This window comes from Solea senegalensis, linkage group LG8 (genome assembly GCF_019176455.1).
Source record: "Solea senegalensis isolate Sse05_10M linkage group LG8, IFAPA_SoseM_1, whole genome shotgun sequence".
Taxonomy (NCBI): Eukaryota; Metazoa; Chordata; class Actinopteri; order Pleuronectiformes; family Soleidae; genus Solea; species Solea senegalensis.
The window spans coordinates 9,248,356-9,320,444 of NC_058028.1; the positions used below are offsets into that span (position 1 = coordinate 9,248,356).

At 40.7% G+C, this 72,089-nt stretch overlaps 2 protein-coding genes across 3 annotated transcripts in view; both read left to right on the top strand.

Annotated features, from left to right (window-relative positions):
• The first annotated feature begins 6,864 nt into the window (after positions 1 to 6,864).
• gpr4 (G protein-coupled receptor 4) lies at positions 6,865 to 38,684 on the top strand. The gene is made up of 4 exons (XM_044032900.1): positions 6,865 to 7,113; positions 32,590 to 33,307; positions 35,544 to 35,808; positions 36,117 to 38,684. Exons 2-4 carry the CDS (start codon positions 33,179 to 33,181, stop codon positions 36,833 to 36,835), a joined length of 1,113 nt encoding a protein of 370 aa, XP_043888835.1. The 5' UTR covers positions 6,865 to 7,113; positions 32,590 to 33,178; the 3' UTR covers positions 36,836 to 38,684.
• Positions 38,685 to 55,261: 16,577 nt separating this feature from the next.
• The window catches only part of LOC122773101 (RNA-binding protein Nova-1-like), a 17,108-nt gene continuing 280 nt past the window's right edge, over positions 55,262 to 72,089 (top strand). The window contains exons 1-3 of one of the 2 annotated variants that reach the window (XM_044031496.1): positions 55,262 to 55,980; positions 58,229 to 58,297; positions 71,886 to 72,089. The exon at positions 71,886 to 72,089 is cut by the window's right edge and continues 280 nt beyond it. In XM_044031496.1, coding sequence (XP_043887431.1) covers positions 55,824 to 55,980; positions 58,229 to 58,297; positions 71,886 to 72,089 — 430 coding nt within the window. In that variant the 5' untranslated portion in view covers positions 55,262 to 55,823. The remainder of the gene's footprint in view (positions 55,981 to 58,228; positions 58,298 to 71,885) is intronic. The other variant, XM_044031497.1, reaches the window with a different exon arrangement.

Genomic DNA, 72,089 nt, shown 5'->3' on the forward strand with positions numbered 1-72,089 from the left:
GTCTAACACATGACTAAATGTTTAAATGATTAAGTCAGAGATCTAAACAACTGCACGACTGTATTGTATTATCATCTAATATTGAATGTTTTTCTATCATTTACACTCACTGGTGTTTAGAATGCATGTTTACTGTCTGTACAGCTGTAAGTTAAGCTTAAATGGTCTCTTTTTTTCAGTCTTGAAAACCACACTTCAGTTTACATTTTTCACCCATTCACATATTAATGCAGCTGGGTTTTTTTTCTGTCACACATTCATTCACAGGCTGCTGACACATGTTTGCGTGCCCGGAGCTTTTATGGGGTTCAGTGTCCTGAGAAGAAGACGCCGGGGATCAAACTGTCGGCCTTCTGGTTCGAGGACAATCAACGATCCACCTCCTCACATCATCTCCTCACTTTTGAATCTGACTGATTTAATCTTTAAGGTAAGAATGAAGAAAAGCTTTGACAAATATCAGTGTCTCTGTTTATTAACTGTGTCTGTGTGACCTTCACCGTTTGGTTTTTACAACATAATGTAAATCAGTTAGGAAGTGGACTGAAAGTTATTGATCCTGACTGGAGGAGAAGCAGCCGTAGCTCTCGCTGGCATTTCCTATTTTCTTCACTCAGACAACAGGAAGATGGAGTGAGTCACGTGTCAAGATTAATGCATTCTGCAGGTTTTCCCTCCACATATCTGCCGGTGGAGGGGGAAGTGCAGGGACGACGGCGGGGAACGAGGATGAATGTGTGTCCGTCTTGTGGGAAAAAATGTGGATTGATTGAATTAAATCTTCTCTGAAGGGAGACGAGTCGTGAGAACAGAAGACAGAAGTCTGCCCCGCTTTTTCAATGACGGTTGATTAAAAAACAGGATGGAAGACGCTGGGATCCGAACCACAGAATGTACATCCCCGAGGCTGCGAACACACACACACACACACACACACACACACACACACTGACACTGACACAATCAAAGGGTTTACATTTATACAGGAAATGAAGATCATGGACAGAAAAGTGCAAAATAAGTGATGGTTACTGGGAAAATGCGTTCAAGATTCAAGGCACTCTCAGGATGCGTTAACCTGGCCAAACAGTGTTTACCTGACCCTTATCTACACCCACCATAACTCAAAACCCCTTAACCTTAACCCCTTTAACACCTAAGCCTCAAAATGTATGTGTTTTTTTTGCTTATTTTAACCATAAAGGGCCAGAAAATGATACTTTCAATATCTTAAATTAAATATAAAATGATGAAAAACTAAAATCTTTACTGAAAAAACCCCACACTGTAATTGTACGTGAACACTAGATTTTGTGCTTGATTTGAAATTTGAGCAGTATAAAACACATTTAAAAAAATGAGTTTGAGTTTTGAGTTCCAAAAATGGAAACTTGGTGTATCTCCAACTCTCTCCTTGAGTGAAATGACCGTAATAACCACACGTCTGCTTTGGCGTGCAACTTCTCAGCTTTCACAAACCGTTGCGATGATTTACGATGACTCTATTCTAACACCTGGAGACAATAAAAGTGTGTATTTATTCCACGTAAACTGTTTAAAATGCATGGAATAGATACAGAGGCCACAGCACTGCAGATAAACGCAGATGTGACACGTTGTTTGTAAGTTGGCGACTGATGCGGCCACACACTGTAAACGCGTATATCTCTGAAAAGGTCATAAAGAGGATTTGTATTGGTGCAAAGACATTTTTGCATCAACAAGTTATGTTTAAAGCTTTTAGTTTGCAAACAATCCTGAGGTGCTGCCATTACAGGCGACAGGCTTTGAAAACAGATGATGACACGAGACAGATTTGAACTCATGCTGTTGATTTAAGGGGAATCGTTGTCCTGACACATAAGCTTAGATAAGATAAGATTTCATCCATGTTAAAAGTTTAATATGTTACATTTACCATTGTTGATTAGTTTTGTAAAAAAAAAACATGGTGGTCCAAAATGACAGACTCTGTAGTGCTGACCCGACTCCTGCTATAAATACTAAATGTTTATTCTGGGATCAGGAAAAACAACACATTCATACAATTAGGTGATTGTGCACTTATGAGGGAATCAGGATATTTATATTATTTATATTATCTTCAGTTTCTGCTACATCAGAAAATAATTCTGTGATATTATCGTTTTTTATATATATATTTTCTGTTAGTGTGTGGATTAAAAACCACTAATGTTAGTCATTAGGAGGAGAGTTTTCCTCATGTTCCTCTGATGACAGAGAGCTGTGGATGAAAATCAACTTTCAACTACTTTTTGATCCTTTCTAGTGCAGCTTTAATTAGAAAAAAAACTTTGATGGACATCTGTCTGCAAATCCTCAGCATGAATTTGTATTTTTGACCACTGATCACTGATTTGCCTAAAGATAAAATACACATCCTGCTTTCTTCAAGTCCTTTCAACAATAGGTTTTCCTGTGTGAACGAAAGATTGTGGAGAGAAATAGAAATAAAAGGGAAAGCTGAGAAGAGGGTGGGATGAGGGAGCACGAGGAGAAGGTCAAGGATGTAGCGCTGAAGAGTCTATTCTCTGTATCCTCAGGGGGTTTGATCCCCTGCTGACGGCCCGCAGAGCGCCATGTTGATGCACCGGGTGTTGCTAAAAAGCAACAACTTGTTTGGTGGTGGTCGTTCCTGCAGAGGAATGAAAGGAAAAACACACACGAGAAGCATTTTGCCTCCATGGGCTGCTGTTACAAAAGCACTTGAGTGTAACAGAACACTGGTCCTGTGTGAACATCTGAACATGTGAACATAGAAATGTATTTAGATGTTTTATATTTACGACACACAGAAAAACCTGTTCCTGTTTCACCTGTGAAATGCAAAACAGCAGAGGTGCCGTAGATCAGTGTGTTGTCGTACATCAGTGAGGGCAGCGTTGTGTCTCTGATGACTCGCAGGAGGTCAGAGCTCCTTGAACTTAAGCAGCGTGAACCAAAACAAAGCTCAACGCAAAACATAAATAAAAACTCCAGTGAAAGTGAGACCAGCGAGCTTCACTCACAGCGGAAGCTCATTCAGTGGGAGGATCCTTCCTCTGGGGGCCGTGAACCAAAAATGTCATGGTAACCTCTTGAACTCAGTTATTTCAGTGTCTCCTGGTCACACATATGCAGATGTACAAGTGGCAAAGATGTGCTTCAAATATTCTGAAGCAAATCTACTGCTGTTTCCTTGTGAAGCTGCTGAGAAACTTGTAACCTCAACCACTCGTGTGAGTGACTCCACTTGTGTCATGGGGGTCAGTTCCCGTCAGTTCCTGTCCTTTATTTGGTCAAAGTTCTTGGTTTCCTGTGTTCCTATGTGGTGTGAGCTGCTTTATGTTTCAGGAGGCTGGCTGGTTGGCGAGGGGCGGAGCCTCTGAGCCACTCACCTGCATCTCATCTCCTCATTTACTTCTGCTATTTAGACTCTGGTTTCTGAAGCCACTGTCGCGTCTACCATGTGTGTTCCTTGGATTCAGCCTCGGCCTGATTTTGTTTGTTTTTTGTAAATACATGAGTTCTTCCTTTATTCCCTAAAACAATCTGGAATTTCGCCAGTTTATCCTTTATAAATCATCACAACTTGGCTGTGAATGGCTGTAGTTTCCACAGTTACGACCAAACTAGAAGAAACCCTGATATGAGGTGTGAGCAGAGGAGCTTATGTTAGCTTTGGACTAGCAGAGCTCGTACCGTCACAGACATGGGTGGATGATAACATTCAGGTTGTGAAGCAGAACACTTGTTTCCAGATCCTGACTAACTGCATTGACTGTTGGAGTCCACTCTGAAATGATCTGCCGAAGGACATCAGGTCAGCTGACTTTATATTTTCTTTTAAACATCTGTTAAAGAACATGTTCAAGGTTCGAAGTTTGAAGTGTTTCAACCTTGTTCATTCTGTTTAAAGGCATGTCATGAGGTGCCTGTGTAAATGACTTACATTACTTATTTCCTGTTTTTACTTTAAAGTGAAATAACATTGTGCAACTCATACTTCCTGTCTGTGTTACGGTCACGCGTTTCATCTTGACGTGTTTTTGTTCCTGTTCACGTTTGCTTCGGTCCTTTCCTCATTTTGTGGTTTCCCTGCATGTGTCTGATGTCCCCAGAGTTTTACTTTAGGTTTCTTTGCAGCTGTCACCTGTCAACAAACACTGTAGCCTGTTGATCCAGTTAAATCTTCTCTGCACCTGCACTTGTGTGCATCAAGGTCTAGCTTTGAAAGACCTGGCAGGATGTTTTAATTAGTTTTTTTAATTCCAACTGAGACAAAACCAGTATATTTATAGATTGAAAAAAAAACAACGGGAGACAATTTCAGACGCACACTAACACACGTGTGTTTGCAGGATTATCACAAACAGTGAAGGGAAAGTTTCTCTGACGATGGACGTGATTTCAGACAGAAACAGCAGGAACACGCTGGCAGATTGTGAAGCATCATTAATGACACGGCAAACAAACAGTCATTAGCTCCTCACTATTAATAGAGGAGTGTACATCCCGAGGTAAGCACATGACCTGAATGCTGAACAGGTGTGCGTGGATGAGGCGTCACAGATGTCACAGAGCTGGCGCTGTCCTGTCTTCACTGTTAGAAACCTTGTGTTTTCCTTCACAGCAATTTGAATTTTAGCAAACAAATTGTCAAGACAGTTTTTATCAAGTGCGTATACTGACTAAAGCAAAGCCATTTCTAACTGGAGGTAGCCTGCATACACGCCTTCATTAGTTCTAGACCGGACTATTGTAATGACCTTTATGTTGGTGTCACCGGGTTTTCTCTCAGCCGCCTCCAATTACTGCAAAATGCGGCAGCTCGCCTTTTAACAAACTCAACCAGACGGGAGCAAATCACTCCAATACTTTATTCTCTCCTCCTTTTTTAGAATTGATTTCAAACTTTTGATGTTTGTTTTTAAAGCCCTTAACGGCCTCGCTCCGGCCTGTTTAAACAACTTTTTTAACTGTTCTCAAGCCCGGCAGAGATTTGCAGTCGTCCGACCAGCTAATGCTTGACGTGCTCAGGTCACATATAAACAGTGGGGTGATCAAGCCTTTTCACTTTGAACTGACCTCCCAGCTAACAATTTTTGGTTCCCAGAATGTTCCGGGAACGTTACCCTTTGGTTGCGGTAACGTTCCTTGAAAGTTCCCCTCTACGTTCTCCTTTGGTTGACCCGGAAAGTTTTCCTAACATTCACCTAACGTTAGTTTTTGGTTAACATTACTTTGTCACAACCCTCATACAACCTTTAGAGAACGTTCTCTAACCCTAACCCTGACAGGAACATTGTGTGGATACCACGGGGCAACCACAGGAGAACGTCTCAGTTTTTGGTTCACAACCCTCATGCAACCTTTAGAAAAAGTTCTCTCAAGGTTCCCAGAAGGTTCCCCCTAACCTTTCTCTAACCAAGAATGTTTCAGTTTTTGGTTCTCTCAATGTTTAAGGAATGTTAGGCTCCTACATAACCATCAGGGAACGTTCTCTAAATGTTAGTGTTTGGTTTGATTGTAACTAACCTTAGGAGAGAACCTTAGGAGAACATTCTTGAAACGTTGTGTGTTAGTAGGTCTGGGCCTTTTTTTAAGTTTAAACTTCAAACATATTTATTCAGAATGCCTTTTATTATCCAGTAGTGTGGTGACAGTTTTCCCATCCATCTTCTATCGCTTTATCCTCCGCTAACCCTCGACTCTAGAAATAAAATAAATAAAGTAAGTTACATGTAGCAGCGTGAACAAGAGTTAGTGATAATGTCAGTGCTTCTAATTGTATGTCCACTAAACAGAACAATGTTCCTATTCATGAGCTTTTCCTGATGATGGTGCAGGTTCACTCTGTGACAGGAATTATAATATCATCATTTCCTCTTTTCAAAAAGGCAGCTGAGACCGAACATGAGAAATAGGGAGTGTGATGACTCAACGTGGTTGTTGTTGTTGGTGAGTGTTTCAGGGGAAAAAAAACCCTGATTTTTCCACACACATCTATCTTTAGGCTTTACAGAGATGATTCTCAAACTGTGGTACATATACCACCAGTGGTACGCGAGCTTCCTCTGGTGGTACTTGGATGAAAATCAGAACTGTTCGATTGTATATACCAGGGGATGAGATCGGTGTGAAGCTGAGGAATCTTGTGTAGAAAATGAAACAAATAAAGAAATAATAATAATAACAATTAATAGTCACCTTACCTCTCACTCCATAAGTAATCTACTGTCACTATAACGATGTCAAGTATATGTGAGGAAGATTATTATATATTATATTATCAAATGATGTTATTTCGTGTGAAAAGATCTCTCCATTTTAACGTTGGTGCTGAAGGTGTTATTTCAAGTGCTCTGTATTTTCTCAGGTGGTACTTATTATAGAAAGTCTGAGAACCACGGGGTATACAGAGAATGAAAATATCCAGTGAGGGAGAGATGAAAACAAAATGTCTTCATGAGGAGGTCAAAGAGGTCAGAGGAGACTGGTTCAAGGGAATAAAAAAGGCAACAGTAACAAAACCTGTAACAAGCAAGATTCTGCATCTGTGAATGCACAGTGCACAACAACCACTGCAGCAGTGTTCTGTGTACCTAATAAAGTGGCCACTGGGTGTGTCATGTTGTGTGATGCATCCTGTTGATCCCTAAACCTGAGTCTACATCTGAAAGTGAGTCTAAATCATGGAAAACACCGCTGACGACACACAAGGTCTCCACAAGCATATAAATACATTCACGCGCACACACACAGAGGGCGTAGCAGTCGGTACGAGTGCCGCCTCTCTCTCTCCCTCTCTCTCTCACTCACACTCTCTCTCACACACACACTCACACACACTCTCTCTCTCTCTCTCACTCAGACACTGTCTCTCACTCTCACTCACACTGTCTCTCTCTCGTGGAGACAGTGTAACTCTGTCCTGATCATCAGTGTCATCATCACTGCCGCTGCCCGTGAACGTTTTTTCCGCGGAGTTTGAATGAAATGTAACGACTTCTGATTATTTTTCTGTCTTTTTTTGCTTTGTTTGTTTGTTTGTTTGTTTCTGTCTGGATAATTGACACGAGGCTGCGAGAGATGTCAACAGCAGCTGAGTGTGTGAGTACAGAGCTACGTTTTCATTCTCTACTCTTCACTGTCTGACTCACACACACACACACACACACAAATGCGCGCGAGCTTGTTAAATTCACCTGCTACTTGAGTATTCTATCTATCTATCTATCTATCTATCTATCTATCTATCTATCAACAAATTGTCAATACATTGCATATATAGGATTAATCGTTTGGTCCATGAAATATCAGAAAACCTTAAAAAATGTTGATCAGTGTCAAACCTGGAAATGATGATGTTCTCAAATGTCTTGTTTTGTCCATAAACCAAAATTATTAACTTCAATGATTTCTTTGTTATCCAGAGCAAAGAAATTAAGAAGATATTTACATTTAAGAAGCTTAAACATTTTAAAAATATATATATATATATATAAACATTATATACAGAAAAAAATCAAATACTATATCTAAAAAAGACGTAATCTATACTTGCATATAGATTATTAAAATCTGTCTTCTGTAATCAATCATGGTAGTAGGATGTGTAGGTCAGAATGGCAGCATATTCACATCCTCCCTAAAGCTCCGTCACGCCACGTTGCTCCGGTGTTTATGTTGCGTGTTAAACAGTCCACAGTCAGAGAACATGATAATGCTCTGTACTGTACATAATCAGCTGTCAGCGGCGTTTTAAGACATCACGGCCAACATAAACGTCTCCTCTGCTCTTTCCCCTCCACTTTGAACTCAGCTTGAGGCATCACTTCCACTTGTCCTCACCCAGCAGGCTCTTTCCCTCCTCCTCTCCTTCTTCTCCTTCTTCTCCTTCTTCTTCTTCTTCTTCTTCTTCTTCTGTTTTTTAGTGAGCCATGCTGAGCTGAGCAGCACAACGGGCACTTGTGTGCGTCTGATACAGCTCCATGGGTTTTTGACTGCAGACGATTAATAAATCATGAGGATGAACAACTAAATCAGCCACTTGTGTCACTGTACACAGTGCACTTCCACTGCAGGGACCATGAATCAGGGTTGGTGCCTGTGAAGGCAGAGCCTTCACTCCATTGTCTCCCTGTGAAGAAAACACTGTTATTCTACTTTTCTGTTATATTTATACGATCCTCCCCTGAAGCGTAGCAGTATTTCAGCTGTCTGTCTATTGAACTGAGTCAAATTATCAGGATAACGATCACAAGGTCATTCCAGGACTTCATGATTTATAACACTCTTATTTAAGATAATTGAATTTCACTTTCAAAGCTTCTCAAAAATATGTTTTCCATCTATAATTACCTTTTGAACAAAAAAATATGAGGTAATTTAACTTCCATTCATCCATTTAAATAGTTTTAAACTAATTTTTTACAATTATTGCGCTACTGTTTGGAATTGGTATTACTTTAATGTGGACGGGACATTTTCAGATTGTCTCACACCGAGTGTGTTGTGAAACGAGGCAAGCAGTGTTCCGCACTACGCGATCAAGTGTTTGAAATATTCAGATTTTGTGACTTTCTTCGGCCAAACCAGGTGCCTTTTTGGGGATAATCCCAACCTCAGGTCAGCAAAGCATGTTGTGAAATAGACATTGTCATGTAATGTAATTGTAGTTCAGAAAAGTAACTGCACACGTACAGTATCTGTGGCTTGTCGCAGTGGTGATTGTCCTAAGACCGCAAAGGAAGCTCAGCTTCTCTGGGAGTCAATGGGACTGGCAGTGGGCTTTATTTCACAAAACTCACTGCAGGGAAAAAAACCTCTTTTACGTAAGCTGTCCTGATGAAACCTCACGATGTTTCTGCCACAGAATTACTGCTCTCAGCTCCAACTATATTAAAATCAGTAGAATCTCATTTTCTTCTGTCTCTTTTCCTCTGAACTTCTATTTATCTTTTAAACAAGGTTAGCCAAGTCACTTTGTTCTTGTTCTGTTTTAATTTGATCATTATTCTCCATTAATGTTCATCCAGTGATTACATTTTTAGCTTTTTTTGTTAGTCAGTTGGAAATCCCCACATAAACTGTAAGTTTGGTCAATTATTTCTTTCTTGTAACAATGCTTATTGACCATAAATCTTATTCTGTTGTAAAGCCTGTTTATTTGCCTTTTAAGTGGTGCCACATTTGTGAGGAAGTTGCATTTGCAGGCAGACTATTCAATCCTCTCCACTCCAAAATTCTGCAGATAAACCTCTGACCTCTGATAAACCCCGCTCTGTGGAGGCTAGCGTTGTCATCTTGGAAGATAGAGTTCAGTCCCAGACTGTGGAGATATGGGGATTGTGACTGGATGCAGAATCTCATCTCGATATCTGCCTATCTACAAATGCATTTTCCTCACAAATGTGACACCATTTAAATCAAGTTAAATCAACAGGATGTACAATAGTATAGGACTTATTGCCAAAAAGCATTGTTTTAGCGATGAAATAATCGACCAAACACAAATTAGGTTTAGATAAAAACAATTCAAAACCTAGCTGCTGCAGGTGCATAAGCCTACCAAAAGATATATCAAGGAACTCCTTGAACTGAAAAAGATGCTGAGTTCAGTTTAGATGCTGAGTTTAGAACTTTGTCCCCGCGGTTTATAAGCTGTGCTCTGGATATGTAGTTTGTGCCGTGAGATATGTAAAATATGCTGTTTTTTAAAAACCCTATAATGTGCACACTTTATGGACTGCGGGTTTTAGCCACTTAAACAAAAGACCCACCTAATTAAATCGGCGGTTTTACATCACGACTGCTGCCAATGTTATCATGTTCAAATGTGTTATTTTGCGTTTGAACAAGGCAGTCGTAGACCAGCAGCGCCTGTGCTTCCGTGTACTCTAATTTTCTCAATGGGCTTTTGTGCAGGAGAGTGAAGTGGTTTGCAAAGCATCAGTAACTACAGTTTTGAATCAGAAAAGTTTGGTTTAAGACGAGCAACATGTTCCTTATTCACACTTAGGCTGGCACAGATTTCTTTATTCGATTAGTCTTTTGTTAAATGGCTAAAATCTGTCTTTCTTTGTGTCCCTGCTGGCTGCCATGTTCTCAGTGCTGGGGTCACACAGAGCTCCGTCAGCACTGTTTGACTCTACTTCATGCAACCACACTTTAAGTAACTTTAAGTAACTTGTTGCAGAAATCTTTTAAAGGTCAATCCAGAGACACTCGTCCAAAAAAAATAGCACACTCACCCGATTGATTGGATGAGTTAGTGTGTGTGTGTGTGTGTGTGTGTGTGTGTGTGTGTGTGTGTGTGTAAGAGAAGATGAGAGAAAGATAATTAGGTGGAAGGACAAGACAAAGAGGATGAGAGGGATGAAGAGCAGTGAGAGACGAAGGTACTGCAGAGATGTGAGGGTGGTGGATGAAGCAGAGAGAGAGAGAGAGAGAGAGAGAGGCTGGTGATTGGGGAGAGAGAGAGGGAGAGAGAGAGAGAGAGGAGATGGTGTAATTGCTTCAGAGAAGTTCCGATAAGCAGCACTTTGGAGCTGCTGTGGTTAAGTAATCACTGTGATTAAGAGCCACAGTGATAGCCGCTAACAGTTACGCCGACAGAAAGATTGACACCCCGTGCTCTGCATTATCACATTATACTGAAACATGACACAACACTGATGTCATCACACTCTCTGGAGTTTAGTGAAACGTTTTAGTGAAATGTTTGATTTTCTGTGTTTGTGAGAGTGAGAGATTTTTTAATGGTTTCAGTAGTTTGACTTCATGTAAAAGGAGCTGAGTTTTTTTCCTTCACTTCATTTGAAGTCGAGACTCATGGCTAATCTTACACAATAATCAATACATTTAGCACACAGTGATTGACCCCATATACCTACACACACACACACACACACACACACACACACACACACACACACACACACACACACACACACACACACACACACAGATGACCTACATACATTGGCTCATCTGCCTCGACCGGTTGTGGTGAAAGGAAAAATGGGCAGTTTAGTTTAGTTAATAGTTTACATTGTTTCATATCTTATCTGTATTATGTAGTTTGATGATAGTTTGAACTTGGTTGTTTTTAAAAGTGCTATAGAAATAGATTTGGATTGTATTTCGACTGCAGGAACGTTCTCATCAATGAGGAATCTTTTCTAACCAGTGTAAATGTCCCTGCTCATGGTTAATTATACTCATGGTCAATAGACATAATCACACGACTTGAATTCAAGCCTTTTTAGTGTGTTTGAATATGTTTATCTACATAGCGTGTATTTTTGTCAGCTTTGAATCAATATCAAACTAACCAAAAAATCAAAGGTTTGTATGTCAGAAGTTGAATTAGCTGAACGTCCATTAGTCTTCAAAGTGTGGTTGGAAACACAGGAGAACAACACGAGTTCCTGGAACTCTTTCGTCATATCATGCATTCAGTTAATGTAATAACAAAATTGTTGTGATGACGGTAATTGCACTCCATTGTTTATGTTACATTTAAGCAGAGTTGGGCTTTTAAATGTATTTTATTCCAAACACTACGCACAGTTGTAACAGTGAGTGGGTGTTTGTTGTTGTTGTCGTCGTTCAGCTCAACTTCTCTGTTTCTCAAGCATCACTCAGCACAGTGATTGTTTCTGCTCAGCTGCACATAGTGAACACGTTTGGCGGAACAGATTGCAGGGTCAAACACTCCCCAAAATAACAATGATGTCAACTGTGAGTCAGAAAAACAATGTGCGGAAACTGGCTGCTCATCATCCGCCAGTGGCAACATCATGATCTGCCCGCATAATCAGTGTTACATATGTAAATGACTTCCTCAGAGCTAAACGTGCAAGGCAGTCTAAAGAAACAAGAGCAAATCTGTTACTGTGGAATCCATATGTGTGACTCGGGTGTCACATTTCAAGCACACTTTTAATTTCTCTATTTAGTTGCTGAAAACTTTATACTGTTGTGGTTTGTCGTCAGCAGACTTACTTATGCAAAACACTGCATTCATCCTGTAAATATTCGTGATTGTGTTTTCATTTCTGAATGTACACAAACATTATTACGCAGGCTTGATTTGATTGGCTGACTTAGCCAAATTTTACACGGATGAGCGCTGCTTGTTATGGCCCACGTGCCCCTACAGTGGTGTGAGGACCTTTTGGAATTCCTGGAAAAAAATGTTCTCCCCAAGGGATCGCATTTTTGAGCTATTAAATGTTAGCGTAAACGGATGAAAATTGGCACACATCAGAACTTACGAAAAAACTAGCGCACCCAAAGGTGAAACCCGGATGTTACATCCACTTTATTTGGCAAAACTAAGTTGTGCCAAATTTCACGTAATTTGGTGGAAACATGTCGCAACACAAGACGAACAAAAAAGTCACATGACACATGAAAGATGAAAAGTTTCAAAGAGTTTCGCAGATTCAAAAGGTTCTGGCCACAGCAGCCGTTGGAGTTTTGGTGAACAAGAAGTGCTTTAAAGCCCACATAGACCGGAAGCTCCAATTAACGCTGCGTTTGTGTGTGTATCTGCGTCATTACCTCATATATGAATCCCTAACGTTTCAGAACAAACAGTTCAGCCACTGCTGAGAAAATAGTGTTGTATTGTTTTCCTGGGCTCTGCGAAGCGGATCGAACTTAATTTGATGTCGTCATCAGAAATCCTCACCACTCCTCTCACCACCGTAGCGCCTCCCAGTGCGGGCACAAGTCTGGGCACATCCGGTTGCGTACATTCAATATTCATTTGATCGGCTCGTTTGCAGCGATTAGGAGGTTTTTAATCATGAAAACAAGTTAATATATGTAAGTAGACCTCCATAACTAACATATATGTGTGATACAAGCATTCTATGTCACCTTTAACGTACATTAACAGATCTGCTCGAAACTTCACACATGACACAAGATACTGACCCTGAACCCGACTACAAACATGAACTTCACCCAACAGCAAGTCAGCCATTTTGAATTTAGCCGCCATTTTGCCTCAAAATATTTGCTGTACATTGACCGATCTGCTCAAAACTTCACATGTGAGACAAGAGGCTGAGGCCACAAAATATCAGCACATGAAAACGGAGTCAAGGGCACAGCAGATGGCGACTGTGATGGCCCGCAACAATACTACTTACAGCTTTTGTTTTATTTTAACTTTTAAAATGGTAAAGTAGTGCACTGCCTGTCATTTGTTCTGCTGGTGATGTTTGTAACACCTAATAAATTAAACATGGAATTTATCAGTGCTCATCTGACAGACTGACAAACGGAGCAGTCGACTCAAAATGTCAGGTAACGCGTGGACAGAAAACACCGGCTTTCAAAGCTCCAGCTTGTCTGATTGAATACTTTTTCCAGGGCTGATCTCAATTAGACAGATGACTCATCCTCCGGTGTGACGGCGACAGTGGTTTGAACTCCCGATCCTTCAGCACAGAGGTGTTTCCACGCTGGTGTTTTTTATAATGTGGGCGATGCTCTTTTTGTTTTCAAGAGTCGAGAGCTTATTTGCAGCAGGAGCAACGCCTTCTGCCGACCGCTGCTTTGTTTGTTGTCATGGAGATAGGACACTTTTCCGTTTGCCTGAAAGTCCACTTCGGCGCATCCAACATACCATTTAACTCTGGACTTTGTAATTTCCTTGTGATGCTGACATGCAGATGCGACCTGACGTTTTACTGCTCCATCACTTAATAATCTGCCTCTGATGAATATGAAGCAGGTCATTTAATTCCTTTTAAAAGTCAGTTGGTGTGGAATTAATACGTCTTTGATTGTATCATTAGATTTTCAGAGCAGCTTAATGTTAAAAATGAGAATCCGCCACCTTTTTATGAATTTGAAAAGGAGCCAGTGCACGAAAACAACAGAGCGCCAAAGGAGAATTGTCTGCAGAAAGTGGTGCTGCATTAGCTGAGGAGGTGGTGCAGGTCATCCATTATTGAGAAGGGCACTGGTTTGATCCACGGCTCCTCTAGACCATATGTCAAACTGTCCTTGTGCAAGACACTGAGGCCATAATTACCTCAGGGAGCAGAGTAAGCACAGTGTGAATGGGATGTATGTCTGTGACTGGGAGTGTAAAATCATTAAGATGATAGAAAACAGTCTTATAACAAGAGTCCACACAGAGTACATGTATGCACATGTTTTAGTGGATTCTTTTGTAAGCATAAGTGAATATTTTATTTTTACTTAGCTGTGAAACACTTCAAATCGTCTTTGCATCCTGTTAACAATAAATAGATAAAGTGATCTGTATAGCGCCTATTGCTCTGTTTCATGGAGTCATTGAAGAGTTGCTTTTGTTATTCATTATCAGGAGAGAACCAATTATACGCGTGACATTGACCCATAACTTTGTTCCAGGCGTATTATTAGCCCGTAGATCTGCACGTTCCCATCAGAGCCCGGGTCTGCAGATGCTGAGGGATGTAAAATGGAGCCTATAGAATGGAGCAATTCATCATTTGACTGCTCTTTTTTTGGGAGGAAACAAACTTCCACTGTGAAGCCATAGACGGAGTTTGACTTTTGTGCCGTGGGGGCAAACATTTTTATTTAACGACGGTACACTGATGTGCAACTAATGTGGCGTGATATCCAGAGACGACCGACGACATACAGCAATCGGTGACTATAGTGCCGAGCTTGCGATAAAGTCAAACAACAAATCACATAGACTTCAGTTTCTGTTTTTTTTGTTGAGCAGCTGTTTAATGTCGCCGTGGTGCTGCATTAATAAATAAGAAATATGTTTGTATTAGACCTACCTTTGGACTAATACCAATTGTGCCCAAGAGTTTGCAGCTGACGTGTCGAGTCACAGTTCTGCAGGAGGGAAACTGCTGACAGTGTGACGCCACTACTAAATGCACCCGCGTCATGATTAGGTCACTCCTGTCTCTAAACACCGTTAGGAACCGTTTAGGGATACTCTCTCTCACACACACACACACACACACACAGGTCTCCAGTATGGAGACAGCAGCCCCGTGGCCATCATTAGACCCGTTTCAGATGGTCGATAACCATCTCATCCTCTGTTTGTCTTCCTTTGTTCTTTTCCATTAAACCTCCCTCTCTCTCTGTCCACTTCTCTCTCTCATTTTTCTATCCCTTATTTTCCTCTAGATCAATGACTTTGTTTTCTAAACGTCTCACTTTTTGAATTTTCTTTTAGTTTATATTTCACCTTTTATAGATCGTGTGGCTCGGTTCCTGTTTCTGTCTATTTATAAAACCTGGGCTGAACGGGATGTAAAATCATGACCTTTTTCGTAGCTGTTTTTTTTTTGTTTCCAATATTTTCTTTTTGTCTCAACATCAACAACATACATTAGCAACAGACGAGGGTCGCTTCCTTTTAAGGCTGCATTTTTCAAATGCTCCTCCAAACACAGCCAGTAAATATGTTCTACATTCCCAAAGAAATGCAGGATTTAACGACATGGCCCAAACTATCCCAGGATTTAATCGTGTGCATGGACATGGTCCACGACCAACAACAAGAAACATAGGTAAAGTTCCTTAAAACCTTTTCTTTGGTGGTTCAAATGCAACAGGATCATTCTCTTAAATATTTGTCCGTGGAGATTAAAGAATAAACCTTTTTCACACTTTAAATGCCCACATTGTAGTTAACGGGAGTAACTATAAAGGACCTGACCAATCGGATGAGAATAAAGAAAACAGGAAGTGACACAGGAAGCAGCTACATCCTGCCAGCATCGTTGAACACACACGACCCCACACGCACACACACAGTCCATCGATTTACATTAATGCCCTAAATCTTTCCCTTAACGACCAAACTTTTAGCCCAATAACTCTTAAATAACCCTCACTAACACAAATCTGACCTCTGACCTCATGTGGAGATTTAATAATCTGTGTAATTAGTCCTCTCACATGGATCTGAATTAATGTGCCTCACTGCATCCGTAACACACACACACACACACACACAGCATTGTGTGAACCCCACCTTGATAAGGAGCGCCATAAAAAAGTGCAACAATAGGTGAAGAAACACATGTGCAGGAGATTAACGGCTAAAGAAAACACTGAGTCAAACCATCATTTTAAACGGTGACACAAAAATAACAAATATAACAGTAATGTCACACAATTTAAATTTGGAAAGTGTGACGTCATGTGATCAACCTGCTGAAGTAATTGTTTTATTGCTCATCTCACAGGATCCGTACAGTATGTATTTGAGTGCTTTGTGTGTCTGCACCTGTTCTTCCTCGACCGTTAATTTCTATCTCACACACTCGGCCAACCCCACACACACACACACACACACACACACGCACACACACACGCACGCACACACACACACGCACGCACACTACCCATTCATTATTTTCCAGACGTGCAGTAACAGGATTTGCTGATCAGATCAGAGCCAAATTAAGGTTTGTCCAATAACGCTTGATGCGGGAAATGTTGCAGAAGAGTGTGGCACTTTTATTGAAGCCATTATTTTTCCGCCGCAGGGCGCCATGTTGCCAGCAGCGAGGGCTTAGAAACATGGACGTATGCACGGCCGCCTGAGCATGAAATGAACAGGCAGGATTAACAACCTGCAGCCGTCGTCTTTCTTTTTACCTTTTATGTTTCTGTCCACTTCACTGCTCTTCTTGCTCTTTTCTTGCTGACAACAGACTTCTTCTCAGATGTAGCAACAGATGTAGAGTCTCTGATTAGCGGCGCAACGAACGGTTACTTTCATCATTAATTCATCTGTTCACTAAATTCCCTGTTACTTTATCCGCTGTTTGGTCCCAAAATGTGTACAGTTTACTGTCCTCGAGGAGGAAATAAATCAGAAGTAATGTTGTAAACTTCCCCTGTTGCTCAATTTATTTTCCATGTTCACGTAAAGCTGCCGTCAGTCAGTTATGTTTCCATTCCCACGTGTTTGTTGAGGGGGCGGAGCTTTTATTCATCGACAAAAAAGCCTAACCTCGTGAATGGAGAGGATCGCCTTGTGAAGTTCTGGCTTCTGATAGGATAAAGTCTTTTGAGATACCAGCATGTACAAGTTTTAAGCTTTTCCCCACATGGGAATAAAAACCACATCCATCTTCCACCACTTAATCCTCCACATGAGGGTCGCTGGTGCCAATCCCATCTGACAAAGGGGGAAAGAACAGGTCACCAGTCAATCACATGGAGACAAACAACCGTCCACTCTCACGCGGTCAAGCAAAATCTAACACTCTATTGGTTACATCAGGTGAATCGCATTCGATATCGTAAGATATCTGATCAATTAGCGATTATTCACTTATTTATAACACTTATTTTTAGGAGTGAATGTAGTCAAAGGGAAAATATGTTCTTCTCATAACATAAATGACCTCGAGTGATTGTTGTTGTTTCTGCTGGTTCTTTATTGATTCAGGTTCACTCAGGATCAAAGCTGCCTTTATTCCAGTGAATTTCCTCTCACTTATCAGCCGTTTCACCGGCTGAAAGCAAGGAGCTGTTTGATTGAGACCGTGTTTCCTCGAGCCCTCGAAATAGAAACGGGAAGCGAGACATCATGAAAGAGTTTGGGCTAAATTCTGAGCGTGTACTGTTTATTGTCGTCTCCTCAAATTCCTGAAATGTTGGGGCGGGTTTTATCAGCCTCTTAAGTGGCGGAGAACATTTCCAGGCCTGTGAACAATGGCAGGTATAACTCATTCAAAAAGAAAGAAAATATTGAAGGAAGGAAATAGATTAATCAGTAAATAAAAATAATATGGATTAATCAGTTACCAAATTAACTGTCAACTATTTTGTTTGAATGTAACAAAGAAATCATCTGGACCAAACAACTAACTGATTAACAGGAAATAATCAACAGATTCATCGATTATGAAAATAAGCGTCTTAGAAGCAACTCTTGTGTTGTTTTTCAGCCGACTCATATTTTCTATACGTTTCTATAGTTTTACTCACGTTGTCATGGAAAAGTCTCCATGAGATACTGTGGGATTGTTTGTGGCCTCTTTCCAATGACGTTCTATTCATGCTTCATTCAAACTGCTTTACTTCCACTCCCTCCCTCCCTCCCTGTATATGTGTCAATACAAAGTCTTTGTCACAAATAATGACAGATTGCAGACAGCTGCTTTATGAGGTGAGTAGTTCCATCCTAAAATAAACAACTATTACATAATGTATATGAGTAAACAACACAACAATGAACCGTGTCAATTTTCCACCTCTCCCTCACTCTCTATCATTGTCTACACACACACACACACAGAGAGGTGAGACAGCCACATGATAACAGCAGGGCTCCAGTCTCTCATGACTCAGCAGCCTCTGCCCTCGTCTTGTCTAACATGAACGGTGGTGACAGACTGTGTGTTTGGCTGAACCTCAACAGCAGCTCTTCACACCCACTGATGAGTGTTTTCACTGGTTCTGCTGCAGGTGTGCGACCACATGTGCTCATTAACATGTTTATGCTGCTGCGCGGCCGTCGCCTAACCCGTGCTGGTGTGATGGTTTCACTTCCGTGCGTCTTCCTCACCCGATATCTCAATGGCGTCCTGAGGGAATCCTTTCAAATGTTTCTGCCCTGTGGATGTGTTTGCTTCATCACAATTTGAATTGTTTTAAATTTTGGGGATCAAAGGTCACAGTGGCCTCACTGCGTTGGTCGGCAGAGGCAAACAACCTGCACTGGGTAGTAGCTTCACATATTTGTGACCTGGTTTTTATTGTCTCTGTTTGTTTTTAAAATTCCCGGTTGTTGCAGTATATGTATTATTTATTATTTAGTATTATTTTTTCACACAGAAGTGATTCAAACTCACTATGTTGTGCAGCACTTCCTGTTCTGTGAATGGGTACGGCGCCCCCACACGACATGTGGGGAAAAACACTCTCAAATGCTCTTTGTGGCGACAAAAATATGAATTTGTGCACAATAAATAAGTCTAACGTGGTTCTTCATTCCCGTCAACAACCTGGACAGCTGGGTAAGCAAATGGAGCGCACCCTCGCTTGAATCTGTGACACTAAAGTAGACTTAGAAAGATATTCACAGATTCAAACATCCGCGATCAATCACATTTAAATAAAACACTGTTGAAACACATGCAAGACATTTTTAATCGTCGTGATGTAGAAAACAAGCTACAACATCGTTTTCATTAAAAAGAGCTGGAGAAACTACGTTGATTGTTCCGTGCAGTCGTTTGATGAAAATGAGGCTGTAGCTTGTTGTCTACGTCATTATGATTCCAAATATGTTTCAACAATGTTGAGTTTAAATGTTATTGAAGCTCAAATCTGTGAATATCTTTGTAATGCTAAGCTTTTGAAAATAAAACTCTAAATCGCACTCTAATCTCTGTCCATCGTGCAGCTTCAGCCCTCTTGTGCCCCTTTTTGCGTACGCAGATTTCAAGTTCAATTAACTTAAATTATAATTATATTATTAATGTGATTTATTAGTATTTCCTGCTCACATTATACCTGTTTTGTGACCACAATTTAGTATTATCTTGCCACAAATTAGAGGTTTTTCCCCCCATGTCATGGGAACACGAAACTATCGATAACAAATCATCACTTCAACATGTTTAATATTATGGGGTGGGGAGGGTGAAGGGACGAAGAAAGTCGGAGTCAAATTCCCCTTCGTGTTTAAGTGTATGTTTTCATTTAAGCAGACATTTTACACATCAGTGTGACAAACAGGACAAACTGGTGTCGATGCGACCGTTTCCTGCTGAGCTTTACACGCACGCGAGTAATGTGAGACGAGCGCATGAGCGATGTTCTCGTCTCAGTGACGGTGACATCCTCTGACCGCTGACTCACTCCCTGCTGGAGGCTGAAGTCAGATGCCACGGTTGTGCATTTTACTCCATAGATATTAGAGAAACTGATTACCTCGCTGGAGTCTGAGCCTTTGTAATAACACAGTCTGGATGTTTGGTCTAGATATAACCAATCATCTTCACTGTAACCTAATCTGAAGTCATCATCTGCTGTGACTCACCTGTAACAGGATTAGGTCCTTGATGGATCGCCGTGATAACCGTGACCCTGGGGCGGACGCCGCGCCGCTGGTGACAAATGTCTGTCAGCGTTTCCACCAACACTGAGATTAAAAAGAAGCATTAAATATTAGCACGGTGTTGTGATTAAAACACTGAAGCGCTGAACTCAAACCAAAGTTGAAAAAATGTAACTGGAGCTCGGTCTGGCAGAAGCAAAACTTGCATCTGTGCATCGACGGGACTCTCTGTCGACGTTTTATTATGTTAATTGTCCAAAATTCTTTCTCTTTCTTCAGTTTCCTTGCAGCACAGACAGTTTTAGCAGGCACTGGAAGAACTATTTATTCAGCACTGGGGTTGTAGTAGAATATTGTTGTATCAGAGAACAGCCTCTGTGTACTGTCCCGTGTAGTTCTCACTCTAGGATCGTTACATCAACATTATGCTGAAAGGCTTTTATGTAATTATTGATCAATAGTAACAAAAATAATCCTGTTTTTGTCCTTACGATGTTTAATCTGAGAGCAAAGTGTCACGGTGATAGTAAAATGACACCATCTGTGCTTCTATTCGACCCCAATAAAATCTTGATTTAGTGACGTTTTTCCTTTTTGATAGATGGGGAGACTGAGAGAGAAAAAGTCCACTTGGTTTAAGGCACAAAGGAACTGTGGTTTTCAGTTTCCAAGAGGAGACGGAGCAGGAGAGAGAGAGAAAAGCCTGTTTTTCACTGCAGGGGAGTTATTATGACACAACACTGCCTCTCTACTTACTTGTGTCTGGACCGTCATCCTGATACTGCTTTGCCTTTTTTACGACAGTGACAAACAATATTACAAATGGAACCACTAAATACATGATAGCTGTCTGTTTCCTATTTAGTGTCGGAGCAAATGGAAACATAAACTCATTTTATTGTTCATCTATTATTCACCAAACCAAATCATCTGAATCCAACTCAGACTCGACAGTAAATCTTCCTCTCATCCACTTTCAACCTCATCTTTATTAGGTTTACAGATTGATTGTTAGACTCATCTCTGACACAGCTGAGCTGAAGCGAAGTGTGATTGCAGATCCACATCATGGACTGCTGTTCCACACATGATGTGCTTGTCCTTGCAGCATCACTGCACCACGGTCAATAGACACAATCAGCACTTTTAGCTCTAGCGGGCAGGGAACTGCTGGTCTTCTGCTGCCTCGTTTGTTAAGATTGTGTCACATTGGTTCATCCAAACAAAGGATTTCAAACACCAAAGTCCACTAAAATAAGACATTTGTCCATTTGTCCAGGACAGTGTGTGGTTTACAAAGAGACAGAAACTTCCAATGAGATGATGAGATGAGAGTAAAGTGGCAAGTGTATTCTTGAGATAGTTCATTGAAGCTTTTGTAGATTTTTATTTGGGGATTCTTTCCCTGCTCAGCCTCTCATCAAAATATGATCCATTGTAGTTGAAAATGAAGTCACTGCCAAAATCAAGGCTTCAAAACAGCAGTTGGTTTTGGACCCGTTTTAGAATGCTTGTAAATGTTTTACTGCGTCTTCTTCTACTTCTGGCTTCTCCCTTTAGGTGTCACCACAGCAGATCATCTGCCTCCATCTTGCCCTGTCCCCTGTGTCCTCTTCTGTTACACCATCTGTCCTCATGTCCTCCTTCACAACATCCATTAACCTTGTCTGAGGTCTTCCTCACTTCCTCCTGTCCGGCAGCTCCATCTTCAGCATCCTTTGTCCAATATAATCACTGTCCCTCCTCTGCACGTGACCAAACCATCTCAACCTTTCTTATAACATAAATGCATCCCTTACATCTCTGCACCAGGTTTGTATGATGTCGTACGGCTGGTGTAGGTCTGGACTGCAGCCACGGACGTTGTCAGTTTGGCCTCTGCTCCACGGTGTTTGTCTCTGTGTAACACGAGGGCCGTTATTACAGCTGCTGGCCTGCCTCCATATGACACAGCTGATATATCTGTGATAATGGCAGCAAACCAAATGGGCCAACACTATTGCTTTTTTTTTGTCTTTTGAAAGGCCTTGGCTGACGATTACAATCTGCACAATGTCACCGTGGATCTGTTTGGAGGATTTGTCTGGACAGAGGAGCCACACAGTGATACTGGTTCAAACATCCATGTGTTGTTTTAGAAGTCTTTTGGTTTCTTTTAACTAAGCTCTTTTACAGATTAAGACTCACATGCCATCAGATAACATTCACAAAACTGTTTCTTTCATATTTTTTGACAACAATGTTCTATTATAACATTTTTAGTGGGAGCACGATGGGTAACTTCACTGTTCGTCGTCATCGACTCAACCAGAAACAGTTTATCATCATCTGACCTCTTAGGCTTTTTGCTCCACTTCATTTTCTTCCTGTAAATTCATCAGTCACATGTCAATGATGACTTTTCAGTGGACAGTAGACGCACACGAGAGTCCCTGCACTGTCAGTATGAGATAGCAGAACACATAGTGTTTTTCTTTTCATCCTCTCATCATCGTCATTCTCTCTCATCATTTTCTTCCGTGCTTTATACTAATCTCTCATCTATTCCATGCTTTATTGACATCTCACATTTGCTTCATCTTCTCTGGTTAATAAAAACAAAGAGAAGAGCACTTCCTTTAAGATCTCACGTCCCACTTTACTTTTACGACCTCTTTTCCCTCCTGCTCCTCTTATCATCATCACTCGGTGAAGTCCAGACTGTGTAGTTTTACAGTTTAATGTAGATTTCAATCAGACGTCTCAGCTCATCCGCTGTAAATATGGAAGGAAGACATGAATGATCAGATGACCCGTGCCCTGTTTACAGTACATTGATTCTACACAAGACAGAGATGTGCCAGTGAAGTGATCCCTTCCTCGAGTATCTATCATGTAACCCAACTCTCCTGGGAGTCGGTGACTACTGCTGGGGATCGTCTTGCTTTTAAATACGCATATAATGACTGTGTCTGTTGTGAACATCCTTAGAAATGAACCCTGTAACACAGAGTGTATCGCAGACGCCACATTTGGGCAAGCGCAGTTTGCATTACTGTAATTATGCGACAGTTTGTGCTATCGGAATAATTCCAACCGTTTCTGAAAGCTGAGAATCAAATCAAAGCCAACGTGTGATTATTTTGGTAATTTCACTCGCACTATTGCAGGAAGCCTCGAATTAGAGTCTTTGTCACCAGAGAGGAGAGAGTTGGAAAGAAGCCTCTGTTATACTGATCAAATTTCCAGTTTAAAATCCAGTGTTCATGTACAACTAGTGTTTTTTTCTTAATAAACTTCGTTTTTCTCAATTTTAAATTGTTAATACATTATTTTAACATACAGTAAATTGTAAATAACTGCCAGATATTAAAAAATGGCAAAAGCACTTATTCACAGGATCAAAAAAAGCAAAAAAAAAAAAGTCCAGACAAACATTTTGAGGCTTAGATGTTAAAGATGTTGTTGATTTGATCTGTGATGGAGCAGCGAACACCTTTTCTTCTGTGATATCAGACGTAACCACAACCTCCACCATTTTGTGTCGCCATGTTTTTCAAAAGTCTGGATTCTGTTGTCTGTTTGGAAACTCCGCAAACATGTAGAACATCTAGTATTTGTGGCTAAACAGGAAAGAGGGAGGATATTTCCCAAAGTGTAGAGCAAATTTCCATCCAATAAAAGAAATGTCAACTAAAAAAAAACAAAACCCTCCATCCTCGCCTCACATGCTGTGTTTATTGTTGTTGTGTTCAGTAGGACGGTGTTGGGGCTTTTCCCACTGCATTTATTGGAGCTGATACCAAGTCATCCTCCCTCTTGTTTACTGCTGATTATGAAAGTCCGGCTCCTTTCGGTCGCCTGCTAAAAACTGTGAGCCATGAAGACAGGACATGTAGTCGAGCTGCTCCTGCACCTCTGACTTTAAAGTCCCTTGAGAGCATCTTTCATACTGAAATGCTCAGGTATATGTTGGTTTTCTGTCCTGTGGTGTTTTTTTTAACCACTGAATCACTTGTGCATGAAATGTGACACCAGAAAAACAAGTAAAGAGAAATAAGCTCCGTGAAATTCAACACTTTTTGTATGTTTTACCTTGATCCCTCACTCAAACTCATGGCGAGTGAATCGGATAAATTATTTTATGAATTAAGTCACTTGAATTTAAAAAAACAAAACACGTTGAGTGCTGATCCAAAATGTAAAAGTAAGATTTGCTACCTTTGGTTAAAAGGTGTATGCACATCATAGCTTTGCTGGCATCCCAGTTAGCCAGAATTGACGCTGTTGTCTTCCTTAGATTTGTTTTGATATGTAATCCTGTCTATTATAATATCATAACCTCCTATTCTATTGTTCAAAGCCAGCCATCAATTAGAAATCAGTTAAAACTGCAGGAACATTGAGCTGCAAGTTTACATTAGTGTAACAACACAACTTAGTAAGTGGTCTCTCTTCTCTATACCGTCTTTGTGATTGATGTGGAGAATAATGTGTGTTTGATAATCCTATCTAATCTAATCTCCTCTTTTATCTTTATTACTGTGTTGGACACGGCTATGTGAGAAGTTGTTAAACCATCTTCTCTGTTATGAATGTCAGTAAATGTGAAAAGTGTGTGTTTTATAAAGATTATAGATGAGGCTGTAGTTAGCCATGTGGATATTTCCCATAAACCACTGCACCTGGTGCTTTTCGATGTGGCAGTTGTTACATAAATCTATTTGCAGGAGTGTGTGGCATCGATAGAATAAGGTTCACTGGAGAATGGACTGACTGTGTGGCAATAATAGTTAAACACACAGGAGTGGCTAAGATGAGCGGCTCTATCTGATGGACGACTTGGGTGATTTTATTTTTCTACAGTGCTGCACACAAGATGATAGATGTACCATATAGCATACGATTAAATAAGGGACTACTTTACGTTGTCAGAGCACGTTGTTACAGGTGCCTTGTTAACGCGCATTGATCTTGTTGTTGTTATTGTAAGTCAGCCACATACACAACAATACATGTGGGTCTTATCATGGCCGTGGGTGGGGTGATGGGTCAGGACCACTTAACGCTGTTTGAATTTCAACTGACATCGATCGTTCCTTATTTAATTCAGGTTACTCGCTACGTACAAAAATAGCAGCAGCCAAAACTCTGCGCGACACTAGTTATTGGAAAAACACTCCGCTCAGATTTCACGGGCCAGACTGACATGTCGGGAACGTGTCTGGTTGCAAACGTATGAGATGGAGAGAGAGAGAGGAAACTGATTCTATGTCTTTGCTGCCAATGAAGCCACAGCAGCCGCTGCACTGAGCCCATCAGTGTATGAGTGTGCAGTTTTACATTCAAGGGCAGAAGGGGTTGTGATGCGGCTCGCCGCTCGCAATCGCCGTGTTAAATGTTGGAGATGAATGCATGTTTTCAGGACTTTCAAGCCTTTATTCAGTTCGGCATTGTTTGCGCTAATGCATCTTCCAGTGACGACACACTGACCAATCAGTGGCTGACAGTCTGTCGACGTCACGTATAGTATCGGCTTAGCTCCCTTGGAACCTCACAATAGCAGGTCCTAAAATTAGTACCAGATACCAGGTACTATTGCTAATGGAAAAGCAAAAAAAAAAATGAAAGTGAAAGTCGAGCTATGCTGAAACTGACAATTTTTGCTGCCACATTATTTTCATTCGAGCAAAATAATGTGTGAGCTCTTCAAAGACAGTATTAGAGAGGCATGCTAACGCAGTTCCAGTCAGATTGTCATGTGGACCTTCTACATGTGGAGTGATCATGTGACTTTGAATGTCGTGCAACATGAATTCAGCTTAAACTGATAACCGTGCAGAATGTTCAAAGGGAGAAACTAAGTAAAACTTTGAATTGGTTTGAGTTTTTAAAATGAAAACTTTTGCAAACTTATCTTTAAAACATGAGCTCAGAAAGATAATTCGATATCGCCTTAGTGCTTAAGTGATTCTGCGGACATTGATCGAGTTAATGATGGGTGACGGTGAAAGCAAACAGCACTGTATTTATTGTCTCTGTCAGCACACACGCACACACACACACACACACTAAATATGCCTCTTTTATGGAAAACGTGTCTCAAGAGAATGAAAGTTGTGACCCAGATTTAAAATCTGCTCTCAGGGTTTCATGAAAAGCAATAATCAGTGACACACACACAGTGAAATAAACAGAATAAATTGTAGCTTTCAGCTTTCTGAAATTACTGTTTGACTGTAGCACTGCTCACTTTAAAAGTTATTATGCCATATTTCTGTCTCATGTCAAAACCTGGAGATTGGATTTTCACTTCCTCTCTTTTCATTCCAATAATTAACGTCACACAGGAGGGTTTTTGGGTTGAATTGAAATGTAATTGTGCGGGAGCAGATCTCACCCTGGTATCTTTGTTTCTCAAATGAAGAGAGAAACAACACTTACTCTACTCACTTATCGTAGAGGAGAGGAGTTGGGAAATGAGGAAACATACAGTAGTATGAACAGATGTGTCCTCACTAAGACATAAAAAACAGTGTGTGTGTGTGTTAATATATGAGAGGCTGCTTAGGCCATAATTTATACCGCCTCACACATTTTGCTAGTATAACTTCATACAAACAAGCCACACGGTTGGTGTAGTAGTTAGCACTCTTGCCTGTGCAGACTCAGGTTTGTGACCCAGTCAGAACAACGGTCTTTCTGCATGGAGTTTGCATGTTCTCCCAGTGTGTGTGTGTGTGTGTGTGTGTGTGTGTGTGTGTGTGTGTGTGTGTGGGGGTTCTCCAGGTTCTCCATTTTCCTTCCACACTCAAAAAAACATGCAGATTTAGGAATTATTAGCTGAAATGGACCATAGGTTTGAGTGTGAGAGTGGACTGGCAATCTGTCAGCTGAGATTGACACCAGTGACCCTCATGTGGAGGATACAGCAGTAAAAGACGGATGAACCTAATACAAACACAGTCATACTATATGTATAGAATTGTATGTGGGAAAGTATGATGGTGTTTGTATGAACTTATATGGGCAAATGTGTGAGGGCCCAAAATGTCCTCTCACATTGTGGGTTTTTCCCCATTATTTTCATACATAACCATTATTTCTTTGGATCTTTGACGTTTGAAACTGGTAGATATTATTTATTTAGTAAGGTTTATTTTTAGAGTTCAATGACAGACTTAATTAGGCACATTAGTGACATCTGAGAATCAATCCCCCATGGGTGTCGTCATCATAACTGCATTCTGGTTTCTTCTGGCATGAAATCCCAATGGAAACCTTTGCTTTTAAAACAATCTCCAGAGAGAACTTTCTCTCCTGGAAAAAAATTCACTGAACACAAATTTAGTAAAAAAAAAATAATACTATATATATATATATATATATATACATACCGTACTGTGCAAAGCTTTCAGGCACCACCAGCTCTGTTGTTTCTTCTGTGTGTCAAATTCTGTGGTCATTGGAATTTGAAATGAAGTGATGCGACTTAATGCTGGTCTTATACTGTCATGCAACAACATGACAGTATACATACACATGCAACATGTGTATGTAATGTTCAAGCATGTCTCGAATAAACCGGGTGTCATTTTTTTTTTTTTAAAAAAAACAACAACAAAAAACTGCATACATATTTTCTGGATGTGTTCCAGTAAAGTGAAATAGAAATGCTTCTTTTGTGAGTTTGTGCGTGTGTGCGTGTGTGCGTGTGTGTGTGTGTGCGTGTGTGTGTGTGTATGTAAGAGGTGTAACAGGTTTCCTGCTTCCATCCTCTGACTGTCAACAGGAATGTTTGGCAAACAGCCACACACGGGTTTGCTCTGCTATTCTTCTGGGGACACTGCAGTGACTTCCAATCATTTGGACGACCTAAACAAAGCACTATCCTTAACTAGATAACCCTTACCTTAATTTAACCTAACCACATGTCAAATCTTAGACCTAAACCTTAATCGCCCCCCCCGAGAAATGAGGTTCTGCCTCATTAGGACCAGGTTTTGGTCTCTATGAGGACAACTGGCCCTGACAAGGTCAGTGTTTATGACAGAAAATGTCCTAAAGACGTAACAAAGTACACACACAGACACACATAGAGGTTTGTGTGAGGTTTTTTTATGTTGTCTCTTTCTGAAGAACAAGATTAAAGGGTCATTCTGTGAAAAAACACAAAGCCAGTTTACTAAACCTGTAAATGGTGTATATTAACTTTGTTTAGTGTGAACATATTCTCTTATTTTATTTTCATATACTATATTTCCTGGTGATTTTATTAATCGCTGGCAATTCAATATTTTCCACCTTTTACATGTACTGCTGTAAAACCATAATCCCTATTGTGGGATTAATGAAGGATTATCTAAACATCATCTATTCTTTGAACAGTTCATTTGTTTATACAGACATAGAGGAACAAGTAGAAGTTACACAGTGATCTAATAGGCGTGAGCAGATATGGCTTTTTTTTAATGTTTTTGGAAAATGAATTAGAATAAAATGAATGTTTCTACTTTCAGATTAACGTCTGCGAACTGAACCTGGTAGTCATGACAGTGACGTCATGTGTTGATATGCAGCACAGTTTATCAAAAGGCATGTTTGTGTTCTTGTTAAAGATACAGTGTCATCCGGCGATAACAGTCAAATGACTTCAGTGTCATCAAACCTCAGGATGACGACAGCGGCGTCATTGTCGATTGTGTACCAGGTGTGTAATAGTAATCGTGCATCAGTTGAGTTGTAAAATTTAGAGTCTGGTTACCTGGACAACAAGCCTGAGGGTTCGGGTTAGAGCTAAAAGTGTGAACAATAGGGGAGGTAAAAAAAAGAAAGAAAATTACATAGTGGGAGAAAGCACATGTGATTGTGTGTGTGTGTGTAATCTACCCTGGCAGCAGATCAAACACCACTGTGCTGCACTCTATTGTACATGCTGTACATTGAATCTCCAGGTGTAACCTTTTGTCAAAACATCCCTGTAGAATTGTTTAATATAATCCATACTGGTGTTCTTTATATATATGAATACAGAATATTTATGGTCTTTAACACATGTGACCCTGTATTGAAAAAGATTCATTTATTTCCTTTTTTATTGTTTAAAACAAGCTACTACTAACTTGTATTATTAAGTTGGAAAGCTCACTGTTACCATGCTACGTGTTGTCCACAGTAACTATAGTAACTACAGGACACATGGATGGACTATTTGTGACAAAGGTAAAAAAACACAGCGTGAAGACAAATGTATTCAAAACAAAGACTTACATCAGGCTTTTCAACTTATGACTCTGCTTTATAGTTCAAAGAAGAAATTAACATTGTTACACTATCTCAGAATATGATCTTGGTCAGCTTATCCCAAAATAAATAATATGTGCAATCACTGTGTAAAATTATTTAACAAACCACCTGTATGAATATAATCACAGATTATCTGGAAAATGAGTGTGTGTCACATGCACTTCTCGTTGCCAAGTATCTCAGACTCTACTTTGAACATTTCTTTGATGGTGGAACTGAGGTAAACTTTAACTTATTGTACAGTATTTCAGCCATAATTCTTATAAATGTTGGTTAAAATTGAAGGAAACATTGTGATGTTCAATAAGTCAAAGGCTGAAGTGTGGGATGAAGTTTCTGCTGTTCTCAGTAGACGTGTTGATAGTTAATACAGATGCATTAGGAAGTCTGTTGGACTGTGTCATCACTGGACCTGAGCTGTTCTTCCAAAAGGGAAGCAAAGTCAAGGTGGTTGTGTATCATTAGATTAAATGTGGAGCTTTCCTGTTGGATAATTATATCCAAACCTTGGCCTGTGTGACAATAATAACTATTGTGCTGCCATCAATCTCTCTCTAAGAAGGTCAAAGTGCATTGTTTGCAGAGATCTTTTGTACCTTCATCCATCCTGTAAGATCGCATGTCCTGAAGTACTTTATAAAATGTCTCAAATACATCCTGAGGGATTTTTTTCAATTTAATTTAACATGTTGACGTTCAAAGGTCACTGTGAACCGTTTTTTTTTGTCTTGTTAATGCCTCTGTCTTGTTATCTTAAAGCTGTAGTGTGTAACTTTTCAAGATAAGTTTAGTTTCCGTCAAATAAGTTTACGCAACGCTGATAAAGACTCTCACACTCTGTGTATGTGTCAGTTCCATGGTGTTTGTTCCTCGTGTCTGTGGTGACACAGAGTGATTGTTGATGATGAGGAACGGGCTGAGATTTGAACTGTGGTTGTGATTAAGGTTTGTGATAGAATTCAAGTTTAGGTTGTCCAAAGAAGAATATCTACGTGTGTGTGTGTGTGTGTGTGTCCTTGTATGTGTAGCTTTGTGAGGACATTTTGGCCGGTCCTCACAACTATAAAGGGCTGGGTTTTAGGGTTAGGCATTTAGTTGTGATGATTAATGTTAGATTAAGTGTGTGTGTGTGTGTGTGTGTGTGTGTGTGTGTGTGTGTGTGTGTGTGTGCGTGTGCGTGTGGGGTGTTGGCTCAACCAAGACTCAGTGTTCCACACCAGCAACCGTGAGGTTATCACCAGCCGAAGCTGTTTCCTTCACAGATCTTTATTGTCGTGTGGTGACAGACGCCTCCACCCTGGATTAGTAACAAGGAAGTGAACGTTCACTCTTTTTTTGGCCATAAGCAATACCGTGTTTTAGGCATGGGCGCCTCCTCCAGCTGCCTGCGCTCGGCGTCTGCTGGGTCATGTGATCTGACCTTCCATGTCTGATCGACACACAGCGGTTGACTCCAGTGTAAACTCACTGGCAGCTCACAGAGCACCTTTAAAGTGTGGATGGACACTCAGGGCAGCAGCGTGTGTCTTTTTACACGCAGGAGTACCATGTGTCGTCGAGGGATGAGAACGGGCTGAGAAACATGTTTAAGTAAAGTAATTGAAAACATGTGTGGACTCACATCAGCCACATTCAAAAATATCCAGGCAGCCCAAGATGTATAAACAAGGTCTGAACTCTGAAGTTTGAGGAGTGGACTCAGGTCCTGTTGACGTGAGGACTTACAATATAATTATCAAATGATTTTCTTTCATTCCTTTCCATCAGTGTCTTTTCTGAGCACAATCTTGATGTTTGAGGCAGCGGAATTCATCGGTTCACTTAAAATAAACCAAACCAAAAGGCCTTGAAATTTGGGCTCTTCTGAGTCTTTGGACCAGAAAATGCTTTCAACACATATGTGGAGTAAATGTAAATAAATACAGGAAAATAACCTGAGCTTTAATGGCTGTAGGGTTGGGAAGGCTCTGGCGAACCAAGCATTCCTGGTGCATGTTCCTGCATTCCTGCATTAGGAGCAGTGGAGAATGTGAATGACTGCACAAAGAGCATCATGTTCAGTCATTACAGAACTCATGATTAAGGCTGGGAATCACAGGGTAGCTCACGATACGGTACACAACACATAGTCCACCATACCAATAACGTCACATACAACCATTCTGTGATAATCAAGACATTGAAAGACAATCATGTAGCGATACATCACGATATCTGTCTAACTACAGAAAAGTAAATGTCCATGAACAGTTAAAAGTGCAGGATTTCTCTATTTATTCACAATATGGAGAACAAAGTGCATAAAGTCTATGTATTGAACGTGGATGGAGCATCTCTTGACGTAGCTTTCTCCACCATTATCTCCCTCTTCTTTGGCCAGGTAACTTCCACCCAAGTTTCTCTCATTCATTTGAGCAGCGCCCCCATGAGGAGACATGAAGTAACTGGCAGGGACTTACATATCACCAAACTGATATTTTGACCCACCTTTACTTGTGACGAGGAACCCGAAATTAAAGAACATTGATTTTTAATTCTAGTTTCAAGTTTCTATTGCACAACATGTACCATACTTTAATTTAGTTTTGGATCATTTTAGCCTCTGTGGCTCATGCAGCATAAACTGTTTACAACGTTGTCAAACAATATGATGGAAAAATGACAGGGCTGAAGTGAATCGTATCAAATAGCTAATTTCTTGTGTGTGTATTTTTATGCCTCTGTACTTAGTGGCATTGTTTTCTGTCCAGCCCAGTGATTGTGAGCGAGCTATCTCAAGAAGACCTTCACAGATTTCCTTACATTCGACACAAACGCTCACTTGGATTCAAGGATAAACTGTTAAGACCAAAAGTCTATTTCTCTGTGAGCTCACAAAGCTTTAGACTCCGCTGTCTCACAAACACTGGATGGTCATTTACTGCATATCTCTCACCTTGTTTACTGTCTCTATTCAAATGAAGGCAAAGATACTAAACCGTCACACTGCCTTGTAAATCCATTATCTTAAGAATGCCTCAAGAGAATCCTTCAAGTTCGGCACAGCCTCTTGAACAAGCAAATGTTTTATGACTCAAACAAAGACTTGGTCAGCAGTAATACTCGTGGTCGCCATTCGATTTTCTTTCTTGATCTTACTGCTTTCTTGAAAATGTGTGTAAATAATGATCATGGTCACAGACTCACAGCAAACCTATTTTCTTACTGAAACTTGATTCTCTCTCTCTGTCTTTCAGGTGTTTGGAGTGTAAATGGACGACCTGTGTGCCGTGGTCCTCTGCGGCTCTGGAGAGTCATTCCTGCGTTTTAGCGCGAGCATCCCCGAGGAGTTTTGTGTGTCATCGGGACCTTGAGGCACACCCACGCACACACAGATGATGTTCAGCCACCCCCTCTCACTTTAGACCTGGCAGACCTCTAATCTCTAAAAGATTGATGAGGTCCTGTTCAGGCGCAGGAGGCCTGGCACAGCCTTGATAAGGCAGCTTTCATTTCAGCACATTTTATCCCTCACTCCGCGCTCGCTGCTTTCAACACTACGAGGAGGGATCATGACACGCCAAGGCCTCCAGGCGAGAAGGACAGTCTCTTAAGAAACAGAAACCATGAAATGTTTTGGAAGTGACAGCTGTGTTTTCTTCTGTCACTCGGCCTCAGCCGCGCGGTCGCTGAGCAGGACGCCGGCACCGGCATGTCACTGTCAAACCTGTGGAGCTGGAGCATAATGAGGCTACAGAGAGACGCTCAGAGCTGAGAGCAGCTGAACACACAAAACACACCTGCACACACACACAGTCGCACACTTGGAGTGTCCCACGCAGGAACATGTGCAACATCTCGTTCTGTAATGTGGACAGTAAGGTGGACCAGTTCTTCCAGCCCACGCTCTACATCATAGTCATCGTTCTGGGGCTGCCCACTAACTGCATGGCCCTGTGGGCTGCCTACATGCAGGTGAGGAGGACACACACACACACACACACACACTCCTACACTACAGTCAATCACCAGTGTCTGACTATAGTGTAGTGTACTATAGTGTTTCTTGTACAGCTGTGGTGTATGACCTCACCCTTAATACTTAACACTAATATTTTATATTGTATCGTAATGTTTTTACATTTTTATTAAGGATGCACCGAGCCGCTTTTATCACCTCCGCTATCGATATCTAAAGGTTTAGAATCAGAGCTCCAGATATCTGTAGTGAAACTTTTATCTTCTCTAGTGGGTGGAGTGGCTCAGTGGTTAAGACCCTACCTTGTGTACCAAAGACATCATGGTCGCAAGTTCGATTCCACCCCTGGCTAATTGTACTTGATTCCATTGTAAGTCGCTTTGGATAAAAGCGTCTGCTAAATGACATGTAATGTAATCTTCTCTAGTGTGTGATTGTACACTTTCCCATGCAGTTCAGGTAGAGCCGTCTACCGTACCGTGCTAATTAGCAGCTGGAATCCCATGTCCCCGGTTGCCCGTTCATAACGATGACCGCACCTCTGGACATTTAGTAGCCGTGGTGGAGTTTGTTGGCTGAGGGCGTGTGAAAAAGATAATTGATCTTTTCGCTCGCTTCATTTTGAAAACAGTGTGGGCTTCTGCACGGTGTGTTGTTGCATGGAATTAGACTGAATAGATCGGCCGCTATGGATCGGCCCATTGTCACAGACAGTCATAGATCTAGAATTTTCTTCAATATCAGGACCGATACCCAATACAAATATCGTATCGGTGCATCCCTAATTTTTATTATATTTTGCTCACATGTACTGTATATGATTTTCTGTCATATTTTCTATGTCTTATATTTAAGAGTAGTACAGTACATCTATCTATCTATCTGTCTGTCTGTCTGTCTGTCTTAGCATTTGCGTCAAGTAGTTTTATTTTATTAAACTAGTTTACATTTCTTCTATGACATAGTCAGTATCAAAGAAGCTGTCCTCACAGCTCTTAGAAGAATAGAATAGAATATCTTTATTTGTCCTTGTTACAGGTACTTTCTCCTCCTCCTACAGTACGTTCTGTTATTTGTCGAGAAGTCTGTGTTTTTCTGTCTTTAGGGCGGAGCTTTGATGAAAGAGCAGCAGACAGGAGGAGGGAGTCGGGCGTATCACTTACATTTGTTGCAGTGCAGCCTGCTGTTGACAGCTTTTCCAAAATTGTACTAGACCAGATTTGTTTTCTTTCTTTCTTTCCTCTAGAAGTGAAGTGGATAACAAAATAACATAAAAAGTGTTAATAGACTCCAGCTATAATTAGTTATGTATACTGGAGCTAAGACTGACTCTAATGCACAGTCTCTGATGTACAAGATACAAGAGACTTTATCTTTGTTTTTGTACAGATGGAGGAAAAGGAGACGTACAGTAAAAAGCTTTGACTTAGTGTTTATAAACATGTTTTCAGGAAATGAAGTACAAAAAAAGATCATGTAAGTTGAGTAAAATATTACAGTTGCAAAGTAATTGTGTTCATTTTCCTTGTAACATCTATACAGTAGAACAGTAGAACACTGAGGACATCATTTCCACCGACTGTCAGTTTCTCTTTCCATTCCAACCGAGTTCACAAACTTGTGTTTTTTTCTTCTACATCATTTCAAGGTTGTAACATTTTAACATTTGATTATTATTTGGCTTTCATCTCCTCTGCATCAGTGCCATCAGTTTTAATCTTGAACATTCAGCTTGTTCCAAAACAAATACAGTAAAAAGTTATTATATCAGACGTCCTCTATGTCACCCCTGTTTTAGTCACTGATGACATCATCTGACAAAACATGTGCATAACTGCTGTGCTGGTTATTTTCCAGGGTGGTTTCAAATAACTATCAATACTGAATCTCAAATCCAGTCTCGGAAAAGCTTAATGGAGGCAGTGAAGTGGAGCCTCTTCTTCTTCATTCACTGTGAATGATCTTAAGATATTGAATCTGAGTGACACACATCTACATACAAACCAAACCTATTCAGACCTATTCAGAATATAGTTTGTATTTTATTTTCTCCCACATTTTAAACCTTGAGATTAAAAAAGGAAACACACAAGTTGTTACCTGTGTCCTCAGCATTTGCATCTTAAAGATTTAATTACCGTTTGACTTGAAAAATGTTGCACTTATCCGTCCACCACCCCCCACCCTGTCTTTTCACCCTCTCCTTCCCCTCCATCACGCTCCTCCGTCCAGGTGCGCCAACGCAATGAGCTCGGCATCTACCTGATCAACTTGTCAGTGGCTGACCTCCTCTACATCACCACTCTTCCTCTGTGGATCGACTACTTCCTGCAGCACGACGACTGGATCCACGGTCAGGAGAGCTGCAAGCTGTTTGGCTTCATCTTCTACACGAACATCTACGTCAGCATCGCCTTCCTCTGCTGTATATCGCTCGACAGATACCTGGCCGTGGCGTACCCCTTACGCTTCGCCAAGGTCAGACGAATCAAAACGGGTACGTAAAGGAATGAAATGTTCGCTGGGAACAGACTCATGGTAAACAGCAGCTCATCCTGTTTTTATAGGATTAAGATATTACATTTGACGATTTGTCTCTGTGCTACTGCCAAGCCTGGAGGGGACGTACGAGTCTTCACAGCTGTTAAATCTGTTAGAACAGGAAATCAACTTTGTGCAGAGATAAGATCACTTTTTACAATCAACTACAACAACTAGTGCTCCAGATTTCCTTAAAATCAGTTAACGGTATGAACATTACCTCAAAGAATAACATTTCTCTTTCCCCTCCTGAACTACCTACAGCCATCTTGGTCAGCACCGTGGTGTGGCTCATTGAGATCATCGCCAACTCTGCTCCTCTCTTCCACGATGAGCTCTTCCAGGATCGGTTCAACCACACCTTCTGCTTTGAGAAGTATCCCATGCAGGACTGGGTGGCAGGGATGAACCTCTACCGGACATTTCTAGGCTTCCTTGCTCCCTGGACAGCCATGCTGGTCGCCTACCGTGGAATCCTAGCGGCAGTGCGCTGCAATGTCTCAACTGAGCGTCGCGAAAAGGCCAAAATTCAGCGGCTGGCTTTGAGTTTGATCCTAATTGTGTTGTTCTGCTTTGGACCGTACCACGTCCTCCTCCTCGTACGGAGTGTCATGTTTCTAAACAAGCCGTGTGACTGTGGCTCCGAGGAGAGTTTGTTTGCGGCGTACCACGTGTCATTGGCACTGACCAGCCTCAACTGTGTCGCCGACCCCATTTTGTACTGTTTCGTCAACGAGGGGGCAAGGAACGACGTCGGCCGAGCCCTCTCAGCGCTGCTGCCCGTGGCCTGTCAGAAGGGCTCCTCTTCGCCTTCGCACGCTGACATGCTGAACGCTGGTTCGGTCACCATGGAAACGCCTCTTTCGACAAAGAGGCAGCCTTGTGTGTACGTCGATGGTGGCAAGACAAGCAGCTACAAGACCGAGCTGGTGGCTCTGAAGGAGGAGTGTCTACAGATGACCATTCTCAGTGTGAGGAAGTGACTTCCACGCTGGAACCAGCAGCAGCAGCACGTCCTAACACATCGAATGCTTTTGTTCTGACTAAAATCAGATGCAGATGTGATTGTAGATTCTTGGGGGTGAACGTCTCTGCTCAGTGGCACTTTACCAAGGCCAGTACTGTGCAAAGGTCTTAGGCCACCATCAGATTTGTCAGTGCTATAATGACCGTACAACAAATATTTGCTGTGAAAAATATCTATTACACCAGGTTTAATCAACACGTGCTTGATCATGTGAGTTAATGTCATTCACAGCGTGATAATATATAAAGTCACATCATTCCAATCCAAATGCCAATGATCACAGAATTTGACAGACATGAAAACAACAGAGAGGCTGGCGTATGGCGCTATGCATAAGCATTGCAATTGCATTTCTTTACCACTAGAGGAGCAAAAAGGTGTGCAGGTGTCACCTACGGACAATCGGAGGGTTTTTATCACGGATTGATTTGCCCGCTGATTTGGTTTAAATTCTGTCATACTGAGCAACTCGTGCCATATTGTGCACGACTGGTCTGTATGCTCATGTTATCGTGTCAACATGCTACTCTAGGTCATCTTTCATTCCAGAGTAGCTGACAAGAAATAAGACTCACACAGTGTCAGACTTAAAGAGGGTTTTCATCGGTTGGTGACGTGAACACGAAAGGTTACACCAAAGTCCTTAGGATTCAGCCTCAGTGGAGCATGTGGCCACGTTTTTGAAACCACTCCATTTAGATGCTGAACTAGTGATGAGCTCTAATGAGCTGATAATCCCACAGATAGTCAACACACTTGGATATTTGGACTATTTATTGCTGTGCCAGGAGCCATTTAGGCCACAGGATATTTAAATGGAGTTATTTAAACAGACGCCCTCTGTGTGGGTGAGTGTGAAGACACCTTTGGATTCAGACATTTTGGACAAAGTGCAGGATACAGAGGCTTGAAACCCCAAAAGTGCCACTTTGAAATATGAAAGTAAAGTAGAGGGGGAGTAAAAAAATAAAAATAAAAGTACGTCGCTGGTCCAAAACATTTTTATTGCTTGTTGAAAATGTCTTTACCATTTTGTTCATTTTTAAAGGAAACAGTGAAGCCGTATGAAGTACCTCAGCTTATAAACTGTGACAGAAAGAAAGCTAATACTGCAAGTGTGTTTCTTTTTTTAATGTGAGCCATGTTTTTTTGTCTTTCTTATTATGACGGAAAGTAAAAAAAAAATCAATCAATCTGAACTCTGACACAATTTGAACATTCCTGCTTGATTCAGTCCACACTGCTGTTGGCTGCTAAATAATGTCATATAAGGAAAGCAGTAGCTTTGGCAGTATTCAAAATAGCAAAGTAACATCTGTTGTTTCAAGCCCTTGCCATCCCGAGAGCCTCGTATACCTCGGCTCTGTCACGTCCCTCGACATCGCCTGACAGACTTACACGGTCTTGTTCCATGTCTGAAAGAGACGCGCCGGGCTTTCAGTTGACCCCAATGTAAACCTGGAGAATTGAAACGCTCAGAGCAGAGCTGCAGTAAAATAAGATTCAGAATATGAGATTAAGGTTAGGGCCTAGACAAGGAATGAGGTTAGGGTTAGGATGAATATTAAGGTTACTGTCATGACCTATATTAAATCATAAATAATTAGACATAGATGATGCTTTTGGAATGTGAATTGCCCGTTTGTTTTTAACAAAAACAAATCAAATCAAAGCAAGAATGTCCCACCGTTTGTGTGTCAGGTTATCTCGTTCTTTATGTGAATATAAATAAGAAATTGCCATAGCCTGCCATTGGACTGGGGAACTATATGAATAAAACGAATAAAAGATTGAGAAAAACATCACATGCTGTGTTCATTTTACAATGTGTGTCACTATACTATTATGAATTTCCTTTCCAAGGTGACAGCCAACTAAAGCAACCAAAGAGCAATTAAGGTGAAGTGTGAGATTTAGTGGCAGCTCCAGGTAAAGTTGCAAGCAACTGGTCTTTCTAAACCTGTAGGAGAGCACGCACGCTGACCTTCATGAAAGGCTCTCTTTCCATTGTTCGGTTTTTCTGTCAAAACTTGTTGGTGCAACATGGCAGACTTTGTGCCAGAGGGCTCACACACTTGAGACATAAACGACTCCTACTAAGAATTGTGAATAAAAAAACATCCATATGCTGATAGATGTCCCTAAATTCTATGCACTGGACCTTTTAATAGCAGCTTTTACAGGTGAATATACAGTACGGCAGTTCCACAGTTCCACCTGCCAACTAGTTCATCTGAAAGATGGAAAATGTTTTGTCTGAGTGATTTTATTTGTGTTGTCTTGGCATGAAAGCGATACTGCTGCTCCATGCTGTTGTTGTGCACCTGTGTGTCCGTCTCTGAGAGGAGGAGCCAGGCTTCATCATGTGTATTAGTTCATTGCTAGTGTCAGTGAGATAATAAATTATGGATACACAACGTAGCATCCACCTGTGTGTGTTTGTTTAGAATCAAACGCTGCATGAAAGAAGCAGAATTTAGAGAATACAGTTGGAATATCTCGTGGATTAGGACAGGTGCTGGGTGTCCAGGTTTCCGACTTGAGTTCCGCACTGAAGAGAGAGACTTCACGTTATTGATATTTTACTGCTTTCAGCAAGTCAAAAGCTCACAATGCAGCCGCTGTCCGGAATCTCTCTCTGACTGGCATGTCGAGACGAAATGTCGAGATTAAAAAAGTCAATAAAGTGGACATTAGTTTGATGTGTGTGAGGGCTGTTTTATGAATTAAAAGACAAATATTAGTGTACTTTAGCCTTTTAATTTTATTCCAACAAAGAAAAACCTTTACAAAGTAGCCTTTGTTGTTTTTGTGGTTCCACTATTTGCCCCTTTCATATTCTCATTTGCTCTATAGCTAAATGTCTACACTTCTCTCTCATGAATGAATCAAATCTCCAGATTAGAGTGAACAACCAGGTGATTTGAAGAAATGTAAAGAAATGAAAGATCCTAACAAATGAGAGGAGTTTTTGTTATTATTCTATATCATTTTATTATTTTATGCACCTGAAGCAGTGTGCAGCGAGAAAACCACACGTTTTAACTAATTATTAGTCAAAACTTTCACAATGTTTGAGTGACAGAAATATCAAACCGGCAGTGCATGAAAAGTAAGTGGTAACTCTTTAACGTCATTTATTATAGGACACCACTATGATGTTTTTTTTAAAACCAGAAGTAATCGTGTTTGCAGGTTTGCACACACACTGCTCTTCCACCTACAGGACAGTAATGTGTCATCTACGCTGTCTTTCATTATGTTTGACTCATCATAACTTACAAAATGGACGTCACGCTCTATCAAAGAAGACCCCACACGAGAGAATGAGTCCATAAAACGCGCTCTGCTCGAAAGTGTTCACTGATGCTGTAAATCAAGTGAGAAGAAAGGTTCCCTTTCTCACAGACTTGAATATAAGTCAGTGTGGTCGCCCCCTGATGGCTATTAAACAGAAAACAGATGCTTCGGAATTCACTTCACCTTCCAGATTTGGAGACGACGTCCATTTTTGTATACAGTCTGTGATCAAAGGTTGCAGAGGCGGCGAGATGCACCCAAATATAAATGATTTTTGATTTCCCAATTAAACTTAGTCACCTTTTTCATTCATGGCCGTGTCTGTGTGTGTGTGTGTGTGCTTATCTCTGACAGTGTGGGCTGGCGTGTCCTTTCCATTATTACCCTGCACATCAGAAGGAACCCTGTATTTACGACCCACTGTCACGGGGGTGGACACATTCACACTGTGTTATACAAGACAGAAAGTGTGGGTGTGTGAGAGAAGAAATAGAAAACTGTGCTAACGTATGGATGAGTAGTGCACTGTTTGTGTGTTTGTGTACATTTGTATGTTAAACTGCATGTGTGTGTGTGTGTGGGGGGGAAGAAACATGAGCACATGCCTCTGTGTTCTTGAGAGGACATAGTTCTGCCTCTCTCTCTCTCTCTCTCTCTCTCTCTCTCTCTCTGAGAGAACATTGCCTCTCGTCCTCTATGCTTCACTGGCCATGCACCTCGGCTGTAGGTCTATATATAGACGCTCACCAGAGGCCACACTGTCATTACCAGCAGCTCACCTGATTTTGAAACTGATTTATTACAAGGTGCGGATGGAGAAACACCTCCAGACAAAAAAAAGGGTTGTGATTTTCATCAGATATTCAGATTAATTTCGAGGGGACGGAGAGAGCGGAGTGCACTGGCTATGTGGCAGGTGACTTTGTGAGCAGCGCCGACTTTGACAGTGTTTGGAGAAGATACTACAAATAGGATTTACAGAATATAATTTTCTCCCCCCGAGCAAATAATTTATAATTAAAATGGAATTATGCACTGAAGATTTAGCTGCAAGTCAAAAACCTTGAATGAAGCACAATCACAACATAGACAAATTGGTGCTGCAACAACTATTACTCAGTCAATCCTTTATTTGATTGAATTAATTGAAAAATCATTTTAGAAATAAAAATACCAGACCACTTCCATGGGAGAACTTGAATGTGAAAATGTGTCTTCCATGTATTGCTCTGGACAATAATATCATAATATATAGAGGAATAAATACATAATGTATTCATATGCATGTGCATCCTTAACAGAAACTTACACAACCAGGTATTTGACGATGCTGATCTGATTTAAAATGAAGAACAATGTAACGCCAGAGCCACTATTCATAGAACAAAACTCACGTCCATCATGAAGATTTACCTGCTATTCAAACACAAAATATTCTTACATAAATCCCTTCTTTCCTACAAGATGCTGATGATTTCAGTCATATGTTAATAGTAGCCCAGGGTGAGCTGCTTATTCCTCCTACAACTGTGAACAATGTGACCCAGAATCCATTTTTAAGACGCATTTTTTATAATCTAATAAGTAAACCATTCAGCTGTATTTCCATCCTGATCCTGGCAGAGGAAGCAGGACATCGGGCTGCTGATCTGCTCAGACAAATGCACAGAGAAACCAGATTCTGGCTGCTGTTTGGATGCGAACCATTAATTGTGAGCTGAGGAGGAGGCTTCAACAAAAGCCCTGATTTCATGTCTGAGGAGGCGTTTGGACCATATCAGTTTTATTTTAGAACATCAGGAGTGGAGTATAGGGTTACGTAGATATGGAGAGGCAAACAAGTCCCTGTTTCTGAAGTCTTGTTCATAGAATTTAATATAACCTTTAATCTCAAAATCAAAATGGGGAGAAGACCGAGCCAGCGTTGCTGTATGCTGTATGTTTTTACTAAAAGTAATCCTATTTTATTGTTTTGGGTTGTGACCATTTGTGTTACTGTGAGAACCTGAGTTGTGTTCTTGCTTTTAAAGTTAACTTTTTATTTATTGCTTGATGTATAGAGGATTGTTGTTTTCCGTGTATAATCTTTTTTTTTTTTTTATCAGTGTAAGTAACTTGAGTGGCTCAACTTGAGTTGCTGAATTTTAATATGAGAGGTTATCATGACTGTGAAGTATAATAGACTGTGGCATGATGTAAAATGTTAGGCCCCCTAGTCCCCAAACATCATTTTGCACGGGGCACCCACAAAGCTATAAACGGCCCTGAATGAGTCCATTAACATGTGTGTCTCACATGACTTTTTATGAACCAAACAAATGATCGATTAATCAACAAAATACTTGACAGATAAATCGACAACAATTTGACCAATATGAAACGACACTGCAGAGTAAATTGATTTCATTGAAAGACTGGATGCTGCAGCAGAAAGCACCAAAGCCTCCACATGTACAGTATATTCCTGCTGATTGCTGCTATAAACAAATCTGCAAGCACCTGGAAGTGAAATTGCTTCAGTGATTTACAGTTTTCAGTTTGATTATCGAGCGGTGAGTCACCGAGTGGCTGCGGTCGTCAAGATTCACAGGAGGTGGTGTCAGAGGTGTTTGAGTGTTTGTAGGTAATGTAGAGGACACATCATACAGTATGATTAATATCAAAGGGAGAGGATGTAATCTGAATTTAACCATAAGAAACAACATCATGAAAGCCACTAATATGGTTTAAAAATATATTTTCCTCTGAATTTTAAGCAATAAAAAAATAAAAATAAATGTATAAAATCATGAAAGATTTAGGAAGAAGTCTGAGGCATTTATACATACAGTTTTTTCTATCATAACGTTCACATGCTGTCAGGTGTAATTTGGGGTTAAGTGTCTTCCTTAGGGAAACTTTGGCATGTAGAACTGTGAGGATCAAACTCCAAACCCTCTGATTAGACGATGTCCCACTCTACCACTGATCCATGATATAGTAACTTTCATTTAAATATATTTATATCATGTTATATTATCTTTATTTTAAATGTGTGAATATTTTCGAAAGTAAGCAATAAACTTTCAACTAAAATAACAATATTCCATATTTACATATAACTAAATTCATTTTCTTGGAAAAATATCTTAAAAAGAGTTCAAAAACCTCACAATATTTTTTAGTATATGCTTTATAAAACACCTTAGTTTTACAACGTGCCTTAAATCAGTGAAGGGAAAGAAAAAAAACAAACAAACCTGTTTCTCTGTGTGCGTAAGAATGAAAATCATTGTCTCTTAATATTTGTGAAGTGGTTTCTTGTGACACTGTCATGTCATTATCTCATGACCTGGAAATTCTATTAAACGTCACATGACTGTGCCACTGCCACATTCACTCTGTCTCTCTGTTAATGTGAGAATGAGATTAATTGGCTTAAACTCAGAAACTGGCCTTGTTATGGTATTATACTCTTTATAAATTTTGTATTATATGTTTCACCTGTTAGCAAAATGGTAAGCAGAAAATGTACACGGTGTGGAGAAACAACTCACTGGCTTCTATATCATGTTTGCTTTTCTACAACAATATTTATTGAAAAAAATACTTAAATTGTCATAACCAGTGGTTAAAACTGAGAAAGTTGTGTCTGTTACTGAGTTGACGCCTCAGAAAACAACCTCACATGTTGTTGTGGTGGTGTACCACTTTAAATCCCCAGGTTAAGCCCCGCCCACTCCCGTCTCTTTCAAATTCAAATGTGAAATCGCGCGCGATTAACTACGCGTTCGTCTCAAAATGGCGGATAACGTTTTTGTGTTTTTTTTTTACATTTTCCGGCCACACTTCTCGCCACAAAACCCACTCAAGGTCGAAACCACGGACCAACAACACACAAACTGTGACAAGGTAAACACTGTGAACTTCACACAAGACTTTTAACTAGCAATTAATTGTTTGTTTTCACAAAGCAGAGGTGAAATGTTTAAATTACTTTAACCTACAGTTTAAGTTTTTTTAAAATGAGTTTCTTTGAGCTGTTTGTTAATCTGTACAAATAGTGTTGTTGTTGCGTGTCATTGTGGTTGTGGTTACACAACTACAATTTAATGAACTGTTATTTCCAATCAAAACTTAGGTTTTTACTTCTGACCCATTTGCTCACATCTAATCATAATAATAACAACAATAATGTATTTTATTTGTCGCCACTTTTCTCAACACTCAAGGTCACCTTACATAAAATACAAACATATACATATAAAAGTTGAATTCAGTGTGGTCATTGGAAGTTTGCCATTCTGATTTTTAGTTAGTTAGTTTAGATTTGAAATGTTAAAGAGGTACGGAATCCCAGAGCTGGTGAGGGGACAGTGAGGTTGATGGAGGAGAAGGATCTGAGGGTGCGGGCAGGAGTGGAAATGTGGAGGAGCTCTGAAAAGGTATGGAGGTGCAAGGTTGTGTGTGGCTTTGAAAGTGTGATGGCGAGCCAGTGGAGCTGCTGTTGGATGGGTGTGATGTATGTATGGATGGAGGGAGGGGGTTTTAAGGGGGTTTTAAGGGGGTTGAGTTTTACTCCTGTAAATGTTGCTCATGTGTCCCTCTTCAGCCAGAAGGTCAGAACACTTGAACTTGTGGTTCAGCAGGCTCAGTTGTCTTGGTTTTGCTTTAAATGTGCCCGACATCCTGGTTAACCCCTGCAGATGTTCCCGACTGTCCACTCAGCTGGTGGTCTGTTCCCGCATGTGAATCTTGTTCTGATTGGTCAACCAAAAGAGGAAATAAGAAAAGGAGCCTTGGAGCATAACAGCATCTCACTTCCTGTTAACAGATGGTCCCCACGGTGGTTGAGTTCAGCTGCATCGGTGCAGGGTCTGTGAATGTTGGTCAAACACGTCTGAGGACTGAATTCTGTGGCCTCAGACTGAAAATGGGAACAAAAAGTGAGATTCACATAAAGGCTAAAATTAGAAACTGCTGCTAGAGGGACTGAAACTTTTAATATAGTTGTTGGAACTGAAGTAGGTACATTATGACAGGTCTGGGGTGACTCTGACTGGGACTCGAAACTGAGATTTAGATCTAAGACTCTTTCTGCAGATTGGGATTAAATCTACTATGTTTTGAAATTAGGAGCAGTGTGTGATATTAGGATTTCTCCTAGAACTTTTCTGTGTGGTCATTTTCTTTTTACCTGAGCTATGGAGTATTTCTATGGAACTAGGGGTGGGGTAGCTCAGTGGTTAAGACCGGTACCCTGTGTGCAAAAGACTTCATGATCGCCAGTTCAACTCCACCCCTGGCAGGTTGTACTCAATTCCCTTGTAAATCGCTTTGGATAAAAGCGTCTGCTAAATGACATGTAATGTAAATTCATTCAATGGATTTGTGGTTTTTACCCTAATACTAATGATAATACTATTCAAAGGTTTCCCGTCACCATTGTTTGCTCATGTCTGGTAAAATTATTTTAGGATTAATTCAAAGTCAGAGACAGAGAAACAGTAATCCAGGTTTTATCAGGCTCTAAGCATCATGTGTATAGTTTGTTTGGATTTCATTTGACAGGTTGTTGGTCTGTCTTTAGAAAAATGTATTCACAACATGAGTGCCATGGGTCAGTTTCAAACAGATCAAGTTTAAATGCAGCCTTTTAAGTTGTGATTTGAGCCTGTTTTAATTCAAGGTGGGAGTGGAGGGAATCTTCTGGATGTTTTAGAGATTTTCAGTCATGATGTCCTCAGGCTGGTTCAGAGTTAATGAGTTGACATGGAGCAGAATGTCCAGAGTAAACGGCACCAGCTCAAGAAAACAAACTTCCGCAACCGAGTCGGGCAAAGAGTTCATCCCATTCGCTGTTTACAAAGTTTCCCTTTTCTTCTGCTATTTCAGAGCCTCAGTTATTTGCTGATCAGTGATTCTCTGTTTGGTTTATTTTCTATTCTGAATGAACAAATCACTAAAGCAATAACCAGACTTATTAAGTGATGTCGTAGCTGAGTCCAAAAGCTCATTTGTCCTGCTCTTATTTTTGTCCTCCCTCGTTCAGCTCTGCCCTTTCTGTTACCTCTCTCAAGATTTCTGTTCTTTCATAAAATGTTTGACCTTTATGGACGGTAATCCCAAATCAAATTATTAATTTAAAAAAATAATCCCCAAAATGGTGGCCCATTCTTAACCATGTACTTTAAGGAATACTGTTTTTGTACATTTTTGAAACTCAGCAGTCCAGCAAATACTAGTTATGGTGTTCGGAGGCAGGAGATTCTACTTTGGGCAAATGTGTGCGTTGTATTTTCTCAGAAGAGGCTTTCTCACGGTAACCAGACTGGACGGATGCTGAACAAACAAACTGGTGTTGTAAAAGAATATCGTCTACGTGACCATCGTGTTTACCCTCCTTCCTAAAGTGGCTCCTAAAGTGATATTACTGCACGACACCAGACATAGGACATTATAGGAGTAACAGACTGATGGTTGTAATCTGAATACTGTTAAATTAACCATATGATTTAGCACAATTATGCTATTTATTTACAATATTACACAGGAGAAAGGTAGCATTGACAGATCATACAGTGAAACCTTTCTTCGTGACTCCACAGTGGTGACAGTGTAATCCCATATGCTGTATTTATGAACAGCCTTCAGCTGTTTGGGGATTGCACGTACATTATATAATTGGATCAACACAGATAAGTTTAATGTGGTTGTAAAGCAGCTGTGTTGGAGTTTGAATGTTGTCTATGGCAAATTCTAACTTTTGAGATTGTATCTTGTACTTTACTTGCTTTTCCTTCTCTTGCATGATTAGATAATTCTTTATTTTGTTCTACCATGGGGGAAATGTGTGGTGTCATTGCAGCAGCCCTACAGCTATGAAAAATACTGGAAAAATGGAGAAAGTACAGAAATAAAAAAAAAATATATATATATACAACAGCAGAGTAAGGATTGAGCATGTGGGATATTGGAATTAGTGTGGCTACTTCTTGGCACCTCTTATCTTACGATCAGGACATGATAAGTGAGTGATGCTGTGCAGTGATTTGTTAATGCTTAATCAGGGTCTTCATTTTTTCAGCTTTGCTTTGTTGTAGTGTAGTCATTTCTACACATGGTGTGCTGTGGACAATAGCACCACCCAGTGTAGGAAAGTAAAATACCACTCAATATTGCTTCGACCTTTTCATGTTCAGCTTAAGCTCCGGATATGCTCATCTTGACGCTGTGAGACAGGGTGCTTTTCCCTTTTCCCAAAACTTTTTCGAAACAGAAAACATGTTTTTCAAGACATTGACTTGGAAAAGTAAAATTTAATAAAAGCATGAATGAATGAATGATGGTATGAATGAATGCAGAATTCACAGTAGATTATGTTTTACTGACGTAACATTTTAAAAACAAGACTCTGCAGACTCTAAAATTCTACTGTGAGCTAAACTTTTTTCCACACTTTTTCAAGACTTTCACACAAACCAGAAAACAGTGTTTTAAAACTTCATACTTAAGACTTTTTGTAAGACTTTAGAAGAAGAGGAAATCACTGACAGCAGCAGTTCACTGTGATTGTGTGATTGTGCAATAATCAATCTGATTGATCTTGTTTTGTCCACTAACTACGAGAGACGAACAAATAATCCAGCACACATTCACCATAAACAACTCAGTGAAAATGATGAATTGAATATCAACATAGTGAGCAATTAATATAGCAGTTGATTGGTTGACAAATTGATTGATTGTTGTAGCTGTTATTTATTAATGGTTAGTTCTGTGTTAATGAAACCAGCACTTTGGATGCGCTCAACTTCACACGGACTACTAAATCTGTTTGCTATTTCACACATGTATGAAAGTCTCTTGTGGATCCTGAAGATGCTGCACAGCTGTGGCTGCAGTAGAGAGTTACAACTATTATGATGCAACTATATTACGTCTATAGAGGTCTGATCTGATCCACGCATCGCCTCTAAAATGTCCTCATGATTTGACAGATGTAACTGAGCAAAGGGATTTATAGCAGAAGTACAGAGGCTCTCTCAACCAGATGTGTTTTTGTTTTTACTTGCAGTAGAACCAGGACTGTGATGGCAGTTGGCCACAGGCATGAGCCCCTCCTCTTTATCAGCCGCTCTGAAGATGAGAAAATGGCAAAAAGTCATGATCGTGTCCCATTTAGAAGCTGATTTATCTGTTTTCATCCTTATTCTTCCTCCTTTAAAATGAACGATAAAGCAGCTTTTTTTAGACAACCAGATTAAGAATTATGAAAACAATAGTCGCCTCAGTCTGAAACTGAAATGTGAAATCATCCATAAATGCTAAATATGGAGTAAATGCTTCAGTTAACGCAGACAACTTGCTGTACAGAGGGATGTGTACCACCACCGTTACAGTATATGACAAGCATGTGAGTGTGAGCTGCAGATGTCTGCCACACAGTTGGAATCTTCTTATCTGTATTGTATTTCTGGTGGAAAATGCATCTGCACAACTGTATAAGAAACAAAAGAGAGATGTGTTTATTGGCAAATACTTGAGGTTGTGATATTTTCTTTTTTTTCAGAAACAGGTTTTATTCTGTTTATTGAAACATATTCATGTCCTGATAGCATCAATAGATTGAGTTGTCTGGAATAAGAACAAAACAGCCAGCATCTCTAGCCTTCACAATACTAATAAATATACTAATAAACACAACCACTCTTTTAATTTCAGTCAGATCACATGAATTGATTGGCTGGCGTACAGGTTTGGTTACGCTTAAAGTGATGTAAAAAATCTCTTCTGACTTTGTCACCCCATAAAAAAATATGTTACAAATCACCTTCAAAAATAGGTTTTAAATCATGTAATATTCTCTGCTCCAATTACACATACTTATATACATGTATGCTTATACCAAAGCAGCGGAACTATCTGAAAGATGTATCCCTTTCAAATAGATGATCACTGAGTGTTTTTTTTTAATAATGTTACAGTTGGGACTGAAACAATTACACGATTAATCGATTACAAAATTAATCGGCAACCAATTTTATAATGAATTAAGTGTGAGTGTTTTTAAGGAATTAAAGCAAGTTTTCTGATTTCTTTGCTCCAAATAACAAAGAAATCATTAAAACATATTAAACGTGAGAAGAGAAGAAATTCTGCATGGAATGGTGTACTTGTATGAGAAAGCTCATAAACCAATACCAGAGATGGTTGAATGACCCCACTTAATTCCACCGATTTACACTTAATAGATATAGAAGCTCTGAAATCTCTGGATTATTTGTATTTGTATTTTTTTTCAATTTATGTCAGGGATAGTGGAGTTGGTAAATTTTCATTTATTGTCACTGACCATGTGTAAAGTTGTCATCTTAAAAGCAAATATTCACATATATCCATAGTTTAACTAAATCCCATATTATATAAATATGATATGAACACCATTTTGGCCAGTAAAGGTGACATGGTTTAAAATGAATAAGCCAGCTGGTACTCTGAGACTGTAGTTTTTAAAATGACACATGTGATCAGTATCATTACATGAATGGACTGTAGTCATGTAGAATTACAGTCCATTTTCCTCCGTTGCTGTTAGATCAGGTTGATTTCAATCAGGCACGAGTGACGTCTGTGACTGGAGGAATAAAGAATACGTCACATTTGTCTCTTTTCAATCTCACAGAGTGGCCCAGACTCCGCCTCTTCATCGACTTCACTATTGATCTTTAGGACAGAGCTGAACGAGTGTTGGGTGGGAGGACAATGAGGAGCAGTAAGATTCACAAAATGATCTAAGCATAGAGATGTTTCTCAAGACATGCAGTATATCCTGCAGGTTCAGTATTAGGAGTTTAACATAGAATACAATATATTATGCTCATCCGTTATACATACTTTAACCCTTTTAATCATCTCTTTTACCATATTCTCCTGCACATTTTACTCCATATACACGTCTGTGTTTATGTGTGATGTGTGTTCATCTAACATCTTTAAAATGAGGAAAAGAAGATACATTAATAAATAAAAAATAAAGTCAAACCATCAAACCAAACAACATAAAATACCATAATTTGTCCCTCAAACGTTCAGTGAAGGATTGTGTTGGCAGATGATCATTTTTTAGTAAGAGTAAGATTTTTTATTATAGACCCTTTTACAGTAAATGGACAGCAATTGTAAAGGGTTTCTCGTCTTTAATACCCAACTAAAGAATTTCTGCTTTTTTTTAATGATTCCTAAAGAACAATAGAACTAATATTGTAAATATGAATAAAGTAAACATTGCAGTCAAGCTATGATAACATTTGATTCTGCATAAAATATTATTGCCCTGCAATTCAGGTTGAAACATATGTTTGTATTTGTGATTATAATAGGTGATGATGATGGTGAGGTTACCAGTCTTTTCTAGTAATGTATTAATAATTATATAAATAATCTATGTAAAAAAAAAAGTAAGTTCCACCAGTAAAAACCATAAGAATATAAATAATAACATGATAACTATGGGAATGATTAGAAGATAACTTTCTACAATATCAACATATCTAAAATTCTTTATACACACAATGATTTTATTGTTATCAAAATTGAGCAAGAGTAAAAAACTGTGACTGCTCTTCTACAGGCGTCCAGCAGGTGGCAGCAGAGGCTGAACATTTGTTGACAACAGCTGTTTCAAGCTGTTCATTTATCTACAGTCAGGGAGAAACTCCCTGAATACTTTACATACAGAGTCACACAAACGTTCCACACCTGCTGAAAAGCAAACTTACCACAGTCTTCATGTGAGTTATTGGAGGAAGCAGAAATCAAACCAAACGCTTTTCTAATTACATGACTGCCAATGCCACCGCAGAATGAAAAGGTTCACATAAATGTTAATCTCGCGGCTCATTTTTCTGAATTTAAAAACATCCTTTTACAATCGGAGTGGTTTGAGACTCGACGTTCCAGCTGGCTTGTGTTGCCGCACTTCTTCCTTTTCCTCTTTGCTTTTGCATTGCGACCAAAAACATTTGTCGTCAGAGACCTGGGAATTCCATAATCAAAGATCTGTGACCGGAAAAATTTCCTTTTCCTAACTAATGTGAAACAGAACATTTGCTGCTGCATAAAACTGAGGGAAAAACTGAGCATTCTTACTGTAACCATGATGCTTTTGGAGAGCATGTGGTGACTCTGGAAGTTGCTTTAAAGGCAGAGTGAATTTCTTCAAGAGTGGTTGTATGAGGTATTTACACATGGTCAGTTTCTCACATGTGGGTGTCAGTGCTCTGCGGGGGCTCCCTGTGCCAAGAAGCAGCAGAGGTCAAGCTCAGTGAAATCATAGATGCTACTTAACAGATTGTATTAAAATTGACACTCACTTAAGTGCAGACTATTTTAAGAATATATTCAGTATCTCAGCGTTAGTACAAACTCAAGTAAGTGAAACTGTGTTTTTAGCTTATGAGGACACAGTAGCTGCTGGCCTACTGCTGCCTTGTTTGCGTGGTTTGTGCCATTGGCTAAATCCAAACGCAGGTTTGCAAACACTTGAGTCACAAAATGACAAATATGAAGTCACTGGATGGAGCAGTGGTGATTGTTCTAAGATGCCAAGGCTTGTCGACAAAGACGTACTGTGTTGTATTTACATTTCAATGGTAAACGTGTGCTAGAACAAGTCACTAGTTTGTTCAGAATCAGCTGTTTATCACGGATGATGGATCGTCTTCCGTGGTCTTCGTATTCTCATAGCAGCCTCTGCATTAAAACCACTTGAAGCTCAGCTTCAACTGTTCTCTATGGGACGGCACAGAACAGGTTTTTCACTTCCATGTAAGCTCAGCTTCTCTAGGAGTCAATTGAGCAGTGGGCAGTAGTGGACTTCTGCGTGATGATTGGAGGTACTGTTTGAAAGGCAGAGCCAGTTTTTGATTGACAGCGGGGCCTTTTCTGCCTCAGTCCTGTGTGGATTTTGTGAGGGAAGTCTGTAGACAAACAGCTGCTTGTTGTTTGTAATTTGTTCTGCGATAGACATTTTTTTATTTGTACATATACACTGTAAATAAAAACACTATTATAGCATTTCAGTTTTACATAATTATTGTATTTTCTTTGTTTTAGTTCATTTGCAGAATTTAAGTATTTACGTTGAAATAACTGAGTCTGAAATGAGCATCCCCTGTTTCAAAGACCAGCAGCAGTTACTGTGATGGATTTGATGATGGAGTTATAATTAATTCCTGTGTACCATGAAATAAAATTGCTGATTTTCTGAATGAACTTGGTCATAGGGGAGTTTGCCACCTACAAAGTGACATTTACTTGATTTCCATTCAGAGAACCTGCTTGATGGTGACATGAGCAGCAAAACCTTTTCTTGTCTTGGCTTATTAAGTTGCTAAAACATGTTTCCACCGAGCGTCTGCACTGATGACACTCATACTCACTCACCTGTACTTCAAAACACCTGAACTATCACTTAAAGTGTGTGGGGTCACTGTTGAAAGTTGAACATACGTCTGCAGATCCACATCTCTTTGAACCGTCCCACTGACATCTGCTCACAGGACCGGGCTAATAAAAAACACAAGAATGCTGCTAGTTGGGGTGAGTTTTACTGCTTATGGGGCCACTTCACTTTTTCCATATGCTGCTGCTGCAGTGTAGTCACAGGCTGTGAGAGACCCTTGCAGTTCTGCCTCCAGCAGATTTTTGTCTCTGCTCCAAATGTGTAAGACCGCGCGTGTGTGTGTGTCCACCTGAAAGTGTGCGACACTCTGCAGACTGCATAAAGCAGCGAATGCAACGAGTTGGGGGGCTCTCGGGCCTTTGCTCCTGTGAGCGGCTGCTTCTGTCTGAGCTACAGAGTCTGTCTCACTCTGCTGCCTTGGATCCACCTGCTTTGGATCAGCCACGATTTTTCCCTGAGTAGGAGACTGGCTCAGTGGAGCGTTTCTCATGCCGGCGTGAAACTGTGTGAGATAGCTTCTCTGTGCGCGCGTGTGTGTGTGTGTGTGCGTGTGTGTGTGTGTACACGCAGACCAATGTCACCTTGACTACAATCTACAAAAAGCACTGAGGGCGCGCTACATCTGTACGCCACTGTATGGAGGAGGAGAGAGGGAGCAGAAGGTAATTGTGTGTCTCTCTGAGAGAGTGTGTGAGAATATGCCCTGTGTGTGTGTGTGTGAGAGAGAGGGAGAGCGAGGGAGACTGAGGCGGGTACAGCTCTCTGACTGAGACAGCACAGTTGTGGAGGATCTCTGTTCACAGCCACGCAGAGCAGCGCAGAGATGTCAGGCGCAGCACACACAGGTGAGTCACACACCACACACAGCGGCGATGGGGACAGGTGAGACAAGCCGGATGCCCATGGGGGGGAGGGGGGTGGGGGCGGTTCATGTTTCCTCTGTTTTTAGTGTCTGTTTGTGATGACATTGTGCTCATACTCAGTGTTTCTGTAGACGCAGGTAGAGGCTACACAGGTATAAAGTCTGACCTCGGGGTCATCACAGTTGGTCAGGTGCTTGGGAAACAAAACCTGTCAAATTTGAATATTAGGGTGCATAGACTACAAAAATAAACATCCCTCAGTTTGGTTTCTGGTGTTTTAGACTGTGAGACAGATTGATGTAAAGGTGAGCTCTCTGCTCCTGCACGTGTCACTGGAGCTCATCAGGTTCTTCACGCAGATCCTCCACAGAGTCCACACTCACACAGACACGCAGCGGGACCTTAAGCATCTCCTTCAGCCATCAGTGCATTTTGACGGGGGCTTTAATGGAGTACAAACCGTCGGCACCTCTACATCCTGCCCTCTTCGTCACGTGACTCCACCGCCGGTTGAATATATTAGTTTCTCTTTGATTTTTGCAGGGAAAAATGCGTCCTCGGCCAATCGCTTCGAGACGGAGGCGTCGCTCTCTCCCTCTCACTTTCAGCTTCTCTCTCGTGACGCCTTCACGTGTCATCGGAAATATGGGATTCTCTTTTATTCAAATTATACAAAATCGTGTTTAGTTTAACTTATTATACATACATTTTGCATTTTCACGAACTTGCCAAGGACAAAATATGTGATATTTTATTCTACATGATGCCTTAAATTTAAATAGTGCACTTAGATTTTGAGAAGATATTCCTCAAAGCAGCAACCTCAGACTTTATTTTCTGAGGTTCAGTTATTACAATCTTTTTATATAAACTGAATGCATGGTGAGTAAAACATTATGCGGGTGTGTAGATGTATACAACATATAACATATTCAACAATAACAAACTACTCAAAAACAGTATTTCACCACTTTGTATCTAACAAATATGATTACGAATATAAATGCAGTATTTCCTGACATCAAATACAACTTACAAATGTTTTAAAGAACTTTTATCTATATGAAAACATTTATTACTAAGGTGATCAATAGATTTTTAATTAAAAAATTAAATATTTTGGGATAGGTAACAATTTAAAACTATCTATGATTTTCATTTTTTCAAAATCAAATCCAATAAAGATAAACAATTATATCTTTTGGTATAAGTAACAATAAAACATTCAAATTATTAATATGAACATTTTCAATCAAATCTAGTATAATAAATATGATCAGCTGTAGTTTTAATAAATAAATTAAATAGATTTTCTATTTGTAACAATAAAAAATGGTCTCTATGATTTTTTTCATGTCTAGTGAACATTTAATAAAATAAATTGAATTAAATTGAATTAAATTGATCCACATCGTCACTCTCTGAATCAAGTCGCACTTTTTCCACAAACGTGGGAAAAATCCGAGTCTGAACGGAGGCCGTGAAGGCACCGTTAGGCCCTGTGACGTCAGCCGCTCCCCTGCGCTCCTCCAGCAGCAGCAGCAGCAGTAGGAGCAGCCAGTCACAGAAGTGATGCTCTGAACGTAACGACTGCAGCAGCAGCAGCATCTTCACCAGCGACACAACGAGCAGCAAAGACCGTCTCTCTGCGTGTTCGTGCGTGTTCACCCACAGCGCGTGATTCCTGCAGCAGCGTGTCTTCATGAACCCACCCAGGACCGGATAACTAACACATTACAAACCTGACATTTACGCATAGGATTTTTTTCCTCTCAGGCTTTTATTGTTGCTTCACCGAGCTTTTCCTTCTCTTCTGCCGTTTCCACCTCTTTGTCTTTCGCTTTGTGATTTTTTTTGTTTTTGTTTGAATTATTTTGTTCCGCGTCGCTGCTGTTGCAGAGGAGCGCCACCATCCTTCAGCGCCTGACATGAGTACGCTCTTTTATTTGGTTGCAGCGGAATGACACACATATCCTAAGCCGCATATCCTGCAAGGTTGATGGAAGATTGACGCTCCATTTGCACATTTTTTTTAGTAGCCTAGATTCTGCATCTGCACAGGTTTCTGATTTCTTCTTTTTTATTTTTTATTCTCCACTTTGAGCCGATCATCCGCCGCTTTCTGACCCTGCGCAGCATCTCTCTGTACGCACGGCGCACCACAGAGAAACGCGCAGATAAGCCCTCCGTCAAGAAACAGGCGTACTTTCCGATTCCTAAACCCACTTTCGCTTCCTCCGAGGACTCGTCTAGCGCGGCGACGCTGCGTAAAGATAACGGAAGAAAGGAGGATTTAAGCGCAAACGCAGCCCAAGCATCCAAGAGCAGGCTCGAAAATGATGGCCGGCGGAGCAGTACAGCAAAACGGGATTTTCTCAAATCCTCACCATCACAATCAGCAACCACACATGGAGTCCGATCCCCCGGACTCGCGTAAAAGACCACTGGAGACTCCCACGGAGGCCAGCAGCACAAAACGCACAAACACGGGAGGTAAGAACAGCGATGGGGATGCGGGGCAGCGTGTGCGGGGTTTGGGTGAATGTTGCTCCTGAAGGCAGCAGAGAGAAAGCAGAGCAGGTTGATGTGATTGTGCACGAAGCGGCTGCGGCGGCATCTTACAACCGCGCATCCGCACGTTTTCGCTGCTAACTACGGAATAAAGATATTTTTAATTCGCCACGGTCGTTTTTCCATCAGCGTTAAAATAAGCACAGGCCTTCGCTTCTGATGGAAGGAAACAATGAGAGGGAGTTAGCGGGGATTTGGAGGGAAGCCGCATATCCTGCTCCTCTACGACAGCGCGAAATCTCATCTCTATCCTCTGCCTGTAATAAAGAAAAAAAGAGAAAAAAAGGAAAAGAAATGCGCCTTTGACATTTACGCGCAGGCTGAGCGGCAATGCACGAGCCAGAAATAGGGATGTAAACAAGTGAACGCCAGATCTGACTGGCTGCTGCTGCGTGATCGCAGTCTCGCTCTCATCCCGTCGACGGATGACCTTGTGATAATCTCACACATCAGCCACCATCGCCGCTTTGTATACAGTTACTGGCGGATAAACAAGCACATGAGCAGCAGCAGAGGCATAATCAGCAGCAGCAGCATCAGCAGCAGCATCAGGCCTGTGTCTGAGAGCAAGAGAGAGAACAGGGGGAATCCAGTTCAGCTCAGACTGCGACAGTCTCACTGCACGTCTGTCTCTCTTTCTCTCTGTGTTATTTTATCATGTGTTTATGTAGACGTTGTGCTCTCCTGCTTTTAACAATAATAACCTGTACTTAGAAACACACACGTGGTGGGGAAAAAAAAATGCTGTTTTTTTTAATTTGATTTATTTACCTCCAATCATGTTTATTCATTAGTTGGACGAAATTTGGATATGTCTCCATGGCAATCACCATATTTGGTTTTTGTTTACATGCTGTCATGCGCCAAGCATCCCCATCACCCAGCATTACAACCATCAGTGTAGCCTCTCCTGGCCATGCACCACCATCCTGGACACATAATACACCTTTAAATGTACATTCAGTGACAAATGTCCTCGGATCCAACCTTCATTTAGAACAGATCGTTATTTCATTTGACCTTTGTCTTTAATGGAACAAACTGGACGTATATTTAAAAACAGACAAACAAGCGTTGTTATGAATTTGGTTAAATTTTACTTTTCAAGGGCAGAAAATGTGAGATGTTTTAAACTCTCCACATGTTGATGAAGTCTGCTTTTGCACAATATTCTTCAAGTCAGCTGTGTCAGAGAATTAGAAGTAAATTCTAAAATAATAAAAAAGTGATTGATTGCGGTATAAATATGCAAATCAAGTCTGTTTTCAGTGTCAGGTTTTCTGCAGAGGTGATCGTCAACCATGTGACTGATGGTTATGTGACTGGAACACTGGCGTGTCTTTATTGCCTTTGATTTATTAGTCAACTCGCACTGAAATGACAAGAGGAATCAATAATATGAATTATTTATTAATTTTTTTATTAATATGACCTTTTTTTCTGTGACACAAAACAGCAGGATGTTGGTTTGTAAAAAATAAATAATAAAAATGAACAGTTTCCAGCAGGAAACAGTACAGACGTGCTCAGGAGTGTAATCACAGGACAGAGACTGTGTTGGGCCGAGGAGGAGGGGGTGAGCCATAGGTTAGCCAGCGTTGTTTAACTGCACATCAGTGCAGTGAAAACATGCGACCCTCCCCCCACCCTCCTCCTCCTCCCCCCCTGCCTGCCTGCGTTACAGTGAGGCAGCTCGTCCATTTAGATACATTAAATGGCTGTGAGGAGGAGGATGATGATGAGACTCAGACAGAGGATGGTCACCGCTGCCATCAGGTCAACATCAGGCAGACACACACACATGTGACCACACCCCCTTAAAATAAACAGTGAGGAGGAATCAGATCTTGTTTTTTTGGGTTCTTGGTAAAAAAAAAAAAGTGAGTGTAAATATGATCAAAGATTTGTTTAACATCTGTTAAATGAATCCGATGACACATGAGATGAGCCTAAATGACTCGTATTTTACTAATCAGATGCACACATTGTTGATATTTATGGCCTTTGATTACAGAATAAGTGTGTCTGCTTTTTTGCTTTTTAACCTAAATGAATAGAGGTCAAAGTTCTGCTAAGAGATCATGATGGTTGTTTTTTTATTTTTGTATAATTAGTTTACGCCACACACTCCAACCCCACCCCCCACCCCCTGTGCTTCCTCTCTCTGTAGTGGCCTTCCTGCAGCCCCTATTTGAAACTGAAGGCATTGTATTCCCTCACCAAGAATCTGAGACTCATGGTAAGAGAGACTTTGATTTTGATCTTCTTCCTGTTTTTTTCTTCCTATACATATATATATCTATATCTACATAATATATAATCTTTACTGTAATCTTCTGAGTCAGCAGTGATAACACAAACATGCTCTTAAAGGGCCAAATTCTGCAGAGCCAAATCTAAACATCTGCGTCTCTCGCGCAGGTCGTCTGACCGCTGCGGGGCCTGACGCGTAACTAGGATGTGAAAATGACCTGTAACACCTTCATATTCTACTCATGACTCAGATAATAATGCATGCTGATGTTGTTTATATTCTATGTTTTTTAGTCCCATAACATCCATTTTCATGCTTTTTTATGCAAACTTCGATGTTTCTTTTGTCATTATGCCCAGCATTACTGCACACTCGATGACCTCTGTCCTCATGCCAGCCATACCATCAAAGCATTTGGGTTTATGACTGCTGATGGACTGTCTACTCTCTGTTTATTGTGTTGAAAATGTGATGATGTGTGCAGCTATAGGAGCTACAAGACTGTTGTTGTTTAACGTGTTTCCTTTCACAGGTATAGCTCAAGCTCATTTCAGAAATATTTCTCTTTCTGGATCTTTTTTCGGCCACGTGTTTTTTTTTTCTTCTCTTTTTTTGGTTGACCCAACAGCTGCAGCTTAGAAGTATATCCAGATGTAAGGAGCGATGCGTGGGCCAAGTGTTTTCCGCTCTGGTCGATCAGATCTGTGAATGAGAGTAGTCGTTTAATTCGACGGGAAAAGAGGGACTTCGTTTTTTTTTTTCCACCAAGCTTCCGGCTGGTTTGTGTCCAGGATTCATCCAAATGTGTGTGTGTTTGTGTGGAAAATGAGAAAAAAAACATAAGAGAGCTGGTCAGCTGTCAGATGGTAGCTGTGGATCGACACAAGACCACAGTAACCCCGCTGGTCATAAATCACATCTACGTCAAATAGAAAGCTGAAGGTTTTAAAGACAAAAAGATCAATGAGTAGCTGCTGTTCAACCCCCCCCCACCCCCACCCAACACCACCCACCCCTCTAATCCACCAACCCTAACCCATTCTTATCTCTGCACCCCTTTCCTTATTCCTTCAGCCAAGCCCAGCAGGGTTCTCCACGGCATTAGTGGAATTCAGATCCTTTTCTAATCATGCATATATACGATCAGAGGCCTTTAATGAGCTCATTGTCAACGTTTGAGTCTCAGTTTCAGATGTTTAAACTTGGATCCTCTTCAAAGCCGGACTGGATCACGACTAAATGAGTTAAAAATCCTCCAGAAATGTTGTAATTTACAGATTTGCTGTGTTCAACCGTTCAGGGATCAGTGTCTTTGCTCATTTAAACATAGATTAAAAAAAATATGTGGGACATCCAGCAAAGAAAATAATGAAATCAGAATAGCATTTACAGGAATAGCACTCGTTTTGAGCTGATGCCTCGAACAAAATCAAGCAGCAAAAATGAGTCATGGTGTATATGAGGCTGCTGAAGGCCAGCTAAAAATAAAACGATTAAATCACCTGAAATATGCCGCGATATTATTGAATTCATAACAGAGGAGAAATCTCCAAACATTACTTTGCTGAGGAGAAACTTTTAAAATACAGTTTAGATTAATGTTTTCCCCCGTTCTTTTGAGCTTTAGTAACAAGTCCAACAACTTAATGACCATAAAGGTCACATGACCCAACCCTTAGTTGTAACCCATACAAGCAAACTGGATATGGCTGCTAGATTATGGAAAAATAATCATCCGGATTGTTTGGGTCAAAATTTCATGATAATTTCAAATGTGAAATTTTGAATTAGCCTTTTGAATTTACTTTAAAATAACTATAAATAATTGTATATGTTTACTCTTCCACTGAATGTATGTGTGCTATTTTTGCTACCGGATGATGTGTGGGACAGGAAGTCAGACACGTTATTTCAGAATGAAAGCCCCTGTTTTGTTATGATTTAATTTTTTTGTTTTTGTAGTCGTTTGGGCCCTAATACCGGACAATCCTTCATCGTCGTCATAGCGTTTTCATGGTTTCAAAGTATTCATAGGCAGCAGGCGTTTTCTTGACCCGTCCATCCATGCGTTCCATTTATATCAGAAGTCCAAGTTGAGAGGTTGGCTCTACACAGTAATTTGCGCACACAAACAGTGAACAACATGTTCATGGATAAAAATTCAACCCTATTATCTATAAAACTGAGTTCATGTGAAACAAATAAGACAGAAAAATGAGAAATGACCCAACAAAAGTTCTTTTAACAGTCAAGGTAGAGTGTTGTTACTATTGATGTGACTGGCGGCCATCTTTGTGATGTCACACGAGGGGGGTGTTCCAGTTGAAACCTCCAACTAGGAGCTCTGAAATCCCCACTTCCGACTCCGACCGGAACGCATCGATAGACTTTGATGTAAAGTGACATCACCTGACTTGTCTCCGCTCTTGCATAATTAATGCAGACTTTAAAGTGTGACTGTGAATCATAATAACAGCGAAACACTTCTGTTACGATGGTACATTAAAGTCTGACTTTAAGTAAATGACACCCGTATCGTAGGTCACTAAAATGATTGCTCAGTAAAAATGTGTTTCATAACCGTTGCCAATAACTGCACTATCTTCCACCAGTCGATAGAAATCACTCAGATTCACTTCATTCAAACTAAAAGCTGCTTTCAGGGTAAAAACCTGCTTGTGTAAGCTGTAAAGCAGTCTTATGTAAGACCTAACAAAATAAAAGACTGTTTTTTTGTTTTACTTTTAAAAGTAGGTGGTGAGATAGTAAAAAAATATGTGAAGGAGCCAAAGCTGCAACTAAGGATTATTTTCAAAATCAATGAATACATCAATTATTTTATTGATTAATCGCCAAAATAATTTAGGAATTGATTAATAATCAGGGCGGACCTAGTAGGAACACCTCCGGGTTTAACAGATGGAGAAGAGTTTGCTGACCTGGACGTAGAGACCTTTCTGTTCTAAATGACTAGAGACTCTCCTCTCCTCTCCTCTCCTCTCCTCCTTCTGTCTACAAGATATAATACATTCATTTAGTAAATGGATTGACTGGCAAGTCAGTGTTGGGAGGAAAGGGGGAGGAGGAGATGGGGCCTTGAAATGCCCTTGCCAAGTGACATTAGGTGGACGCAGTTGTGTGTGTGTGTTTGTGTCTTTGTGGAGATGAAGTTAAATGAGAGTGATGAAGGTGTGTGTAGACACACGGTGCTGCACACACACACACTAGCAGTCATGCGTGTTTGCCGTGTATTGAGCCTTGGCCGCGTGCGACGTGGCCTTCGATGTTATTGATCTCTTTCTGAGGAGCATCTTTTTCTGGGACCTTCATCATGGATTGGAGGAAGCCACTTATTTAGCTCTGCACTTCTGAAATGAACTAAAACCGCAGAATTATCAGCCCAGCACTGTGCAAATAACTCGCTTCTTACATGATTGAAACGCTTGCTGTACGTAGTTGTTTTGATGGTTCATTGAGTCAGCTTGCACGTGTCCAGCCTCGGTATCCTACAGAACATTGCGTTCTCTCTGCGACACGCCTGTTTTCTTTACTCGTGAGATTGAGCTTTCCTCCGCTGCTCCCTCTTTCATTCCCGCTCCATCTTCCTCCTCGCCCATACTAATCATGCTCTACTTCAGAACATCACGACTTCACCCTCCTCCTCCTCCTTGTCCTTCTCCTGTCCTCTTTCACCCTTGTCCTCCCATCATTCCCTCTTCCCCGTCCCCTCCTCCATCAGTCGCAGGTTGTCATTGACGATGCTCGCTCTCCGCAAAACTGTTTTCCGAGGCTGACGATCAATTCGCAGCCGCCGTCGGTGGGACTCTGCCAACAGTAGCTGCGACTATCGTTCTCCTCCTCCTCCACCCTCTCCTATACTTCCTTTTTTTTTTTTCATGCCACTGCGTCAAAATAAAAAAAAAGAAAGAAGCCGTTGTATAGGGTGGGGTGACGGCTCGGAGAGGTGGGAATACTCCTACAAAGGGCGGCGTGTGATTGGTGAAGCGAGACGCCAGTCACAGCTAACTGGTCACTGATAGGTGAGGAGAGCAGGGCGGCGATGAATATGGATGAGCGAGTGATGAAAGGGCCGATGCAGTGAGGAGGAGTGAAAACCCACCCCCCCCCTCTGAAATAGCCTTGGACCATGAACAATACACACCAGTTTAACACATGCACGAGACCAGAGCGAAACCAGCCGGCTGCTTCAGTTATCTTTCTTAGTGAAGTTGCTGCTATCAGATTGATGATAGTGAGCATGTGCATATGTCTAAATAAATCGATTATTTTCAATTGAAACAGAAAAAGATTTGGGATTGGGATGATTGAGATTGGATGTGTCTTGTGTTGTGAGTCACTGTGATTCCTTGAAAGGAAAAACACCTAAAATCTAAACTTGAAATTCTCCGAACATGTCCAACAAAAGGAGCGGCGGGAATTTTAAGGGCCTCGTGGCAGCATCTAAATCTAGGGATCGAGAAACTAGAGCTCCCTCCGCACATCCATGTTCATCAGCTAAAATGTCAGGCCCAAATTGAATGAGCGACACGGGGGGAAAAAAGTGAAAGGTTCACACGGCAGAGACGCGGAGATGAGAGCGATAAAGAGAGCGAGGCTCTCCTTCCCCTGTGAGCTCTCTGTTTATGAGTGACGACGACTGTCTTTCAGACCCAGGACAGCTGGTCAGAGCCTCACTGCTGGAGAGCTTTACATGTGTGTGTCTGTCTGTGTGTGTGTGTGTCTGTGTGTGCGTGTATACCACCCCTCAACAAAAGAGCAGAGGACTGGAGGGGGTGTGTTGGACAAAGCCGCCCCCAACTCTCCCTGCTTAGGGGAGATGAATATTTTCCAAGGTCCCTGAGCTCATACCAGAGCCCTCCAGCCCCACTACACACACACACACACACACACACACACACACACACACACACCCCATCAGCTGAGGTTGAGTTCACACTGATACGATACTGTCATGTTGGGTCTTAGATCCTAGGTTTCTAGACAAAGCTGGTCAACATTTGACCCATATGCATAATGCATTATGGCCGGGCATTAATTACTATCACAATATCTTTTTCTTCAGTATCAGTAAAACCAAATGTGGTACTATAATGTGTATACATTTTGCAAACATAACCTCAGAGGTAACAATAATTGCTTTGAACGTTAAAATTGTTCCCGGTTTTCTAAACATAATCACATTTAGGAGCAGAAATCAATCTTTAATCTTCTTCATCTTTAAAAAAAAAAAGAATAAAAGTATTACTTGATAATGTTTTTGTCCGTGTTGCTCCATGGGATTATGTAAATATGTAGTGTAATTGAAAAACATTAAATTGTAAAACAATCCTCAGAAATGCTGATGAATTAGAACTTTGGCGCTTGTATGAATTCTGTATTAAAAGCGCTTGCACGGATTAATCAGTGACAGTGCCGTGTACTCTGCAGTACAATGAAATGTCAGACATCTTTGGGTAGTGTAGACGAGAGAAGGGTCCAGAATCCACCTGCTGTGAAGAGTTAGTTGTAAGAGTTGTGTGTGTGTGTGTGATTTAAAGTAACAGAACATGAGAAGGGATTTGTGATCTTCCGTCCCTACGCCCGTCCGCCCCCCCACCACCTCCACCACCCTCCAACCCCTGCAGGCCCATGGACACCAGATCTCAGGATTTGAGCCTCCAATCCCCCAGCATGGAGAGCCTATTCTGGGCCTGGCGGGTCCACAGGGGCCTTAGCAACAGATTGGAGTGTTTACTCTTCCAGTTATGTTGCGGAGGACGATATATTATTTATCGCAAACAACCTCTTGTGTGTCTCCAATAACCGCAGAGACGCGAAGACGATCACACACAGTTTGGTAAACTTGTGAAAACATTAGCTCTAATAACACGGAGTCACAAACGCACAGAAGAGCAGCTTTGAAAGGAAATGTGTGTGTACATCCTGTGTGTGCAACTGCAGGGATTTGTCAGCGAGCGAAGGAGTGAAAACAAAGACCCTCACCACAGCAAACTGTGGGGAGCCCTGTACTTACTCAGCTGTAGACACACACACACACACACACACTCTATTACCTGCTCTGTAGTTGGTAGTTTGAACTTGCGAAACATCCAGAATTTCTTTCTGAAGGCATTTGTTCTTTGTGTCGTTTGAGTATTGTAAGATATTTGGAAGCTCGCCAGTTTCCATCGGCACAAAAGACCAAGATGCTAAAAGCAGTTTCAGTGCAGAACTTTGCATATAATCACAAAATAAACCCACAAAACATTGTTAAATAATCATTATCACCCAGCAGCTTTGACTAAGGACATGAGCTGGATAAGTGAGGATGGATGGGAGTAAATACAGTGTTGGAACTGGAGCATATGAAGTCCTGCATGCTGTGATAAATCAGGTTAAGGTTCTTCTGTGACACAGTGTTACATGTGGCGGCCATTTTGGAGGTCGTCCTCGGCTCTTCTGTGACAGCGAGCAGCTGAATGTGGGTCTGAAAGTTAGGACTTGAGCTGTTCCTCGCTCACAAAGAAACGTCAAAGATAGATGAGTGGGAGCATAAGTCACTGAAGAGTCAAAACCAAACCATAATCTTCTTCTGTGCAAGCACTAACAGCATCAGCTGTTTAATAATTAGCTTTGTGGACTGACACAGTTTAAGTTTACAGGAGCATTTAATCTAAAACAAGCCGTGGTTTGAACTTCCTCATATCTCAGTTACTCTGAGGTGATCGCTGTATCCTTAAGTGTCTTGCATCCTTTTAGGAGCTCCACAAACTCCCTCCATACTGTTAAGAACTAATAAGCAACAGTCACCACATCTATAATTATGGTGTTTTGCTTGTTCTTATTTGGACTGCAGGTTTTCGTGCTCATTATGTTGTCAGTATGAACGAGGCGCAGCACACAGGGAGGTAGAGGCGCTGCATCTTTGACGATGCGTCATATCAACAAGTGCAGAGAACAGAACGAGTCTCACGTCGTCACGCAGGGACTTCACGTCTTCAACACGCAGCGTTTTAAATTTGTGTTGTTTTTGACAGCGATTAACTGATTGATTTCTCACGCCATCATTAGGGCCTTTTTTCCAGAAGTGCTTTGAAAGAGTTTCTAATGATTCTATAATCTGTTTGAATAAATTCAAAAACACCCCCCAATGCTGCTGTTGCCGCTCCTGTAATACACTGTAATCCTGTTTTCATGACTTAACTAACAATTTTAATAAGTGTTACCTTATTGAGAGTGCAGCTAACTAGTAGGATGGAATAAACGCTCCCCGACCGAGAAATCACTCCGACAGCTTTTTAATTCAAATGTTATAATGTAGATAAAACATAGAACTGATAGTTACAACAAACGATCACATTCATTTCTGTTTCTATTATTTGCCAGAGATCTGATCATCTTTTATTATTTACAGTAATATAATATTATTTACAATAGGAGACACAAATCAGGGGGTTTCTGCTGTTTGCAGAGAGAGGAGTCATTTAGGAAACCTTACATGTGCCCTATGTTGGACTCTAAGGAGAGCTACTTCAGGTCATTACAGTTTGAACGTGAACTTAACCTACGCCTATCACTTTTTAATATGCTTAACAGTGAGAGGGAATCATGTGTGACCTTTATATCAGGGTTAGCGTGGACTGACGGTCAGATGAGGTTAGCAGAGGCTTGTTATTATGCATGGAGAAATCGGCACGCGTGAGTTTCACCTGCACCTCAGGAGGTGGGACGACATGCTTGTGGTGTATAATTACTCACAATCAGAATGTATGGCTTTGACAGGCAGGTAAAATGGAACATAGCTTTTGTGAAACGGAGCTAAAAAAATACACCCAAAAATTCGAAATAGGGCTCTTACTGCGCTGAAATTGTGAACATGTGATCTCAAACGAATAAGCTCTGTAATTATATATTCATATTTAAAGAACATTTGCTGCATATGGCCATGATCCTATAAAGGCCAGAGGTGTCCAAACCTTTTTTTTAAAAGTGGGCCAGATTTGATAATGTGAAGTTTCCAAGCAGTTGGTGAATGCATGCGTTTGTCTGTCAATGCCGGGATTCAAACCCTGGACTCTGGAAACTCCAAAACAGCTATATAAAACGTGTGTGCATGATCATATGTAGAAAAATGCAAACATGCTGTACAAAATCTGATCATTGCTAGTTCTGCTATAGACTGTTAAATATTAAGATTATTGGGCTAACCTTAAGACAGTTTTATTAAAACCAGAGTCACCAACATCTATGAAATAACTACACGTTTTTAATGCAGTCAATAGGCCGATGCACTCAAAGTACAGTTTACTACAGTTTATACTGTTTAACCAAAATAAATCCCCTTTCCTCCAACAAGAAACACCCAAACTTCCAATACTACGAGTGCTACAATAATCCTTGAATAAAACCACCACAAATCAATAGGTGAACTCCCACTGCACCGCCCGCCCTCGTGGGTGGAAGCCAACACCAACTGCTGCACTAAAAGAAAAATACAAACGTATTTTACTAGTCAGGCTGCTATAACGCAAGGAAAAGCATTTTAAGTATTAAAAACCATCATGTTTCTCTATTAATTTCATTTGCACCTAAACTCTTTGTCACATCATGCAAAGTCAGAGCATCACATCCATTAGAACAGAGGTTTTTTAATGTCGTTTGTCAACAAACTTCTGCACCGTCTTCTGTGTGGAAAAAGCTTCTCACATTGACTTGATAAAACATGAGAAATGTTGATAAAACTTCTGGATAGACAGTGTCTTTCAGGACGGTGCCATGTGGGAGGATGAGGTTCACACAGTGCAGCACAGTTTTTTAAGCCTTTTTATTTCTTTAACAAAAACAAAGAAACATCTAGAAGTTAGTGGATATGTATGAAAAGTGAGTCATGGCCGTTATCAAACCCACTAAAAGCCTCATTTCTGAAGTGTAATTGAATGTGTGTTACACAACCGTGACAGCAAACTCAGCACTGGAGTGCTGCAGCTCTAATAAATGATAGAGAATCTCTCACAGGCTATGGAATTCAATTTGTGTCAATATTTTCAAACAACGCTTTTCACCAAGCAAACAGCACTTTTTAAGATGCAAATAACGTTTTAGAGCAACAACTCAATGGACCGGAAAGTAGTCACAGGCTTGGAGTTGCTGTCCGGCTGAAAGCTATAATTGTAAGTATCTAACGTTTGTCAGGTTATAAACGTTAGATACTTACAATTATTTTGTCGGATGTGGATGAGGAAAACTTGGGGAACGAGTTCCAGAAAGGTTTGCGCTGGGCATGCCGGAGAATCGTGATCTCAATTCTAAGCAAAAAAATGTGATTCTCATTTATTCCAGAATTGTGCAGCCCTACTGACAACTATTACTTAACTAAAAATACTTAAATATAGCAAAACTTATATATTAGTTTTTAGTGCACATATTGCACGGTTGTTCATATCTAAGCAGAAGAATTACAGTATCTGTGCAGCTGTGAGCACTGCACAAGTTATATACTGTCAGAATATATGTTTTAATGCCTCCCATGGTAACCTGTGCAAGTGTTACCATGCAACAGCTACAAGTGATGAACATGAGTCACTCATTACATCCTTTCATGTACTTGATGAGTCATGTTGCCGTCTTTATAAGACGTCGGAAATGGTCTGTTGATGGAGGAGGTGTTTGTGAGTGAGTCTGTTTTTGTGCCGCGGACATGCTTGTGTGTGCATATGTTTCTGTGTGTGTGTGTGTGTGTGTGTGTGTGTGTCTCGTATTTACCAATTCCCCTGCCTTATTAATACGGGCTGGTTATAATTAGCTAGCCTCTATCAAAAGCAGGTCAGTCCACGGCTTTGCGCTTAAAGTGGGTCACTGCAGCACAGAGAGGAAAGGAGGCAGGAGGAAAGGAGAGGAGAAGAATGGGAAAGGAAAGGAGATGAGGAGGGGAGAGGAAGGACAAGAAGAGGAGAAGATGGACAGTTTTAGGCCACAACTGTGAGAGCACAACAACAAGGTGCTGCTTTATTTAAGCACAAACTAACAACAGTTACTAGTAAAAGTTAACCTGGAGATATGGTGGATGTTATTAAAACTAAAACTTCATTTGACATAAATGAAAAACCTGAAAGTTTCTCAACAGAAAATGAAAAGGTTTGCTGACACGTTACAGTGCAACTGAAGGAAAATTCAGACCACAAGGTTTGTGGGAATTAAACTAACGTTTACATGGAAATCAGCATAAAAAGTAACAAGGTGGGAAGGAAGCTAATGATTTTACTGAAACTGCAGTTTGCAGGGTCATTACAGTTTAGGGCTGAAACAATTATTCGATTAATGTATTTTGATAATCGATTAATACTGGGTTTCTTTCCCCAATAGTATTAAATCACATTCCTTTTTTTCAGCTTCTTAAACGTGAACGTTTTTCTGGTTTCTGGTCATTTTTGTGGACCAAACGATTACTTGATTTACGGGGAAATAATCGACAGACATTTGCAGACCTGTTACACTTTCCGTTTGATTTGTGAGTCTCGTCTTCAGGTCTTTATGAGACTGTAGTGCTGAACGATTTGGGGAAAATGTCAAATTTTGTTATTTCTGGCAAATATTGTGATATGATTTGCAACATTCCATTTATTTACAGTATCAGTCCAGTTAAATGTTAACTGTAATAAATCTGAACCATGAGTGAGGATTTCCACATGACACTATCAAAATAATAAATAAATAACTAAATACATAATAAAAGTACATTACTTTTATTAATGAACTGTGTCCAGGCTTCAGCTTAGTTTACTACCCTCTTAAGTCATTAAGGACAGAAATGTCCGCTTCCAAAAAACTGCTATAAAAACTTTGCAGATTAGTTTTGTTTTTTGCATAAATCTTGCCGTGCTCAAAACTATAAACATTCAATCATTTTGAGGATTTTAACCCTTTAAATACCAGTTTTTCAGATTCTTTTTCTTTCAGCTTCTCCGTTTAAAAGTCTTGCCTTGTTTCAAATTGCGATTTCAGTTTGAGAACCATCAATTGTTCAGTCGTATGAGATAGATGAACTGAGTCAATCTCTCCATCTCTGAAATGCTCTGTTCATATTAATACTTGTTATTGCATTTATTGTCTTTTAGACAACTTTGTCATTTTAAGGTTTCTTTGCTGCCTCAACAGGTGTTGTCAGTGCTGAAATTGCGACATTTTCATCAAAGGGGCGTGTTTATGTAGCTGCTTAGTAGAACAGCCAATAGGAGGTGCCCTCTCTGTCTGAACTGGCTTGTGATTGGTCAAAGTCTCCTGTCATGGGCAGATTTGAAACAGAGTCTAGAGGAGGTTCAGGATTCAGTCCTCTAACTTATCAAACAGCATTAGCTTACGGTTACAGCTACAGGTTAGTTTGTCAGATTGCTGACTCTGCATTTTCACGAATGGCCACTAATGACTGAAGATGTTTCCACTCAGCTTCAGGAAGCGGTGAAGGAGGCAGAAGAGGAAAGGGTTGAATATTAAATGATTATAATTGAGTTATTTTCATTTTGAATAAATAAACTCCTGGTGTCCAGAGGATGGAGCCTTTTAATTCGACACAACTAAATCACTTTGTCTGCAAATGCACACTAGAGAATTCAGATTAACACGTGTACTAATAAGACTGGAACTTATTTAAGAAATAAAAAAAAAAAGAGCAAACCAAGGACATGTTTTTATTGCTGCTTTCCTCTGTATCCATGTTTGAGCTCCGTGCAATTTGTATTTCATCAGCAGCAGAGCTGAGGAAGGGCAGGGGAGTGTCGGGTTTCCTGTCTGTGTGCTGTGCCTTGACTTGGCTCAACAATCAGAGATGAGATGAGAGCAGAGGCCACCCAGTACACTACACTCCCAACACCACACAACCACTGTGTTTATAGACACGCAGGACTAATCTTTCACAGCAAGTTTCCCCTCACACATATTTGAAGTTTTATTTTGAATATAGATCATTAAAAAGCTTCAGAGCTGCTCAGATTCCTGCAATTTGTGACTTTTATTCAACATATAAGCCTTTGTTATTGCTGCTCGAACAATTGTATGATAGGCAACATATTTTGGCATAATGTTATCAATCAATAATTTCATAATAATCTGTCAATTAATCTAAGAGAGGACTAGAGTTCTGCACAGTTGTGGACTTTGTAGGATGCACAGACTACTTACATCTTGCTGTTTTTATGATTCATGAACTTCTGAGGTCTGAGCTGATAAACCAGAATAACCGAAACCCCCCGCTCTAAATAAACGTAGATTTATAACGAGGTGTCACAAACACCACCGATTCTCTGCTGTTTTTTTTGTGTGAAAGGGATTTACTGAGAGATCTATTAAAAGTAAATTAATATCAGTGTAGCAATTCTCCATCTGCTCGTACCTGGTCTCTCCTCACGTCGCAGCTGAAGCAGGATTTTTCTGTTACGCCTTCATTATGCGTTTCCACTGCTCGTCGTCCCCAGTTGTTTTGCTTTGGTATCAGCCGGAGAAAGCTGCTGTTTCAAGGTGCCTCGCCTTTGTGTGAAACTGTGCCCCAGTAATAATAATCCTATTTTAATCTCCCTCCCGGGGTTACATGTCCTGGATTATCAAATATCAAGAAAGCTGTGTGGGGGCGGGAGGCTGAGACATATACAATCAGTCACTGAGACTTAACGCTGTGAAGCCATGTTAGAAATTCTGTGCAGAGCATTTGTTATTTTTAGTTTGAAATCATGGATGTGTATAGAAATGATTCATAATTCTGCATCATTACTGTTATTTCTTTATTTGTCCAGTTAAGAGCTGAGATCCGATGAAACCAAAGCATGAGACCTGGTGTAGCTCCATCTGAGTTTGTTTGTGTGTGTCATGGTGAGCATGTGGTGTTATGCATTCACATGTTGTTGCATCCACGGTTGAATCTTATTGGCATTAACAACGAATCCCCAAAAAGCAGCGTGTTCCTCCGCTCTCTGGTGCCAGGGCGATGAAGATGCGATGAAGATCCTTCGGCCCCATCGCTGAAATTAGATCAGACCAGTCTGGGGGAGAGTGTTTAGAGCTCACGTAAATGGACCCGAAGGAAAGATAACGCCGACATGAAATCATCAGATTATGGAAATAATTAGTTGTCATGGATATCAGTCAGCTTTTGATGTGATGTTCGTGGATTCGTGCGGCTTCTGGAGGCCTTGGATGGTCAGTTGAGATAGAGTAGAGTAGAGTAGAGTAGAGTAGAGTAGAGAGGGTGAGGACGGGGGAGACGAGTGATTCTGCTTTGTGATGGTGATGCAGCACCAGCTCACATCTGTTCTGCCAGGCTGTGATTAGTGATAAACACTTTACTTCCACTTCACAGTTCACACTTCTTCAAAACCAGATGAGGCCTCATTTATCATTTATTAACAGGGCTTTAATAAAATAAAGAAAACCGCACAAAACCCATCACATATCAACAAAGGGGCAGGCATGAGGACAAAGGATTGACAATGCATAACTCAGATCTTTCTCCTCCAGCTTTATTTGAAGTCGGTAGCTTTCTCTGTGTCTCTTTCGCTGACTTCCTGTTTCTTGTTTCCTGCTGCAGAGGAAGGCGAGTACTTCCTGAAGGTTTTGATTCCCAGCTATGCGGCGGGTTCAATCATCGGGAAAGGAGGTCAGACCATCGTCCAGCTGCAGAAAGAGACTGGAGCCACCATCAAACTGTCCAAATCCAAAGACTTCTACCCTGGTAAGACTCCAACACCAACACCATCACCACTGCTGCTGCTGATAATGATGATGCTTCTGA

What these genes read in the sequence shown, in the direction of transcription:
- gpr4 (XM_044032900.1), top strand. Translation starts at nt 33,179, where the DNA reads ATGTGCAACATCTCGTTCTGTAATGTGGACAGTAAGGTGGACCAGTTC. An exon ending in TGTGGGCTGCCTACATGCAG is followed by an intron (nt 33,308 to 35,543) that starts GTGAGGAGGACA and finishes TCCTCCGTCCAG; the next exon opens with GTGCGCCAACGCAATGAGCT. An exon ending in GGTCAGACGAATCAAAACGG is followed by an intron (nt 35,809 to 36,116) that starts GTACGTAAAGGA and finishes AACTACCTACAG; the next exon opens with CCATCTTGGTCAGCACCGTG.